Source organism: Haliotis rubra, unplaced genomic scaffold (genome assembly GCF_003918875.1).
Source record: "Haliotis rubra isolate DU_JTF1 unplaced genomic scaffold, ASM391887v1 Scf1188, whole genome shotgun sequence".
Lineage (NCBI taxonomy): Eukaryota > Metazoa > Mollusca > Gastropoda > Lepetellida > Haliotidae > Haliotis > Haliotis rubra.
In genome coordinates this window covers 91,158-144,931 of record NW_025765101.1, presented here as the reverse complement: position 1 = coordinate 144,931, position 53,774 = coordinate 91,158, and the positions used below count along the sequence as shown (strand labels likewise).

The 53,774-nt window shown below is 41.1% G+C and overlaps 1 protein-coding gene across 1 annotated transcript; it reads right to left on the bottom strand.

The window, feature by feature from the left end:
* Positions 1–27,629: 27,629 nt before the first annotated feature.
* On the bottom strand, positions 27,630–53,362 carry LOC124260376 (mucin-2-like). Its single transcript, XM_046694681.1, has 6 exons — positions 53,308–53,362; positions 34,955–35,087; positions 33,568–34,653; positions 29,353–33,519; positions 28,893–29,267; positions 27,630–28,801 (listed from the first exon to the last, which is right to left on the bottom strand). The coding sequence occupies exons 3-6, from the start codon at positions 34,418–34,420 to the stop codon at positions 27,630–27,632; spliced, it is 6,567 nt and encodes a 2,188-aa protein (XP_046550637.1). The 5' UTR covers positions 34,421–34,653; positions 34,955–35,087; positions 53,308–53,362.
* Positions 53,363–53,774: the final 412 nt, after the last annotated feature.

Below are 53,774 nucleotides of genomic sequence, written 5' to 3'. Positions count from 1 at the left end.
CATGCTTCCACAAAACAAGGTCATTTCCGATTTCCGTAATTCTGCAACAAACATAACTCTCTGAGATTGGAATGTGTATTGAATTTCAACTGAGTATTTCTCTACTCCAGCAGGTAAAGGGTAAACAGAATGTATGAAATACAGCTCACCTTTTCTAGCTCATTGTACATGTCTGCATATGAATATAATTCTGCAGTATACAAGCAGGTCAAAATTAAGACTATTCTCTGCAAGAAATGAAATATCAAATGCTCAATGGATGAGAAATATTACTTATAAGTCAATCAATTCTAACAATTTGTACAAAGTTTCAATTACATACCTTCAACTGAACAACATAGGGTTTGCAGAAACACTGTTCCTGGTCTTGAATTGATAACACTAAATTTTTCACTTTGCTTTTAAGGATAGGTATAGTTTCACACAACTGCTGAATCACACGCCAGGAAGAGACGTGTGCGTTCACCTGTACCTGTGATGTTTTATATCAACTTAATAATAATAAATAATAAATATACACTTGTATAGCGCTTGTTTCCAGTATAATCAACTGCTCAAAAGCGCTTGTGAGCAATGAACTGTCCTGGGAATACACAGTCTAACAGTAGCAGACTTTAAACAAATGTGTTTTCAGTAGTGATTTGAATGATTCATACTCAGGGGCACTTCTTATTTCAACCTAAAATTAAATCACGTATGTCTTCAATGTTTTACCACTTTATTTTGAATGTTTAGTGGTCGACGCTATTTAGAAAATGTCACGATTTATATCACACTATATCATGACTTACAATTCCTTTGAATTTTCAGTACACATATTCTATTAAAAATGTCACGATCAAGATTTGCAAACCTTTTTGTTTGCAGACAAATAAGAAAGTATACCATATGACCTCTTTACACTATTATCTGATTATTGCATTGTATTCCAATAGTTGTGCCACAAAATATTTTTTTGATACTTCATCAACTACAACCTTTATATTAAACTGAGGTCAAATTTAGTTTCATGTGTTTTCTGTGGGAGGTTATTTAGTATGTATGTAACTCATTAATAGCTAAAGACATGCATGACGTAACAAGTCAGCCAAGTCATGGTTGGGTGTATTGTTCTCATGCACTGATACATTCAGTCATCTCAGCCTTCATTAAAGCAAAACAATGGATAGTATAAAAACGTAGTAGCAATTTCCAAATAGGGAAGTGCTGACACAGAAAGGGAATGTGTATTCACGTGACAAGCTCACTGTGTGGTCATTGTTGAGATGTTATTATAGATCATGAGCCACAACTGACTAGTGTTGGGGCTGCGACTTGGTGAGGTGAGGTGAAATTGTGTTTTACGTCGTGCTTGAGAATATTTCGCTCATATGACGACGTGCATGCACGTGTATGTGTATGTGCGGCTGCTTGTACTAGCCCAGACTTAAGCTGGTTTTATAGTGCTAGCCCACTGAGATACCATGCCGCAGTGAAGCATGAATACCCCACTCAAACACATTATACTGACTCTGAGCCGACCAGTCATTGTTGTACCCAGTAATGCCGAGCGCCAGGCAGGGACCAACAAGTAAAATATTTTAACGTCTTTTTGGTATGACGCGGTCTGGGATCGAACCCGCGACCTTCCGCTCTCTGGGCGGACGCTCTAACCACCACACCACGGAGGTGGTCGGCTACGACTTGACACTATTGAAAAGAGAGATGCCGTGTGTCAACAACCTGTGTGTGAGCTTTTTAGGTAGATAGCAGAATTCGAAGAACAGCATTTTGCAAAAATATGAAATTATCTAAGCTGTAATCGTTTTGTGTTTTCTTCACACGAAACATTCGAGTTCAACAACACCATCTGGATGTATTGTAGGAATAGTTTCATTGGTAAATACTTTAGGTTTTTCTGCTTATTTGGTCAAAGCTTCTTTAACTTGCTTTGTTGTTACCTCTCGGTAGTTATGTAAAGTGCACGAACATTCATAAACACGCAATGTATGCATGACATCAAGGTTAGACGTGATGACAGATGCTAATACACTAATGCTATATTAACCTAGACTCTTCATTCAGCCAAAACATGGCGTAGCAGACCTTTCCATATAAGGTTATGCTACTACTTGATCACCCAATCCAGAGCGGGGGCGGTCTTGTGAAAAGACAATTACACTGGTGTCAGCAATATATATATATCTATATATATATCTATCTATCTATCTATTCGGGGTTCGCGGGCGGTCGGGTAGCCTAGTGGTTAAAGCGTTGGCTTGTCACGCCGAAGACCCGGGTTCGAATCCCCACATGGGTACAATGTATGAAGCCCATTTCTGGTTTTCCCCCGCCGTGATGTTGCTGGAATATTGCTAAAAGCGGCGTAAAACCAAACTCAGTCAGTCAGTAACAGCCTGTTCAAGATCATATTGTTTTGAACAATAGGTAATTTTGAAACATATTTACAATGTGTATGGCACCATAGAAACATGAATTAAAAACAACGAAACAAAAATTGCAACAGATCTTTTATTAACAACATAAGGTGTCAGTCTTCACAGGTGTAGGGTTCAAGGGATTTTTCACAAGAAAAAAAAGCAATCGTGATGGTTCAATGATTTTAAAGCTTGTATTGTGTTTTAGTCTTAACATGAAACATGAAACAACTCAGATACAGCAGGTATAAAACAGAGAAGACTATCGTTTAGCGACATTTATGCCACAGAAAGATGTTTGTGTCCTGGGGGTCACAACTTGGCTGCTCTCCTGATGTATAGGACCAAGTGTTTCTTTGATAGGGAGCTGTTGGTGTCATTTCGAGAAAACTGTTTTGTCTTCTTGGCAGGTTGTGTTTTTAATATGTGGATAAGTCCACATCTATGTCGGCTTGGTGACTGATTCTTCTGTGTCATTATTATGGGATGATAAAATCTCGACTGAAGGGTTGTAAGGCAAGACAAGGATTTTATTCTTCCTGACCCTCATCATCATCATCATTATCGTCATCGACAGCCATGACAGATTCACTGTCACTTTCTACTTCGGGCATATCTATACGAGTCAGAATGTCTTTCATGACAGTTTTCATGAAACGGGTTATCTTGTTTTTGATGATAGATTGATCAGTGCCAGGGTCCATATCACTCAGGCTGTCTAGGTTGGGTTGAAATAGAGGTGCCTGTTTAAAGTATTGAGTGAACTCTATGACATTGTTAAGGCTATTGGCCAATTCATTTCCCCATATCTGTTTCATTTTTCTGTCAATCCAATCTTCTGTTCGACCCTGTTGTCTGTACTTTTTCCTCTTGAGTTTCATCACGTCATGGTTGATGTTGTACACACGATTCCCGATGCGTTGTAAACCCACATTTTGCCACTCCTCCATGTCAGTGCTTGAAGGCTTCCCATGACATTGGTTTCCAGCAGAACCTCCTCCTTTCTGTACAGGAAGTTGTTCCTCGCCTTCACTGTTGTCGTCACTATCATATCTGAGACGTTTCCTCTTGGATTTCAAACTGGTGTTTGCTGGACACCATGTTTTGATATGTCGCTGTAGATCATGCATATTGTCTATCAATACGCCGCAGTCGGTACACACAGTGGCCATGGTGAAAGGTCCTGTGTCGTCACTCGAGATGGATGCTGTTTCAGCGTCGTTGTCAAAGCTAAGAGATCTTTTTTTGGATGTGTGATCAGCACAAATGTCGGAAGCTGTCTGAACGTCTAATACTGGAGAGACCTCTTTTACCTGTTCTTGTTGCAACCACTCTGTTGATCAGATGTATTGAGGTTGGTTTTCAAGAGATTGACATGGAGTCTATTCTTGTCACTTGTACTAGGTTTGAGATCCACTGTGAGGTGTCCATAAGGTGTTTCAACAGCCTTTTCATAAAGAGTCATAAATCTACTAATGTCGTCAGGAAATATCCTCTGGCAAATAACTTCACCTGCTGTCTGTCCACTGGTGAATTGAAAAGTGTTACATAATGTGAATTTAGAGCAATGTCACGAGATTCCTAACCTCATGGGAAGAGGTTTTGCAATAGCAAAAAGATAATAACATTTTTGTGGTGGGAAGTTTGAGTAAACAGACGGGAAATCCGCTTATCGTTCTTTGCTTCAGACAGAAAATCATCCAACACCATCATGTTCTGGTTGTGGGATCCAAAGTAGTTTTCATCTTCGATATTGTAAGGTATTCTTTTCACAAAACGTACTTGAGATAAAGTTTGAAGAATGCTATCATAAAGAGGTTGCCAAACGGTATAACACCAGACTATACAGTCAGGTAGAGGTTGAATGAATCCATGTCTTAATAGGTTGAAGACAAACACCAACTTTCCACATCCACTGGGTCCGACGATGATGCCATTGGAGGGAATCAGAAATTTGAATCATTCGTGCTACTTGTGCTCCTCCTGAGGAGGAGGAGGAGGAAGTTGTTTATCCTGAGGCGGAGAAAGATGTTTATCCTGAGGCGGAGAAAGATGTTTATCCAGAGGAGGAGGAGAAGGAAGTAGTTTATCCTGAGGAAGAGGAGGATGTAACTCTTGGATTGATCCATGCATAAGCATGCTTCTGATGTCTTTGTAAATTATCTTTTCGTGTAAATCTCTTGTCACAGTCTGGACAGGTGGTAGTAAGTTCCATAGTGATGTAACACAAGTGTGTGATTAGAGGGTCTGAAGCATTCTTTTATACCTTTGAGCCATGTTACGTTTCAAGGCAGCTTTAGTCCGTTTCATAATGATATTGGACACATGTTGTATTTTCAGTGCAGTCTTCTTTTTGCCCTTCACAGTTGCCCCTCTTTTTTTCTTGTTAGATGTAACCTGTCTATTCAGCGATCCCATTGTTTTTCTCTGAAGTGTTTTTGTTGATTTGCTCTTGCCAAACTTTGTGAACATGGGTGTAGGGCCAAATATATCCCCAGAAGCTCTCCTCATGTTGAAAAAGGACGTCTTATCCGTCAGCAGGCAAGAGTGAAATGCCAGTCATTAGATACTTCAGTTTAGTATTATTCTACTTTCTTACTATGCAGGACATTTTTGCAAATGATATACTCCTCACAAAAAATTAAGCAACAAGTGTATTTTTGGTCAGTACATATGCCTTTACTCATGATCATTACAACTGAATCAAACATAACAAAGATAAAGCATATCCACACACTTTTCCAACAAAGAAATCAAAATTCATTGAACAATAACTGACTTGCAAATCATCAAAAAACAGTGTCACTGAAAAAGCCGTGCAAAATGTGTTGCATCAGGGTATGAAAATGTCTGAAAACACTTTTACTGTCAGTTTTGAGCACTGATCCAAAGTTTAATAACGTGTATGGCCACCATTGACCTGAATACACGCTTCAAGACGTCTAGGCATTGACCAGATGAGTCTGTCTAGAGTCTGTTGTGGAATGTTCTGCCATTCTCTCTGCAATGCCTGTTCAAGCTGATCCAGAGTCTGAGGACGAACGTGGAGGCCGTACACACGCCTTCCGAGGATGTCCCAAGCATGTTCAATAGGATTCAGGTCAGGAGACCTTGCAGGCCAGTCCATATGGGTGATGTTGTTGGTCTGAAGAACATCAGTGACAACTCTTGCTCGATGTGGACGGGCATTGTCATCCATGAAGATGAAGTTAGGACCTGCTTGCTGAGCCCACGGAATGATCACAGGTGTGACAATTTCGTCTCGGTACCTCACACCTGTCATGGTACCTCGTCTGATGACCACAAGATCAGTTAGTCGTCCAACTTGGATTCCTGCCCAGATCATCAAACTCCCACCTCGATACTGATCATGTTCAGCAATCGTTACAGTTGGCGTATCGTTAGATTCACGGTTTCTCCACACACGAGCCCTACCATCATTGAAGTCCAGACAGAATCTTGACTCATCTGTGAAGAGAACATTACGCCAGCGATTGACTCTCCAGTTACGTCGTTGGTTAGCCCAATTCAGTCTCTGTTGACGATGGTGTGCAGGCAGTGGGATACGTTGCACTGGTCTTCGGGACCTGAGACCTTCAGCATGGAGTCTGTTCCTCACTGTCTGTGTGGAGATTCTGTTCCCAGCAACTCTCTGGAGGTCATTCTGGAGAGATCTGGCTGTGGTGAACCTGTTCCGCCGGGCTAGGGTGGCCAAGTATCGGTCCTCTCTGGGAGTTGTCACCCTTGGACGACCTGGCGTGGTCTCTCAGTCATCAATCCGGTCTGTTGGTGACGAGTGATCGCTCTGGAGATGACGCCGATGAACATTGAAATGGTTGGCAACAGCACTCTGGGTCTGACCCCCCTGCACCATTCCAACAATTTGAGCAACTTCAATTGGTGTCAAGTGACGCCTAGCCATTTCTCAAATGTTACTGTCAACAATTTGTCGTTGCTGGCAGTTTTAACGCAATCAGAACGCATGTGCGACGTGTATAGCACATGTTTTCCATGCATTTTGCATGTGAGTTTTGAGGGTGGTTGCGTTCAGGCGGTGCTAACAATGTTATCAGAAAAACAATATGGGAAATGCTTTAAGTTCATCAATCGTAAAGGGTTCTCCTGCATGGCTTATATGCCAAGTAATAACTTCATATACCCATGAAGAAAATATGTGGAAAAAAATACTTGTTGCTTAACTTTTTTGTGAGGAGTATATTTGCATTTGTATATTTTTCTTATACCCAACAAAACATCATTTGATCTAAACTACTTTTTATTTTTTATTTTTTTTCTCTCACATACATCAATAGCATCATTGACAACTGAAACAAGAAGGTGTACAGTATTTGAAGTAGTGACAAATATATTGAGATACAAAACTGTCATTTCATATAAAGTTCCTTACATCAAATTGATGAAGAAAGTGATGAAAACTCCAGTTGGTTTTACATTTACATAAGAGATAATACAAACATTAGAAGCCACATACATTTGAATCTACAGATTGTAACCGTTCACCATTGTGCAAGTAAGATTTAACATAAGACTTTAGATAACTATCAAATACAGCATCAACTGGTTCTGCTAAACTATCAAACAGTTCTGCTCTATTTCCTTTGAAATACATAGCCACCCAGTGGCGACCACTCTTTTGTCTGCTGTCTGTATTCACAATGACACCCACTCCTTTCTTCAACAGTGAAGGTGGGAGTGTGGGTAAAGTATCTTTAGCATACACTCCCAAGACATGTCTCTGTAAGACTGAATCACACTGTATGGCACATTGCAATTCTGAGGCTTTCATGTTGATGATTACTTGATATACACATTCCCTGCCTTATCAATTTCTATGATAGAGTTTCTTTCACTCATGATGACACAACTCAAAGTTTTGGTGAGAGCAGATTTGAATTCAATTTCAAGTCTCACATTTCCCGATTTCACCAGATTGAGATATTCAGTTCCTACTTCATCCTTTAAATCTATGTTTGACTGGTTTGTGTAAACTATAAGCATCTTGGTTGTTCACAAATCGTTTCATCTTCCTCAGCTTGATACTATGGTGACTCTTTTTCTTCAATTCATCACGCAGTTTGGAGGGTCCATAATAAGCGCCCGGATTGTGAGGGCCATAATAATACTTTTTTAATGCTTTTTGCTGTTTCAACTCACTGCTTTTCTTTTGGGAACTCATGTTGTACTGAGGAGAATGTGACTTACTAAACAATATATATAACATAAAACACATTTGGTTTGATTATTTATTCATTCCACCACTATCCCCTATTACAATTCACAAAAGTGTGTTACAGTACATAATGACCATCACCATGTTACAGAGCATGATTAAAACACCTCTGAATTTACACTCATAGGATATGTCCTTCCAAATCTTGAGATAACATGTCTTCCATCATCCCCTCTGGATCACAGTAACACAAACAGTCAATAAGTTCATTACAACACACGTGACACTGGACTTGTCCACTATTGCAACTCACGTGACGCAGCATATTATTGTGACGACAAATGCTACAATTTCGTTGAAGAGGAGTAAGTTTCTCTCCTTCATATGGATCTTCCGCTGTTAAATCACCTGCGACATTCATCTCCATGTGTTGTTTCTCTTGCTGTCCAATGTCTTCCATGAGTTGAGTGTAATCCAACCACAAGTCATTTAAGGTGGACTCTGTTGGAAGCCAGTCATTGAAGTTAGGTTCTGTAGGAGGTGTTATAGGTTCTATCAGGAGTGATGGAGATGGCTGCGGTGCAGTAGGTGAAATAGCGCTGACATCGCTCCTATCAATAAAGAAGACGAATATAAGATATAAATTGAGAAACAAAATTATTTCATTGTAAACAATTAGGTAGAACAAATATAATTAATTATCGTAATGATTACACTTACCTTGGTTTGATTGCTGGACTGGCTACCTTTTGGTCTTCTGCTTTTGTGTTCTTTTGCTCTTCTTTGCAACTGGTTGTCTCTCGTTTTCCTTCACTTTTCTAGTTTTCTTAGCCTTAGGAAGAGATGCGATGGGAGATTTTTGCTTTCTGTTCTCTGAATTCTCGTTGGCAGATGCGGCAGCAATTTTCATGTAATCCAACAGCAAACTCAAGAGAGCGGGCGATACTGATGGCAGTTTCTCTTCTAAGGTCTTCATTCACTCTGCCATCTCGGTGTATGTGGCCTGGTTTTGTATAACTCACTTGTTCGCATCATAGTTTCATGCAAATGTACCTGAGTATTCGCAATATCCTTCACTTCTTGATACACACTAGTAAGTAACTGGTTTGTTGAGAAGCCTATACGTCTCATGTTCTACATCTTCTGCGCCATATTGATTGCGAGCAGAAATGCTTTTCCAAAACTCTTCTGGTCTATGATAGCAATGATAAATGATTTGAAATGTCTTATAGTGGAAGGTGCAACATGGGATTGTGTAGTGCTTGTGCTGTCTGATTGGATGTAGAGTAGTACACATGCTGTCTGATTGGTTGGTTAACAAGACAAGATAAATGGAATGCCAAACAACACAAATATTTAAAAGATGTAGGTGGCCAACATTCCACCCATTTCAAATTTAATAGCAATGATTTCAATATATCAAATTTGCTTGGTTCCTATTCATAACATTTCAAAACACATTCCCATATCCGTGAGTCATGATGTTAAATAAAGACGTCACTGGTATAGAACCATAGTGTAGGCTATAATTGTATACAATAGGGTTAAGGGTTCAAAGGACAGCTCCTGGAATTAATGGAATGTGCTCCTGAAAACTCCTTAGGTATGTAGGAGCAATCCTTGAAAAATGCTATTGATCCCCTGGAATGTTATTGTTCTCCTTAGGAATGCTATTGTTCTCCTTAGGAATGCTATTGTCTGTCTGGAACCGATTACTTATATGCTACTTATCGCTTCAGAACGTGGTACAGCATAGTAGAGTGTGGGCATCGGAACAAAAGGAACAGGTCAAAATGGCCACACTGAACCTAGTCAAAATGGCCATACCAAATAGTCAAAATGGCCATAGAAAAAGTCAAAATGGCCATACATTATGTTTTGTTTCATATTAATGAGTATTGTTCTTGAAATGCTTTCTTAATCGATACTTTGAGATTGTTACTTATTCCATATTTGGAGATGTTTTTTGCCCAGTACTTTGAGATGTTTTAAAACCCTATGATCATTAGGTAGTGTTTTGAAACTCGTGAGATAAACCGTTCTGAGAGTCAGTTGTATAGGAATCTCTATTCATGCAATATCTATCACAAAGAAATCTTATAAAATAAATTTCCATAAGAAAACTAAAGACGATAGCAAGAAACCTAGGCGGTGGTAAAGTTTTCTCTGTTCATCATTGACGTCATCATTGCTTGAAAAAAGCTATGGAACTCCAGCGAGTTCTGGTGCCCTGTGATCAGTATCTGGTTACAACATGTAGCGGCCGATGGCAGCCGCCAGGTGGCGCTGTAGTTAAACGCAATGCTGGGTTTGGGCACAAACCCGCCAGCTGGTTTCCTACTACATCCGGCAACAAACGCTAGCTGTCTTCCTGGAGTTATTCCCCCTGCAAACTCGGTCTGACTTTGGGTCAAACACTGGTTCTCCCTGAGCACGTCACACAAGCTGCCATCTGGAAGATGAACACAATATGTACATTTCGTCAGTTAATTAGGGAACACCTGCATTTCGTAATGGACAGAATCACACTAAAAGTTATATCTGCAAATTCAAGTATAATTCTGCATAACTACCGCGATTTTTTTGCTGAACTGTACCGCAATAAAGAGATGCAGCACTGTACCTTGAACTTCTCAAACCCTGGAACTCTCGATAACAGTTTTCGTATTTCTTCGTTGTTATTTAAATGATTCGCCTTTCTGAGAAGCTGACGACATTATGTTTGCATTGTCTCATAGTTTTCGTTTTCAGTATGAAATAATCGTTCGGAATTAGCCTTTGGTAAGATAAATACAAACGATGTGACACATATCATAGTATCCAAATTGCAAAGATTTGCTCGTGGTGTTGATCACTGGATTGTCGGGTCCAGACTTGATTATTTGCAGACCGCCATCATATAGGTGGTATATTGCTGAGTGAGGTGTTAAACAACAAATAAATGCTGTGAGTTGGGTTAATATTTCCCGTAAAGCAAACAGTAGCTGTGAAATGTATGAACTCACGAAATTGTCCAAATTTATCAGCTTGGTCATTAATCCTACTGAGAGTTGATGTTATCATGTATTTTGTTAACAATTTAAGTAGAAGCCACTTTGAATGCTGATTTCATTAATGTTCGTCATGATGGTTACATTTATACATCAAGAGATAAACTTTGTGTATTTTCAGACGTGCTGGAGTGTCTCAGAATTTGCATTCACAAAACTCAAAGGGGAGGAGTGAGGACAATTATTATATACATAATATATATCAGAAGTTCGTGAATACATATTCGTACAAATGACATATGGTTTACTTGCTTATATATTTTGGGCCAAATAACATTGCTAATCTAAAGCAAGTAGGCACCTAGCCAGTGAGTGAGTATTCCAGCAATGGGTTTCACACATTTTACCCATATGGGGAATTGGACCAAGGCCTTCAGCGTGACAAGCAGATGCTTTACCATCAGGCTACCCCACCGCCCCGCACATAACCATGAACGAGTTAGTGAATTACCACCATTTCATTTGCCATAATAGTATAGGATTCACCAGTTTGTGCCAAGAGGTAAACCAAGCATTAGTTCTCTCTCACCCTATCTATGACTTCTTTAATCTTACCTTCAGCTACCTGCAGGAATCTGCTTAGGTTGTCGAGGATCTATTGTTCATCGCTATGGCAACGTTCATCTGGTCTCAAAAGACCCATAACCCTTTCGGTCATGACGTCAACGTCCCATTTGTCCTCAAGTAAATGTCGTAGCATGCGTTCTCTGATGAGTTCCAGAATCTGACAAAATTAGAAACAGAAAATAATCGGATTTTCAATGATTGTTTGCTACATATGCTGGATGGCCTTAAAAATGGGCGGTTAAGAACATGTGAGCTTCTACTATTCAGGTCTTAAAGCAGCGACTGAAAAATATATTTCTTCTGTCACAAAATATGTCTGCTCCCCTACCGAAACCCAACTCCATCCAAACACAACTCCACTTGTTCTATGTCAGTGTTGATCTGTTCTACGTCAATGTTGACCCGTTCCATGTTAGTTTTGACCTGTTCTATGTCAGTGTTGACCAGTTCCATGTTAGTGTTGACCTGTTCTATGTTAGTGTTAACTTCTTCTATGTCAGTATTGTTCTGTTCTCTGTGTCAGTGTTGACCTGTTCTATGTCAGTGTTGACATGTTCTATGTTAATGTTGACTTGTTCTATGTTAGTGTTGACCTGTTCTATGTCAGTGTTGACCCGTTCCATGACAGTGTTTGCCTGTTCTATGTTAGAGTTGACCTGTCCTATGTTAGTGTTGACTTGTTCTATGCTAGTGTTGACTTGTCCTATGTTAGTGTTGACTTGTTCTATGTCTGTGTTGACTTGTTCTATGTTAGTGTTGACCTGTTCTATGTTAGCGTTGACCTTTCCTATGTTAGTGTTGACCTGCTCTATGTCAGTGTTGACCTGTTCTATGTCAGTGTTGACCTATTCTATGTTAATGTTGACCTATTCTATGTTAGTGTTTGCCTGTTCTATGTTAGTGTTGACCTGTTCTATGTTAGAGTTGACCTGTCCTATGCTAGTGTTGACCTGTTCTATGTTAGTGTTGACATGTTCCATGTTAATGTTGACCTTGTTTTTGGATATGAGAACACTAACAAATGGTGAATCTAAGCTAATTGATCAGAACAAACACGTCATAAAAAGTTCCAAGTTTTGCCACAGCTGGATTTCTCATTTGAAGAAAGAAATCGATCTTTTAGACTTTGTTTTGCCGTACAAAAGATTTATGTATTTCATCAAATCAGTAAGATGTAAAAAAGAAAAATAGCTGGTTGACAGACATTTGAACATGTCTAGAGGCCATAAGTCCCTCGATTCTCTGTCTTGCAATACTATAACTCATGCACCAAGTTTCTAAGGCGTATTGTAACTGAACACTTTAACCCAAACCCATGACCTATATTGACAGTATACGTCAATGGACAATATAAGTTTCCTGACCACGTATAAGTGAATGAGTTACGCTGACCACACCTGTTCTTTTTAAACGTTCTTTTGTGTTTGCAGAGTGGAACTGATTTGGCCTTGACATTAAACCTTCAGAAACTCTTTAAGGCCCCTTTGAAAGCATATCTTTTACCGGTAACTTCGCTCTGTTGTATTTGTATCTGTCACACATCACGTGCACTGACTGCATAGGCCACAGGGCGAAATTAAGAGAGGCATCCAGTCATATCTATCATCATGTGGCGCCGTTCTGGCAGGCACCCTTTGAACAATTTGTGAACAATGCATGAACAAAGTGTGTATATGGTTGTAATCCACGCATACCTACCTACCTACCTACCCACCCACCCACCCAACTCCTGCCTACCTGGCTACCTACCTTCTGAGTGGTTAGTTGTACTGTATTCGGACTCTAAGTACAGTTTTAGATAAACCCCTATACGATGACGTCACATGATGTAACGTCGGCGCGCTTTGTATCAGCCATGCTGTCTGTTGGAAGTAAGACTGAGTTGATGTTCCTGAGCTTTGCTTGTATTAAATCAGCTACGACGACGAAACATAACAGTGGCGACGAGGACATGGATACGGTCACGAATACAAATAGTTATTGCTGAATGCAAGCAACACGACGACGAGGTTCAAGGAACTTCTCAACGACGATTCAAACGACTGTTCACGGAACATTTTCAACAACGGCTCAGGACGATTGTTCACGGAACAGATTAACGACGATTGTTCAATAAACATTTCAACGACGATTCAAGGAACATTTCACAGGATCATTCACAAATTATTTTTGTGGTTTCACGGATTCTAAAACGGAAAAACTGTAAGTACGTTCAAAATAGCTGCTTTCGGTGATGTACGTGTAAACAATGTTACACACAGACGGAAGACTAATCAAAAGCGTTCCTTTCAATGTCAAAGTTCACGACCCCATGGTCACAGCAGTGCGGTCGGGTCCACTGTAAAACATTGTAAGACATGTTTCTGTTGTGGTATGAATAACCATACGCCTGATCCGGCAAGTATAAAACTTATAAATTCCTGTGGGAGGAAAAGACATTTAATGTCTGAATGCAGCTCTAAACAGAGTACCTCAACGAAGTATGTGTACGACGACGATGTTTCTAACGACGATGCTGCTGCTTACCACGACGAAGATGTTGTTACCGTTGGACTATTTCATAACAGTTCACCCGGTAACTCTGACTCAGTCATGGTTAATGTTAACGTCAACGAGACTCCTATTTGTATGGAAGTCGACACGGGATCAGCTGCTACGATTATTCTAAAGCATGTCTGCAAGGATAAACTTCCTGACTTGGAATTAGCTGACACACGAACACTTTTGAAAACGTATTCTGGTGAGAAAATTCCATTACTTGGAATGTGTCAAGTAAAGGTGGAATACAACGACACGGTGATGAACTTACCTGTTATTGTGGCTGACGTTAAAGGCACACCACCAATACTTGGCAGAAGTTGGATTGCTCATCTCAACTTAGATATGCAAGCCTTATTTGGTAGTCATGTGAACACAACGGGAAGTGTCAACGATGACTTGACCCTTGACGACGTTCTGAACAAACATTCAAGTTTGTTTGAAGATAAACTGGGAACCATTAAAGGTGTTACGGCCAAGATAAATCTGAAATCCGGAGTAACTTCAGAGTTCGTTAAGGATAGACCTGTACCCTACTCTTTGAAAACCAAAGTCGAGAAAGAACTTGACAAGTTGGAAACGGATGGAGTTATTTCAAAAGTGAACTTCAGTGAGTGGGCAACGCCCATTGTAATTGTTTCTAAACAGAACGGAGACATACTTATTTGTGGTGACTACAAGGTGACTCTAAACCAGTGTATAGAGGCAGACAAATATCCTCTACCAAAACCAGCAGATTTGTTTGCTGCGTTTGCTGGGATTGAACTCTTTTCTAAACTTGATCTTTCGAAAGCATTTCACCAGTTGGAAGTTTCTGAAGGAATCAAGAAGCTACTTGTGATAAACACTCACAAAGGACTTTATTGTGACAACAGACTACCCTTTGGCATTGTCAGTTGTCCTGCTATCTTTCAATCTGTTATGGAACAGATACTTCAGGGAATTCCAAAGACGACATTGAACTTGGTGGGAAAACGACGCAAGAACACATCATGATTCTGGACAACGTTCTTACGAAACTTGAAGAGTCTGGTGTGAAGATCAAACGTGAAAAGTGTGAGTTCATGCAACCACGTGTACGCTATTTGGGACACATCATTGACAAGGATGGTTTTCATCCCATACCAGACAACGTTCAGGCTATTATTACCCATACGGGCTAGGGTACACATGTGATTATTTTTGTGATAATTGCACATGTGCTTTTCAGTGATTCTCAACGTTGATTGGTCAGCTAAACAGAGAAGAAATATGATTGGTTGACGGAACTACTTTTCATGATCCACGTTCATTGACAACTTTTACCGTTTCATTGATAATTAGAACGTGCTGTAATAAAACATTCCGAGATTTAAAAATAGAAAACATAAAGGTTAAAGAATATGCCTAATCTTTTTATTAGACGTTATTATTTTGACATAAAATTGCGTTATAAATAGTTTTATAATCTTAAAAAACCCCACCGAAACAACCGTTTGCATTGTTTGTAAACAAACATGGCCGCCGTTAGGCTAACCCCGATCAAGGTCACTTACCTAGTTAAAGTTGACGGTGACCAAATAGGAAGAGTGATAAGAATTTTACAGCCCTTGAATTTCTAAAAAACTGTTTGTTGTTAAAACTGAATTCGGGGAAATAGAAACAGCAAGATACCGACTAAAGATGTTATCTGAAAGTGTAACAAGTGAGTCAGACACGGCGTCCATGCCATCGAACAAGAAAACAGCTCCTTTCTTACCGGAATCAGTGCTGAATGTTCTTCTTCAAGATGACTTTTTATATCCATGCATTCCTAATCATGTACTATTTCCAAAGCGTAGTTATGTTATTACCGCTGGAGAAGTTAGGTTTAATACGCGCATGAATACGAATCAGCTGTTTGAGGTCACAAGTCCGGACTCCGGGTGGTTTTTATTTCGTAGTTCTTCTTTTTAAATTACATTATGGGTAATAAATAGAATAACCAACTCGGTACGAGTGATTACGGGAAATATGCCATCGTTAAAATAATGTTCAGTGCCTCACCAAGGCTCGGCACTGAGAACATTATTTCAACTAGGGGCATATTTCCCGTAATCACTCGTACCTCGTTGGTTATTCTCTAATTATTGACGCTCCAGAACCTGTTAACGTCAATCAGCTGAGATCTTTCCAAGGTATGTTACAATACTACGCACGTTTCATACCAAACCTATCGACTCTCATTCACCCATTGAATGAACTGTTGAAGCATTCCAAGGCACTGGTCAACCAAGTGCAAACACTAATTACGGCCTTGGCGCAGTTATCTCTCATGTTATGCCAGATGGTTCGGAAAGACCAATTGCCTATGCGTCAAGAACTTTAAACCGTAGTGAGAAAAAGTACGCACTTGTGGAAAAAGAAGCTTTAGCCCTGATATTTGGTGTGAAAAAAGTTTCATGAATATCTCTACGGACTTCACTTCACGTTTGTCACTGACCACAAACCCTTATTCTTGTACCTACGTTAGGTGCTGCTAGAATGCAACGGTGGGCTATTATCTTAGCTATGTACGACTACGACAATGAGTTTAGGAAGACGGAGGAGCATGCTAATGCTGATCTACTCTCACGACTACCTCTGTTACAAACTCAAGGACCTGATGTAGAGAGCTCTGTGTTTCATTTCTCCCACATCAACGACTTTCCTGTTACGAGCAAGGACATCGCAGATGCTACGAAGAAAGACAGGACACTATCACGTGTACTTCACTTTACGTTGAACGGATGGCCAAATTCTGTTTCAACCCCGGAACTGAAGCCCTATTTTGTTCGAAGAAACGAATTATCAGTGGAACAAGGAGTTTACTATGGGGTTTACGTGTAATAATACCGCCTACGGATCGTGAAGGTATTTTACGAGAGCTTCATTCAGATCATCTCGGAATAGTGCGCCTGAAAGGACTCGCCAGAAGTTATCTGTGGTTTCCATCACTTGATACTGAAATAGATGATCTTGTGAAATCATGTTCCCAATGTGCCTCAGTGAGGAACACCCCTGCTCCTGCTCCATTACACGAATGGACATTTCCTTCTGAACCATGGGATCGTGTTCATATTGACTTTGCAGAGTCAAAGGACACAATTACTTTGTGCTAGTAGATGCATACTAGCCCAGCGGATAAATGATCAAATTGTGCACTTTGTGTTACAAGCATGAAATGTGGCATGGTTGTAGCTTATACAATTCTTATTGAATAAAGATCGAGAGTCCTCGCAGATTTTATATATTTTCCATAATTTAGGGGGGAAAAGTGAAAAAAAATCATTTTTTATACTATTTTCGTCATAATTAAAAAAAATATTTAACGGTTAGGTCTACGGAAGTCAATTAAGAGATAAACCTACTGTGTGGGAAAATCAGAGGTATATAACGAAATTATAATAGCTCTAAATTTCATTTAAAACCGAACGCGTAGCGTTAGGTTCTAAATGAACAATTTCATTTCAATTTCATTTAAAACCGAACGCGTAGCGTTAGGTTCTAAATGAACAATTTAGAGCTATTATAATTTCGTTATATACCTCTGATTTTCCAACACAGTAGGTTTATCTCCATTCTACCATGACAATTTTATGAACAATTTCAGGTGGAGCTCTTTTCTTTGGTTACGAGTCAATACGTGAAGCGGCCTCGCATTCCAATCTCAAGCGGCATCGCCCGAAACGGGGTGATTGGTGGCAAACCGTCAATGACTAACAAACTCCAGATTCAGTAATAACAAATCACGTTTTGTTTTTTCAATGCATCAATCACCAATCATTAACTGATAAGTTGGAAAACATATATCAAATAAGTTTAAAAAGCTTGGTTCACATTTGAAAATTCCACCGTAGACCCTTTCCCCACCAGAATAATGGCAGCAACCTCATGGCCTTGACCTTTTCTCTGAAGTCATTGTTTACATTTACGTGCAAATTTGGAAAGATGCGACAGGAGAGCGTCTGACAGTTTGCGCAAGGTTAACCTGATTGTACGACTGAGATAGTCTTTGATATTTAATTACTGGTACTGGTACAAAATTTAAGAGTAGAGGCGCTTTTGCTGTAAAGACAAGTCCGTGTTGTACCGAATTTAGATACTGTTGAATTAAAGCGCCCTGTCAACTTGACGATTTACACACCTCTACGTCTGCGTGCAACAGCTGTGGTGACTCTTACACACTCATGTGTGTACTTTGTGCTCAAATTCGATTCTACGGATATTATTTTCTACATTTTGGAAAGTGTTTTGTGACCTAGTGGCTTCAAAGTGTAGTGAATTCAAATTGAATCGAATTCGCTGGCATGTTAGCGAGTCTGTTGACAAAGAGCCAGATTTGAGGTGATATTTCAGAAAGCATCGATCAGGACATGAGGGTGTACCTCTGGCATAAACACGGTAAGTTAATTAATTATATTTTAATAGACTACTTTAGATCAAGCAGTGTAATGGATAAGAGGGATCATTACTAAGCTAAATAACTTCTTCAACGATATTATACTTTTAGAAAAAAAATATGTTGGGCTAAACAGAACGGTTTGCAGATTCTGTAATTGTGTTTTACTACCGCTAAATTTGAAACAGTACAAATTTCAAAATATCATTTTATTTGAATTGATAACCCAACTGTTTATTTATGTAGACGGAAGGCATTAAAATTTCTTCGGCGTTCGATGTTATGCATCCTACCTTACCGGATCAAGATCAGTGGCGATATCGTTGACGAAAGCTGATAATAAATTTAACACGGAAATTATGTACCAGTCTATTGCTGGATCTATTCTGACATAACATAGAATCAACGTAAACATATTTGTTTTGCTGAATTTTTATTCGGAAAGCAGACGATGTTTTGATCTTGTTCGACTGAATATTTGTTTCCATGCTTTCGAACATAGGCGCTTGACTCTGACATGTTTATAGTATGACCTACATATATAAGATATAAGAAAGGTGTGTCAGTAAATCGAAACAAAATGGCGGCCCGGCTCGGCTCGGACTGGTTTCGGTCTGACAAACGCTTCCATCGCTTTGACCGTTGAATAAACTGCACAATTTATGCTCAGTTGACCTCTGTAAAGTACCTTACGTATCACAAACCTGGTGATTTTATTCTCATTTAAAGCTTTCAATAATTTTGCCGTCCATTCTCGCACGAAGTCAGGACATATGCCCGGAAGTAAACAAATCTCAGGCTACAGATATGCACCGAATAGCAGAGCGAGTCTCTGATTGGATAGCGTCTTCTATTATTCCCACCTCTTTTAACCACACTCCGGTAGGAGAGTGTCTTTTAACGTGCAACTGTATTCTCCAATCAGAGACTCGCTCTACTATTCGGTGCGGGTCTGTAGCCTAAGATTTGTTTTGTTGAAAAATGGCCACAATCTGTGAGGCTTCTCGTATCGAATTTGCAAAGAAGTGATAAAAATATTTTAGATCATGGGATGATCTCATACTTAAATTGCACTTATCTGCTGAGCTATACTGTAAATGGCCTGAAGTGTATCTAATAAACTCTACGACGACTACGAAGACAATTGAAGTGTTACGACACATCTTTGCCACGCGAGACGTACCTACGGAGTTGGTGTCAGACAACGGACGTCAGTTCATATCAGAAGAGTTTGCAGTCTTTATGAAAATGAACGGAATTCTGCATAAACGTAGTGCACCCTATCACCCTGCAACAAACGGATTAGCTGAGCGTTTCGTTCAAATCATAAAGAACTCTTTGAAATCATCAGGAGATCGTGATGTTCAGAAACAATTGCGTCAGCTGTTCATTTCACACAGAACAACGCCACATAGTCACGGGTCGATCTCCTTCTGAGTTGTTAATGAAGCGACAAATCAGAACACGACTGGATTTGTTGAAACTAAATCTTGGAGATCGAGTCTCCAAAAGACAGTTCAAGAGTAAGTTGTCGCACTATGGAATGAAACCACTACGAAGTTTCATGCCAGGTCAAAATGTGATTGTAAGACGCTTCAGAGGACCAAACAAGTGGGTTCATGGAACCATTGTTGAAATCTTGGACCAGTGAGTTACATTGTTGACATTAATGGATATACAACGTTCATATTGATCATATTGCTGACGGCATCAGTAATACAGAGGCTGAGAATGATCTTGGTACTAAGAGATCATTACCGCTAGCAGAAATGGTATTGCCGAATGTGTTACTACCTGATGTTGCGAAACCAGAGGTTCTACCTACAACGATGTTTCCTACGCAGTCAGAGACTACGATGACTACAACTATGCCTACATCCGAGACAAGTGAAAGACGTTATCCTCAGTGTGAAAGACGACCTCCACAGAGATTGGATCTATGAACTTTAATGTTGTTCTGGCCTTCTAATTCACATTCTTCTCATTTTCGGTTATTGCGAGTTAACGAGTTACGTTTCTTTTAAGGGGTTTTAACCCCTATACGATGACGTCACATGATGTCATTTGGCGCGCTTTGTATCTGCCATGCTGTCTGTTGGAAGTAAGACTGAGTTGATATTCCTGAGCTTTTCTTGTACTAAATCGGCAACGACGACGAAACATAACAGTAGTGATGTTGCCTGCCTTACTAGACTGCTCGAGAACTGTGTAAGAGCTATATAAAGGCTGGTTGTTGCCTTGTGTGGCGGGGAATCACATGACTGGAGTTGTGTACATCTGTAGGCCATCGTCAGGGTGTCAACATTCAAGACTGACCGTGCTCGTCTATATTTAACATGTGTCATTGTAAACAACCTTCAATCAGTATATCTGCTCACACTGTAAAGACTGTGGTGAGTTAATATTTTGTATTTGTGACCAAATATTTTAGATTTGTGACTCAATTGCCTTGTATTAGATATCTGTATTGTCATTCATTGTAGTTTGCTCATTGTTTCCTCATAATATTATTGAACATTTCAGACTCATGCACACACACACACACACACACACACACACACACACACACACACACACACACACACACACACACACACACACACACACACACACACACACACACACACACACACACACACACACACACACACATACATACATACATACATACCCCGAGAATAATATGAAAGCGATACCTATTTAAACATAAAACTTAGTGTTGCCCTTCAAATCTATCAATCAATCTATATTTCTTGTAGTGGAGTCCACAGGCTCATTCTGCATTTACAATTGTTTATAAATAATATAAAGAATATGCAAAAGAAACAATAACCTACGGTTCGGTTATGGTACAATATCTATACGTGACTGTCTACGTTACATAGCATTATATACATTATATGCTAAATTTTTTAAAGTTTCTTGATTTACCTCTGACATTATCACGTTAAATTTGTGTACGTTAGGATTGAAACAGTTTTTCTTTGACAAAGGAAGATACCTTAGATGGTGGTATACATAACATACTAATAAAAATGGTAGTCATCTTCAATATATCGTTCTTTGCATACAATACATTATCTATCAACTTTAATTTCTTGGACATATCTGCCAGTTTCAATTCGAAGTTGGTGTGAAAAAATCTAAATTGAGCAAACGCGGCCCTGAATTTTGATATAGTTAGTTCTTTGATATAAAAGTCTCTAAGCCAAATGATGATTTAAAAAAAATATAGGCTGATTATTTAGAGCTGAGATCGGGGCTGCATGCCAATCGTGCTAATGACATACTTGAAGTCTGTATACAAACACCGACATAAAACTTCTAACACTAACTATACATTGTTCCTCCCAAACATAGACAAATCCATACATGTAGAGAATGTTTGATTTTTTGGCGGCCCAGTAAGTTTTCTCCTTGGAACAATCTAGAACTAATAGTTTATAAAAAAATTCACAAATCTCGTATCAAGCATATGTAAAATTTCAACTTCTTTATAATTATCAAACCTCCATATAACCCCCTAATCCTCGTAGAACAGGATTAATTTTAGAGTAAAACATCTTTAAAAATAGATCATATGACAATGGATTAAGTACATTATACAAATTTCTGTTCGCTTGCAAAGCTGCACTATTTACATGAGAAGTCCATGACAGGTATATAATCTTGAAAAAATAACACCTGAATATTTACAAGACAATATAATTTCTAGTCTTACAAAAACCTTCTCATGTTTCGATATGTTGCCGCCATTTCGAAAAGCAACAACTTCAGTTTACAGATAACTGATGACTTCACAAAAGCCTTCTTAAACATTAACACGTTTTTTGTAGACCATATATAGTGTCAGCAAAAAAAACTATGTCATCAGCAAATAACAAAAGGAATAATCGTACATCAGGCTGTAATTGTATTCCAGGGAAACAGCTTGACTCAACCTCTGAAGCTAATTCACATTGCTAAAGAAGAAAAAGAGCAACGGGCTTAAAACGCCCCCTTGACGCAAGCCATGTGAGCAATGAAATAGTTGAGATAAAGATAAAGAGCTATTACGAACCCGTCCCTTGATACAATTATATATAGAAGTTAATGCGTTTAACATTTTGGGAGAAAGGCCTCTGTGTCTAAGAACATACCATAATTTGGAACTATTTACAAGATCAAAAGCTTTTCTAACATCAACACAAAGTGCCTAGATATTTTTCTTTTTCTAGATATTGTCCTTTTTCAATTCAATATAAGGTAATATCATATCCACTGAGTGTTTAAAAAACTCAGGAATTATGTTATCCTCACCAGGGGATTTAGAACATTTTAATTTATTGATAGTTTCAGAGATTTCCTCTTTAGTGATTACAAGTCATTTCATCAATAACAAACTCGAAATCATCGCCAGACAGATCATCAGAAAGATCATGAGTAGCATCACAATTTTGGAACAAATTGTTAAAATGGGAAAACCTCTAAGGGTAAATGTTTTCCATTTCTTTTTACGATTGTATACTTCTTAAACGTATTCCAGAAATGTTTCGCATTACTAATATTCTTCACTGATTCGCTATTGATGAATATGTTATAAAGTCTTTTCATTTCGCGTAACAGGCTATTGTACTTTTTTCTACAATCAACATATATATTAAGTGAACCACTGTCCTTCCTTTTTCTAAATATTTTTAACAATCGCTGGGTCTCTAGCTTGAGATATCTACATTCATCGTTAAACCAAGGCTGATTAGTTTAAGCGCTCAAATATGTAATAGGCGCCTCCATTGAGGTAGGTGCCACTGACAGTAAGGTTTATGTGACTAGGTTCAGTGTTCTAAAACAGTCTCTGTTATAGACTTTGCGTTGTGTAATTTGTATGGATCTTAACTGAATATTCAGAGACCGGAACCTTTCATAAACCTTATTTAATGGTTCTTTGGAGGTTGGTGGCACTGCTAACGGTTCATCCGGAATGACAACACAATTCAAATCTACCAAATAAATACAATTTATTTATCAAAACAAATAAATTAAACCAAACTAACAAAATAAAGCCGTACCTTTCCCGCACACACTCAGATCTTAAAATCTGTATAAGGCAAAAGAAAGTCTTAGCAAATAAACTCCTACAAAAAATAACCCCTACTGCATGTCTACATTTACCCCCAACCCACTCATTACTCTCTTAACCTTCATTCTACTTAAAAATAAATGTTAACTAAGGAAAGGAGGAAGACCTCCCGGTAGCGACTTACTGACGGGTCAGGGTATCCTGAAGCAAGGGATTTCTGATAGTGTTACAGGCCCTTATATACCCCGTAAGTTACCTTTAACCCTGGCCGAATAGCTAGCTCGCTGCCCATTTGAGTCAGCCAACCAATCACGACAGCTGTACCATACCGCACTCGGGACTCGTAGCAAAAAAGTATGAATGGCTACCGCAAACCGAGTATGGCACGGCACAGCGTGTCGTGCCGGGAAAGGATAATTCCAACGGAATTGTTACTGCCAAAACGAAGGTAACAAGAGGTATTTTATGAACTACAAGTAACCTCTGTCTGAAATCAACTATTTCCGAAAATACACAAGCTAAACTTCCCACTAAGTTTAAATTACGATTTTAACTTCCCACTGCATGAAAAATAATGCTTATAAAAACATTTTCCTACACATAAATCTACTGCTTGATACAAGGCATTGCTCAATAGCTTTGTTTACATCAGTCAAAGCTTGAGTTACACAATCATCAAGACTACTTGTTACATCAGAGGAGAGAAGATTACATCGAAATTAACACACGCCAGAAGAGTGTGCCGGGGTCAAATTGGCAAATGCATAGCTAATCCATACATCATTATTTCCCGTCTTTATTATTATTTCTTTAATACACGATGGCTATTTGTTATTAGAAGTATTATTTGAAGTTTGCCAGCTTTGAATATTTTCCTGTGATTAATCTTGCTCAGTAGCATATCATTTTAGTATAAAAAACAGTAGAGAGTTGGTCCTGTCTCTGCATAATTCATATATAATGGTGTACTTTTCTTTACCCTAAGTAATGTCCTTAAAAATCTTCAGGAATACTTAAGTTTTCAAATCCATAAGTCAAAACTGGAACGACAAGTACATCAAAGAGTTTTAACTGGCAAGTAATGGATAGATTAAAATGTCTGGCTTTGGATAAAACGTAGTTCATGGCTTTTACACTCTTGTCATAAAGTGTTTTCTTAGCGGACGAAAAAGTACATTTTCGCTAAAAATTATAACCAGATATTTGTATTCATCAACATTTTGTATTTGATATTGCAAATCTATAAGAACATTCTCTCTTTGTGCCATAATATTAAATGTCAAAACATTGCATTTGTCTATATTAATCTTTAACTTCCATGTTTCACAATACTTGCTGAATATATCAAGTTGTTTCTGTAGGTCACATTTAGATGTTGCTAAGACAACAGTATAGAAGAGATGTTTATTGTACAAAAGGCCTCCGGCCCATATACATTGAAGTTATACATATACATTATATATATGGTGCAATAAGTAGTAATTAGTGATCCAAACAGCAAATCATGATACAGGCAGTAAATTATGTACAAGTAGTAAAATACGATGGGTCTACAAAACTTTTTATCAGATTGCTACGTTTAAAAAGAACATAATTAATATAGTACGACAGCTTTATTATTACATGCTGGTCAGTTGATGACAGAAGTAGTTTACATGCTAATGTAGGTGGCTTACATAGATAATATTCAGCAATATATTTCGTACGCAAATCTTTATACAAAGTACATACAAGTAAAACATGGATTTCATTTTCCACATCTATATTACACAGTGAGCACATTCTCTTGCATCGTTCAATATAAAAACGTCTTCCTTCGTTTACCATTATGTTGATCAAACCTAACCTAAAACGTATAAATGGATATCTTAATTTCTTTGATGTTAAAAACGACAGATATTTCTCCAGCTGGTGTAGTGATTTGTATTTTCTATAAGAGTCGTACCGTGAACTATTATCTATTACTGAATGCCATTCTTGATTAAACATATTAAAACTTCTTTCTCGAAACTGAGTTAAAAACAAACTTGCATCACCAAATGACTGACTTAACCATACAAAACCATAACCATGTGCAAACAGAAGATTTCTTATATAAAAAGCCCACGTCAATGTTTACCAATGTTGTCCAAATGAACAAGCATGTTATAAGCCTTTTTGGGTAATCTATGGTCTTGCATACACAATATCTTAAACCAGAATTTTATACATCGAATATGAGCATTTATACACAGGGGATACCTCCCACATTCACCGTACACCATGCAAGAGGGTCCTAACTTTAAAACTTTCTTACAGGCCATCAGATGTTTTTTTTCTATGCATTCATGTCTCTGGAATCCCAAGATCTCGGATCCATACAAAAGAATAGGTTGAATATTTGACAATCAAATAGTTTAAAGTAAATACTGGGCGTCAACACACCAATTTTACACAAGGCAGATAAAAGACTTATCAATGCTTTCTTAGCTTTCAATGATAACTCATCACAGATGTTTTCCAATTCATAGTGGACGTAAACTTAATACCAAGATAAGTGTAATGATCAGAGACAATTACAGGTTGGTCATTAAAGGATCATCTTTCTTTATCATCACCACAACGTGTACAAGCTTTCACATTAGTATACATTGCTTTTAAAATTGAATACATTCTGCCTTTCAGGCCAGCATTACTTAAAGAATACCACAATTTAGAACGATTGACAGAATCAAATGCTTTACGGAAATCAACAAAAGCTACATATAGTTTACGCTTACGACGGGATAGACATTTCTGGGCTAGTGCAAATAGTGTAAAGATATGATCAGAAGTTGAATATTTCTTTCTAAAGCCTGCTTGTGATTCGGGAATTTTATCTGTCATACTTGCCCATTTAGTGAGTCTGTTACTTAGAACAGATGTAAAGACTTTACCTAAAATACTCATAAGGCAAATTCCTCTATAATTATCTGGATTGGTGACATCACCTTTCTTATGTAAAGGAACATAATTCCCAAACATCGGGGGAAAATACCATTTTCAAACAATTTATTAAAAGACTTATTAAAAAAGGGCATGGTAACAAACTCTGAATTTTTATGCATTTCCACCACGATGAGGTATATAGCATATAGCAGTGCAAATAATTTTAAATATATACATTACACATCGTCGTTCAAAACAACACATTTACATGAGAAACGGTCGCCTTTGTTTTTATAAATTGGTCTTATATTTGCTCTGAGCAAACTTTCCGGACATCCTGAGTCCAAAATGACATTGAACAGTTTTGCATATAAATGGATCATTTTGCCAGCTGTGTATTTAATATACTCGTTTATGACATTATCGACATCACTGGCTTTATCATATTTAAGGTGTTTTATAGCATTCGTGACTTCTTCACTGCTAATAGGCAGATCGAAAACAGCATTCTTGTCATTGATATGTTTGGAGATATTTTCATTCATGGTCGACGTGCACCTGTCAGGGCTGTCACTCGCATGGCGGGAGCGAGGCTTGGAACGATGTTGAAAACATCAAATTCGAAGCCTCCATTGGTCGATCGACATATCCATTTCTGTTGGAGCGTTGGTAATCTAGTTGCGATGTTATGTCTCACACAATTATAGGTTTTAAGGCTTTGTAGATGACAAAATCACATAGAAATAGAGAGCACGATCATCCCGATGTCAACCACAACCTCTCTCAAGGGAGATAACTCGTCCTTCAAACAAGCCTAAGAAACGACCATGCAGGCGTGGTCGATAGTCGGCATGGTCAAGTTGCTGATGTTCCCATTGTCTGAAAAGGGTATGGGGTTGCTGATTTGGCTGACTGCGTTGCTGATGCTACCTTTGTCTCCTGGACTGCTGCGGTTCTTGAGGATGCGAACCATCTTGATCACGTCTTCCAGCCTGTGACTGAGTGAGGCGTGATTGGTGAAAATTATTCTCGTTGTGATGGGGGAATGTTGTGTAAAGGTGGGGGAGTAGGAGGTGGTGTTTGTCTCTCTGTATGGGAGAGAGTGACGTCGAGGGGTTGCGTTGATGCCTCTCTGTTTGGAGGTGGTGTTTGTTTCTCTGTATGGGAGAGAGTGACGTCGAGGGGTTGCGATGATGCCTCTCTGTGTGGAGGTGGTGTTTGTCTCTCTGTATGGTAGAGAGTGACGTCGAGGGGTTGCGTTGATGCCTCTCTGTGTGGAGGTGGTGTTTGTCTCTCTGTATGGGAGAGAGTGACGTCGAGGGGTTGCGTTGATGCCTCTCTGTGTGGAGGTGGTGTTTGTCTCTTTGTATGGGAGAGGACGTCGAGGGTTTGCGTTGATGCCTCTCTGTGTGGAGGTGGTGTTTGTCTCTGTCTATGGGAGAGAGTGACGTCGAGGGGTTGCGTTGATGCCTCTCTGTGTGGAGGTGGTGTTTGTCTCTCTCTATGGGAGAGAGTGACGTCGAGGGGTTGCGTTGATGCCTCTCTGTGTAGAAGGGGTGTTTGTCTCTCTGTATGGGAGAGAGTGACGTCGAGGGGTTGCGTTGATGCCTCTCTGTGTGAAGGTGATAGTCATGCTGACAGGATAGTGATCCGATACAGGCATGTCCCCCACAGTGACGTTGTTAACAAAGGGGTTGGATCTATGGGTTACAACCCAGTCTAGGATATTACCATGTTCGTGGGTTTTCCTGTTCACGAGCTGAGTCAGACCACTGGTTGCTAGAAGGTTTGTGATCTCCCTGGCTTCTCTATTACTAGCAACACCGTACCACACATTAAAGTCTCCAAGATAGATAATGTCAGAAGTAGTATATTGTGTAAACAGATTGGATAAATCCGTTTGAAAATCAGTTCGCGGGGGTCGATACAGACATATTATCTTGACTGAACTTGAATGAACTTGACATCGCAGAGAGATGGCCATGGATTCAAAAGAGTTATAAGCCTGTTCTGTTCTGACTATTTCTACATTAAGAGAAGTGTGGTACACCACTCCCACGCCTCCGCCTTGTCTACCAGCAGGCCTAGGAACATGGTGAAAGCGGTATCCGTCTGGGGTGAGTTCAGTTACTCTTGCTTCATCACCACTACTTTTCAGCCAAGTCTCAGTAATGAAGAGTATTTTCCAAGCTTTTTCAAGTATTAGATTACGAATTTTCCATGTTTTATTGCGCACAGACCGTGCATTCAACAGACCCACTTTTATTTCATGATAAGTGGTATGGTTTATAGGGGCAGGTGTGTGTGTCTCACTGTTGGAGGAAGAGGACGTAGAGGGTGGTGTCTCTCTCTCACTGTTGGAAGGTAGGGTAGTAGGGGCAGGTGTGTGTGTCACTTTTGGAGGAAGAGGGCATAGAGGGTGGTTTCTGTCTCTCACTCTGAAAAGGTGAGGTAGTAGGGGCAGGTGTCTGTCTCTCACTGCTGGAGGAGGAGGGTGGTGTTTCTCTCTCACTTTGGGAAGGTGTGGCATTAGGGGCAGGTGTGTGTCTCTCACTGCTTGAGGGACGTTGCGCAGAGGGTGATGTCTGTCTCTCACTGTGGGAAGATTGGGTATTAGGGGCAGGTGCCTGTTTCTCACTGTTGGAGAAAGAGGGAGTAGAATATGGTGTCTGCCTCACAATGATGGAAGGTGAGGATGTAGGGGCAGGTGTCTGTCTCTCACTGTTGGAGACAGAGGGCGTAGAGGGTGGTTTCTGTCTCTCACTGTGGGCAGGTGGGGTAGTAGGGGCAAGTGTCTGTGTCTGTTTATTGGAGGAGGAGGGCGTAGAGGGTGGTTTCTGTCTCTCACTGTGGGAAGATGGGGTAGTAGGTTCAGGTGTCTGTCTCTTTCTATTGGAGGAGGAGGGCGTAGTGGGTCGTGTCTGTCTCTCACTGTTGGAAGGTGGGGTAGTAGGGGCAGGTGTGTGTGTCTCACTGTTGGAGGAAGAGGACGTAGATGGTGGTTTCTCTCTCTCACTGTTGGCGGAGGAGGCCGTAGAGGGTGGTGTCTCTCTCTCACTGTTGGAAGGTGGGGTAGTAGGGGCAAGTGTGTGTGTCTCACTGTTGGAGGAGGGGCGTAGAGGGTGGTTTCTGTCTCTCACTGTTGGAGGAGGAGGCCGTAGAGGGGCGTGTCTCTCTCTCACTGTGGGAAGGTGGGGTAGTAGGGGCAAGTGTGTGTGTCTCACTGTTGGAGGAGGAGGTCGTAGAGGGTGGTGTCTCTCTCTCACTGTTGGAGGAGGAGGGCGTAGAGGGTGGTTTCTGTCTCTCACTGTTGGAAGATGGGGTAGTAGGTTCAGGTGTCTGTCTCTTTCTCTTTGAGGACGAGGCCGTAGAGGGTGGTTTCTCTCTCTCACTGTTGGAAGGTGGGGTAGTAGGGGCAAGTGTGTGTGTCTCACTGTTGGAGGAGGGCGTAGAGGGTGGTTTCTGTCTCTCACTGTTGGAAGGTGGGGTAGTAGGGGCAAGTGTGTGTGTCTCACTGTTGGCGGAGGAGGTCGTAGAGGGTGGTGTCTCTCTCTCACTGTTTGAGGAGGAGGGCGTAGAGGGTGTTTTCTGTCTCTCACTGTGGGAAGATGGGGTAGTAGGTTCAGGTGTCTGTCTCTTTCTCTTGGAGGAGGAGGCCGTAGAGGGTCGTGTCTGTCTCTCACTGTTGGAAGGTGGGGTAGTAGGGGCAGGTGTCTGTGTCTGTCTATTTGAGGAGGAGGGCGTAGAGGGTGGTTTCTGTCTCTCACTGTGGGCAGGTGGGGTAGTAGGGGCAAGTGTCTGTGTCTGTCTATTGGAGGAGGAGGGCGTAGAGGGTGGTTTCTGTCTCTCACTGTGGGAAGATGGGGTAGTAGGTTCAGGTGTCTGTCTCTTTCTCTTGGAGGAGGAGGGCGTAGTGGGTCGTGTCTGTCTCTCACTGTTGGAAGGTGGGGTAGTAGGGGCAGGTGTGTGTGTCTCACTGTTGGAGGAAGAGGACGTAGAGGGTGGTGTCTCTCTCTCACTGTTGGAGGAGGAGGCCGTAGAGGGTGGTGTCTCTCTCTCACTGTTGGAAGGTGGGGTAGTAGGGGCAAGTGTGTTTGTCTCACTGTTGGAGGAGGGCGTAGAGGGTGGTTTCTGTCTCTCACTGTTGGAGGAGGAGGGCGTAGAGGGGCGTGTCTCTCTCTCACTGTTGGAAGGTGGGGTAGTAGGGGCAAGTGTGTGTGTCTCACTGTTGGCGGAGGAGGTCGTAGAGGGTGGTGTCCCTCTCTCACTGTTGGAGGAGGAGGGCGTAGAGGGTGGTTTCCGTCTCTCATTGTGGGAAGATGGGGTAGTAGGTTCAGGTGTCTGTCTCTTTCTCTTGGAGGAGGAGGGCGTAGTGGGTCGTGTCTGTCTCTCACTGTTGGAAGGTGGGGCAGTAGGGGCAGGTGTCTCCCTCTCACTGCTTGAGGGACGTTGCGCAGAGGGTGATGTCTGTCTCTCACTGTGGGAAGATTGGGTATTAGGGGCAGGTGCCTGTCTCTGACTGTTGGAGAAAGAGGGAGTAGAATATGGTGTCTGCCTCACAATGCTGGAAGGTGAGGATGTAGGGGCAGGTGTCTGTCTCTCACTGTTGGAGAAAGAGGGCGTAGAGGGTGGTTTGTGTCTCTCACTGTGGGCAGGTGGGGTAGTAGGGGCAAGTGTCTGTGTCTGTCTATTGGAGGAGGAGGGCGTAGAGGGTGGTTTCTGTCTCTCACTGTGGGAAGATGGGGTAGTAGGTTCAGGTGTCTGTCTCTTTCTCTTGGAGGAGGAGGGCGTAGTGGGTCGTGTCTGTCTCTCACTGTTGGAAGGTGGGGTAGTAGGGGCAGGTGTGTGTGTCTCACTGTTGGAGGAAGAGGACGTAGAGGGTGGTGTCTCTCTCTCACTGTTGGAGGAGGAGGCCGTAGAGGGTGGTGTCTCTCTCTCACTGTTGGAAGGTGGGGTAGTAGGGGCAAGTGTGTGTGTCTCACTGCTGGAGGAGGGCGTAGAGGGTGGTTTCTGTCTCTCACTGTTGGAAGGTGGGGTAGTAGGGGCAAGTGTGTGTGTCTCACTGTTGGCGGAGGAGGTCGTAGAGGGTGGTGTCTCCCTCTCACTGTTGGAGGAGGAGGGCGTAGAGGGTGTTTTCTGTCTCTCACTGTGGGAAGATGGGGTAGTAGGTTCAGGTGTCTGTCTCTTTCTCTTTGAGGAGGAGGCCGTAGAGGGTTGTGTCTCTCTCTCACTGTTGGAAGGTGGGGTAGTAGGGGCAGGTGTCTGTGTCTGTCTATTGGAGGAGGAGGGCGTAGAGGGTGGTTTCTGTCTCTCCCTGTGGGAAGATGGGGTAGTAGGTTCAGGTGTCTGTCTCTTTCTCTTGGAGGAGGAGGGCGTAGTGGGTCGTGTCTGTCTCTCACTGTTGGAAGGTGGGGTAGTAGGGGCAGGTGTGTGTGTCTCACTGTTGGAGGAAGAGGACGTAGAGGGTGGTGTCTCTCTCTCACTGTTGGAAGGTGGGGTAGTAGGGGCAAGTGTGTGTGTCTCACTGTTGGCGGAGGAGGTCGTAGAGGGTGGTTTCTCTCTCTCACTGTTGGAGGAAGAGGGCGTAGAGGGTGGTGTCTCTCTCTCACTGTTGGAAGGTGGGGTAGTAGGGGCAAGTGTGTGTGGCTCACTGTTGGCGGAGGAGGACGTAGAGGGTGGTGTCTGTCTCTCACTGTGGGCAGGTGGGGTAGTAGGGGCAAGTGTCTGTGTCTGTCTATTGGAGGAGGAGGGCGTAGAGGGTGGTTTCTGTCTCTCACTGTGGGAAGATGGGGTAGTAGGTTCAGGTGTCTGTCTCTTTCTCTTGGAGGAGGAGGGCGTAGTGGGTCGTGTCTGTCTCTCACTGTTGGAAGGTGGGGTAGTAGGGGCAGGTGTGTGTGTCTCACTGTTGGAGGAAGAGGACGTAGAGGGTGGTGTCTCTCTCTCACTGTTGGAGGAGGAGGCCGTAGAGGGTGGTGTCTCTCTCTCACTGTTGGAAGGTGGGGTAGTAGGGGCAAGTGTGTGTGTCTCACTGCTGGAGGAGGGCGTAGAGGGTGGTTTCTGTCTCTCACTGTTGGAAGGTGGGGTAGTAGGGGCAAGTGTGTGTGTCTCACTGTTGGCGGAGGAGGTCGTAGAGGGTGGTGTCTCCCTCTCACTGTTGGAGGAGGAGGGCGTAGAGGGTGTTTTCTGTCTCTCACTGTGGGAAGATGGGGTAGTAGGTTCAGGTGTCTGTCTCTTTCTCTTTGAGGAGGAGGCCGTAGAGGGTTGTGTCTCTCTCTCACTGTTGGAAGGTGGGGTAGTAGGGGCAGGTGTCTGTGTCTGTCTATTGGAGGAGGAGGGCGTAGAGGGTGGTTTCTGTCTCTCCCTGTGGGAAGATGGGGTAGTAGGTTCAGGTGTCTGTCTCTTTCTCTTGGAGGAGGAGGGCGTAGTGGGTCGTGTCTGTCTCTCACTGTTGGAAGGTGGGGTAGTAGGGGCAGGTGTGTGTGTCTCACTGTTGGAGGAAGAGGACGTAGAGGGTGGTGTCTCTCTCTCACTGTTGGAAGGTGGGGTAGTAGGGGCAAGTGTGTGTGTCTCACTGTTGGCGGAGGAGGTCGTAGAGGGTGGTTTCTCTCTCTCACTGTTGGAGGAAGAGGGCGTAGAGGGTGGTGTCTCTCTCTCACTGTTGGAAGGTGGGGTAGTAGGGGCAAGTGTGTGTGGATCACTGTTGGCGGAGGAGGACGTAGAGGGTGGTGTCTCTCTCTCACTGTTGGAGGAGGAGGTCGTAGAGGGTAGTGTCTCTCTCTCACTGTTGGAAGGTGGGGTAGTAGGGGCAAATGTGTGTGTCTCACTGTTGGAGGAGGAGGGCGTAGAGGGTGGTGTCTCTCTCTCACTGTTGGAGGAGGAGGCCGTAGAGGGGCGTGTCTCTCTCTCACTGTTGGAAGGTGGGGTAGTAGGGGCAAGTGTGTGTGTCTCACTGTTGGCGGAGGAGGTCGTAGAGGGTGGTGTCTCCCTCTCACTGTTGGAGGAGGAGGGCGTAGAGGGTGATGTCTGTCTCTCACTGTGGGAAGACTGGGTATTAGGGGCAGGTGCCTGTCTCTCACTGTTGGAGAAAGAGGGCGTACAATATGGTGTCTGCCTCACAATGATGGAAGGTGAGGATGTAGGGGCAGGTGTCTGTCTCTCACTGTTGGAGAAAGAGGGCGTAGAGGGTGGTTTCTGTCTCTCACTGTGGGCAGGTGGGGTAGTAGGGGCAGGTGTCTGTGTCTGTCTATTGGAGGAGGAGGGCGTAGAGGGTGGTTTCTGTCTCTCACTGTGGGAAGATGGGGTAGTAGGTTCAGGTGTCTGTCTCTTTCTCTTGGAGGAGGAGGGCGTAGTGGGTCGTGTCTCTCTCTCACTGTTGGAAGGTGGGGTAGTAGGGGCAAGTGTGTGTGTGTCACTGTTGGCGGAGGAGGTCGTAGAGGGTGGTTTCTGTCTCTCACTGTTGGAGGAGGAGGCCGTAGAGGGTGGTTTCTGTCTCTCACTGTTGGAAGGTGGGGTAGTAGGGGCAAGTGTGTGTGTCTCACTGTTGGAGGAGGAGGTCGTAGAGGTTGGTGTCTCTCTCTCACTGTTGGAAGGTGGGGTAGTAGGGGCAAGTGTGTGTGTCTCACTGTTGGAGGAGGAGGTCGTAGAGGGTGGTGTCTCTCTCTCACTGTTGGAAGGTGGTGTAGTAGGGGCAAATGTGTGTGTCTCACTGTTGGAGGAGGAGGGCGTAGAAGGTGGTGTCTCTCTCTCACTGTTGGAGGAGGAGGTCGTAGAGGGTGGTTTCTGTCTCTCACTGTTGGAGGAGGAGGACGTAGAGGGTGGTGTCTCTCTCTCACTGTTGGAAGGTGGGGTAGTAGGGGCAAATGTGTGTGTCTCACTGTTGGAGGAGGAGGGCGTAGAGGGTGGTTTCTGTCTCTCACTGTTGGAAGGTGGGGTAGTAGGGGCAAGTGTGTGTGTCTCACTGTTGGAGGAGGAGGGCGTAGAGGGTGGTTTCTGTCTCTCACTGTTGGAAGATGGGGTAGTAGGTTCAGGTGTCTGTTTCTTTCTCTTGGAGGAGGAGGGCGTAGTGGGTCGTGTCTGTCTCTCACTGTTGGCGGAGGAGGCCGTAGAGGGTGATTTCTCTCTCTCACTGTTGGCGGAGGAGGTCGTAGAGGGTGGTGTCTCTCTCTCACTGTTGGAGGAGGAGGCCGTAGAGGGTGGTGTCTCTCTCTCACTGTTGGAAGGTGGGGTAGTAGGGGCAAATGTGTGTGTCTCACTGTTGGAGGAGGAGGGCGTAGAGGGTGGTTTCTGTCTCATCCTGTTGGAAGGTGAGGTAGTAGAGTCAGGTGTCTGTCTCTCACCGTTGGAGGAAGAGTGCGTAGGGGTGTGTGGGGGTGGAGGTGTCTGTGTCTCTGTACGAGAGTGACGGGCCAGGGTATGAAAGTAGCGTTTCCCTGATCACGGTCAATGTCGGTCGGTGTCGGCTCACAAAACGAAGGAACTGCTTCCAGTGGAAAAGATGTCCGCGTTACTCTTGGTTACACTGACCACTGTAAAAAAACAATAATTTTTATGCTCACTGTGTTCTCATTAACAGATCAAATCACTGAGTAAGATTAAGTACAGTAAATAAACGTTCTCAAAGTCTAGCGAAGTACATATAATTATATATATTACCCACACGTGGGTAAGATGTTTACTGGAAATGTCGTTCTTTTATAAATCTACGTTTCAGTTTTTTTCCCACTGAGAGAAGTAGCTTTAGAAAACACGTATGCCTACACATATTTAACAGTCCAACTTGTAACACAGCACATATTTACAGGCGTCAGTTGTAGGAATTAGTACTACCTCGCACATATCCCTGAGTTGTATTACGAGGGGTGCTCTGGACCACTTCCGTTCATGGCGTTATTTCTGGCTAATTAAGCTGCCAGGAGTCCCCTAGAAATGGCGGTGGATGTGCCGGAACATCCAACGATGTCTTTGCATGAAAGAGAAAAAAAAATTAATTACGAATACGCATTGACATCGAGGAAACAATTCAGCGTTATTCTCTTATGATTTCTTTGGTTTTGGTAAGGAAAATCGTCAATGCAGAAGTTTCTGCTTATGGCCCGTCTTTCAAGTAATACTAAAAAAGGAGGCAAGTATATTTGCGATATTGCCTATTTCTTTAACCAATCCTTAGCAACATCTTTGGATACCTTAGCCATAGTTTTTGGATTAGTCCTCTTCCTTTCCAATATCCCCGTGGTCTGTAGTAATTTTTATCCATTGTTTATCTTATTAGATTTCCTATAATATGCTGTATCCGTAGGCATAAGTCATTACACCATCGTCAGCAATCCATCTTTTTGTATTCATTGGTGACAACGACGTTTTGTTCAACCTTAAGCCATATATCCTATGCTTGTCAGTTCTCAGAGTATTCATTTCGTGTTTGAACGTTCGTCTATCAAATAGGGCCTCTTTGAAATGTTCAGGTTATATTTCTTTTTTCACAACATCTTTCTCAACACCCTTAGCCTTTTTTATCTCTCTGTAGTTAGTTTTTTTAATCGACTACATTTTAGGTCTTAATCATACATACTCAGCAATTTGGTCCCCAGTACATTCGTCTTTCATTTTCCCGACTACCTTTTTATTCGCCAAGCTGTGGAGGGCGTGGTATTTTGGGTTGTCACTCGTATCGTAATGTCTATTTTTCCCACCATGTGCTCGAACACGCCCTCAGTTTGAATTTCCATCAACAACAAATTGGTGTTGGTATACAACACCTCGCATCTATCACCGTATTACTTCTTGAGTTCGTTGTAGTAGAGATATTCGAAGAGATCAAGATCAAGAATACTCATACCAACGTACACTGGTCTGTTGAATTTGAGGTGACTCTTGCCCATGTGCAACGCCACTAAGTCATCGTTGAATATTTTACTTTTGTTGAAGGCCGGGCTCGCTTATCAGTTTCCTAAGTTTTTCTTCCTCATGAGATCTAGCTAACTTCACATTCACGCACTTCCTCAAATTCTCCATTGTTGTACCAAATGGAGAGTTGTTCATGAGCTTAAATAGATTCTCTTCAAAATCAGTGGTGGCCCGTTTTCTTAAATCCATGTTCAATCTGATGTTCCATCGAAGGTGAGGTGAGGTGAAATTGGGTTTTACGTCGTGCTTGAGAATATTTCGCTCATATGACGACGTGCATGCGTGTGTATGTGTATGTGCGTCTGCTTGTACTAGCCCAGACTTAAGCTGGTTTTAGTGCTAGCCCACTGAGATACCATTCCACAGTGAAGCATGAATACCCCACTCAGACACATTATACTGACTCCGAGCCGACCAGTCCTTGTTGTACCCATTAATGCTGAGCGCCAGGCAGGGACCAACAATACCATATTTTAGCGTCTTTTGGAATGACGCGGTCGGGTATCGAAACACGTTTTTCTTCTGAATATCGGCGAGCAGCAGTTTTCAAGATCCTAGTAGTTACCTAAATTCTTACAGCTTACTTTGTCGCAGGTCAGTTACCTGCTAGTAATCGTCATTGGTTATTTCTGATTCGGTTAAGTTACTACAAAATGATTTGATGGGACGCAATTTCGTTTCCTCGAATCTAGACCAATCGTCAATGTATTCGTCCTCAGCAACAAAGGTCCAGTTGACATGTTGGTGTATTGATTTGTTATGATGAAGGCATCCGGTTTGTTCACGTTCGCTAAACTGTCGAGCGACGATAGCAGAAAATGAACGCTATCTATGAATTTCAAACCATCTAATGAGAACTAGATATATTTTTCCATGTTATTGGGGATGCAGTTACCGTTGATTTTCGAGATAACCTGCATGATTAAGTGAGAATCATAACCACGAAGATTATGGAACACCACGGTACTGTTTACACATGAACTAGTGTGTTGTAAAATAAATTTGTAACTTGAAAAGATTATCATGAGTTCAATAAATGATAAAACGAATGGCGATATCTTAACAGAGCTTTACACCAAAACACACCTGTTCACATGCATGATATTTGGACACGCTTTTCAGCAATTTGATGCATGAACCTCGTGCAATTCATCTGCATAAGGTTTGCAGTTGGTTCTCCCAAGTTAGTGGTGAACTCAATCTTCGACGTATGTATATATACATATGTGTGTGTGTGTGTGTGTGTGTGTGTGTGTGTGTGTGTGTGTGTGTGTGTGTGTGTGTGTGTGTGCGTGCCAGACATGGGGTAATTGTAATTTGTAATTGTAATTGAATGTAATTAATTACCAAAATCTATGTAATTGCATGTAATTTGTAATTGAATGTTTAAAATGTAATTTGTAATTTAATTAATTAAAATCTCAATGTAATTGAATTTTTCAATTACTTTTTCAATTACATCAAATTACATCTCACTTTTTTATTTTGGTGGTCATCAGGCAACCCTTGCAATTATATTCTGTACAATAATGAGGACAAAGCAGTGTTTTTCAATAAGATGCTTGTTGTCGGTATATACTCTAGCAGGTGTTAAGTTTTGAAAGAGATTTGAATGTCTAAGCCTTTGTAACTATCACCATCTGCACATTTGTGAAACAAAGGGAATCAGTAACGCATGACTGAATGTAGGTTGGTATTTGAGGAAATGGGGGATTAACAGTACTATTAGTCAAGTTCCTATAAAAATGGCCTCTTTGTTTATTTCTCATAGGATAGGATATTCAAAATCTTACTGAACTGTAGTCCTATTTTTATAATCATGAAAGGTAATAAGCCATAAATCCAAGTTGACAAATCCTTTAGTATGTTAATGTGGATTATGTCAGATAGAGAGACCGGCTGATTATATATTGTAATGTAGGCCTGTAATGATGTCATGATACAGTATACCTAAGGTAACAGTGATGGACAAAGTGTTTTTTGCAACAAGAGATGATAGAGGTGTGTATTTGATAATAAGCCCAAAGAAATATGCAAAATACAAATTTGATCAAATAGTGTACATTGTAGATATAATCTAATTTTGCATTTCACTTTTTGATGACAAAAATATAAATTGGATTTAGTGACCAATGAATTGGATTTAGTGATTAAAGGAATACAAAAATATATTTGTTTTGTTTTTTTAACAAAGTAATTTGTAATTGTAATTAATTACATTGGTAATTAATTGTAATGTAATTAATTACATTTTAATTTAAGGTGTAATTGTATTTGTAATTGTAATTGAGGAAAATCAAAGTAATTGTAATTTAATTAATTACATTTCAAAGTAATTGAACCCATGTCTGGTGCGTGCATATAGTGGGTGTGTTCAGTGAGTCTAAACTTTTGATGGGAAGTATATATTGAGCCTTCGCACATCTTTTTCTGTAACAGGGCTTAGTCTATGCATGATACTTTTATTCCCCCTCGTGCTCGAACACAGTAATTGCAAAATGTTTGCTTTTTCTACCTTAGCCATTTGGGAGATGGGGTGGGTTTGACTAGTTTAGCCCATCGTCCGTTGGATAGCTCGAAGTCTGTCCGAATGAACGTTTACTGGAAATCGTTGATCGTTGACCTTGCTAGCTATGATGGGTTTAATGCTATCAAGGTCGATATTAGAATTCACTACCATCCACCAGCCACTCAGATACTTCTCAATGGTGAGTTCTGTGGGCACAAATCTCAGCTCTACCAGTTTGGTGTCTATGAGCAATGTCAACTATTCTGTTTTGCTCATGCGAGAATAGCCTCTCAGCGCGAGTTCCCGAGCTTGAACTTAGAGTTCTTTTACGATGGGAGGTTTGACATATTTCCATCAATGTCATCAATTCGGCCTTTCTCATGCGTGAATAACCAGTCAGACACGACTTTTTGCCAGAGCCTTGAGTTTTGGTACAGTAGACATGGGTATCATCTAGAGTGAACAGATGTCTAATTGGTTGTTTTTAACTTTGATTGACCAGTTGACGAGCTAGCATTACAGTGGTGTGCTGATCAAGTCCCTCGTTTAAATTTTTATTTTGCGATGTCGTCGATACTCGTGAACGTAATTTTTCTTCTTTTCCCACATAAACTGAAACCTGAGGGCATCACCTTTGGGCTTTACTCAGACGATAATTATATTTCACTCCAACACCGCAAACGTCGCACATGCAGTTCAAGTGACCTTTCCTTATTGTCATCACGTGAATTCTGCAATACTCTGTAGTGAATTTCTGACCGCAAGTCTCAACTTTTTGAGGTGTACGATTTGCAATGATACGGAGCATGTTTCATCTTATACACACATAGATACACATTAGTTCAATTGCTTAGCAATCATCACCACCGCCGCGGCTAGGCCTAACACCACGAAGGTCAACTCGCAGTCTTTCTGACCTGGGGAAGGTGTTTAGTACTGCGAGAGTGTTGCCATATCGCTGAGTGACTCAAGCTGTTTTCCCGTGACAAAATAGTATTCGTGCATGGCCTTGTCTATGTCCTTAAACGTTCTTAACCGGTGTGACCTTCTCGTTTCAGTTGTTCATTAATAACATCGATTCATCGCATCCTTCTTCTCGCGTATTCAGCTTGCGTGGTCTGTAAATGTTCGATGTCGAGGTCGTGTCATTTACGTTCGGCTGCAATGGATATATTTGTAATTTAGAAAAAGACAATTGCTTCCCGAAAATGCAAGAGAGTTTACTACAGCCACACAAACCAAATCTGTCGTGAAACGCTTGTAATCAGTCATGTAAGCGGATCACTGGGTCGATTTTATGCACCTCTGTGTCATTCATCCCCACGTACATGCCTACATGTACGTTCGAATCCAATTGTTCAGTCTGACGGCACTTTAGAAAACCCTTTCAATTTTTTCCAATCGTCTATGGGTCCCTACTGAATCCTCCAAATGCGGTAATAAGATTCTTACAGATTGTTTGTTGATCTCATGCTTTATCCTGTGGAACAGGGCGCTGAAACGTGAAAAGTTGAATTGAATTTGCCAGAGTGTACCGTTTTTTACATTTGTTACCAAAAACCTATAATTTTTAAACTGACCTCGAAAATGGGAACCATCGACCGTGTGTCTCGGTTGCATGAGATCAGTAGCGCTTACATTATTGCTTTTAGGATAAAACACTCCCAGCATGTACACATTGAAAGTATAATGTAGTACCTTTGTACATTTAACATTTTGTCACGCTCTCCGGAATCACGATTGGTAAGCCCATTCAACTCCTTTACACTATCGATAACATGTCATTGCATGTCATGGACTAATATAAATAACAAGAGAAACAACAACAAGCTATTTATAAATAGAGAAGGCCACATTTTGTCCGACAACTATTATAGCATTCGTTCGCTGAGTGACGGAATTGTTTAACCTCAAGGAGCCAGCCTCACGCTGACTGAGTAGGAAGGAAGGCTTACATTAACCAGTGGGAAACATCCCTCGCCAGGTCCTCCTCAGCGAAAACACTCGGTTTAACATCGAATGAATTATTACCCAAAACCACCATGGCGGGCTCAAAATTACCGGATATTGTTCCCTGTCAAGAGCTGTGCATTCATCTCGATAAGATTAGCACAATGGATAATATTCAACGTCCTTCGACTCTGTTGAGGACCGTTGTGGTGAAAGATGAAACGTACAACAGTGGTATAACGTACAACCGAATTTTTCCCCTTATTGCAGTACTAAAAGTTAATGCAGGGTCCCGGAACCCAAAGTGTTCGTTTTAGACATAAAACACCGACCAATACATATAGGGTATCTACGCGTGACGCTGCATATTAAGAACAATAAACGCTAAAGAACCTGGAACGCATTGTGTTAAAAAATGCGCTACCATAGCGCGCTCCGATCTCTGGGACATGCGAGGATTCGCTGAACCTGGTGTTGATGGCAAGTTATATGCCTTACAGTTAAAAAACAACATTTACAAGCAAAAGTAATTGACAACTTCCGGTGGTGGTGGTAACCTAGGAGATTTAAATGATGTCGAAACTTGGAGACATGTAAACAACACTGATACAATCTTGTCCGTAACAACAATGATGAAAGGGTGTTGGTCGCAGCATTGATAGTGGTCAAGGTGATTTAAACAATGTCTCTCAAAAAACACCTTGTACCATCTAATCCTTACCGATGATAACCGATAGATGATGATATCACCCCAAATCGACTGGCTACTGAACATCACTCTCGTTTCTCCCTATGTGCTTACAGAGAATAAGGATCATTATTTAATGAAAGTCATCAGTAATAGGATTTTACTCGCGGCTTACGTCCCATTGCAAAGAAAGAGTGTAGTCATGAGTACAATACCGGATAAAGCAGGCCATATGCTGGCAAGTCAACCGAATACCTCAAATTCTAGTTAACAGTTGGTTGTTGAATTCAGCAAAGTGTCAACTATCTTAGAAACGATATTGTCGGATTCAATGCTTTTATATCAAAGTCAATTCTCTTCCCACAGAGGTTACTTGTCATATCTTCCTACGAACCTCTGTTCTAATACGACCCTTTCATGGTGCGAGTGTTAAGGATTCGTGATTGGTTGCAATCAGATTTAGTTGTGCAATCAGCAACGTTGTTTTAAAAGAGATCATTCGAAAGGCCCCGGTAATTTCCGTATGCTTCGGGAACACTAGAACATCTTCCCTGCACGATGCGCAAAAGTTTTTTGTAGACAGAACTCAGTCATATAATGGCGGATCAATGGCGACTCCATCGCCCTCGTTGACAACGGAGAGCTAGCCAGTAAATGTCTTCCGTGTCACATCAACACAAGTCCCAGCAGAGGAGAGATATTTGTGGTCCCACGTTTGCTTGTATTTGTTAAGTTGGATCTAAGTCGATGTTACACGTGTTCTGATTGGATAGAAAGAAGGGAGATAATTCATGTTGCACTTTTTTGCCGCTAGGGGATTTTGCGAGAACCGGGAAATATGGCCGTATTAGAACAGAGGTTAGTAGGAAGATATGACAAGTAACCTCTGTGGGAAGAGAATGATTGAGGTCTTGCTCAGCGAGTCTCGAGGGGGTCACAGTTACCTTGGATAAATATGTTTTCACTCACATAATTTTTTTTACCTTATGATATCCATCTAAAATCCACACTACTTGAGTGTGCTAATGCGACGGGATGGCCTGATAATTGACGAATAAACAGCAAGTCGTTTAAGCTGCATTGGGACAATGCCATGCCCATGTATGCTTAGCTGACGGAGCAAAATATCCGAGACCAATTCCGGCGTCTTAAAAATCTCATGCACCGTGAGCCAGTTCAACCCAAAACTGGTGCCTGTCAGGAACCATTGCATGAGAAGAATGCTTAAGTGGCAGCAGACTCAAAACTTCTAATGCATGTCCGCGTCAACCTCTTTCCTCTTCCTGATGGAAACTCTTCTGGTATAGAGCCAGTTGTCCCCGAAATTTCAGACCCTCACTCTTCCTCTTCCTCTTCCTCAGTTGCAGATCTTTCCGAAAATCCCATGTTTACTTTGTTTCATTCTATTTATGATGAAATATCTGATATACCTTTAGTAAAACGGAGGCCAATCAAACAAACAAGTGAATCTTTTCCCAAAAATGAAATTAATTTATGAAATGACATTCTTTCTATGAAACTTTCTGCGGACTGTTCATTACCTGAAGTTAATTGTTGTGTCTATGCTGCCGCTCGAAACCTTGGAGGAACTTCACACTTTTTTCTACAGAAAAATCATCTAATACTAAGAACAATACACCAAAGAAAAACAGGTTTCAAGTAAAACTGACTGAAACTAGAAAATACATTTCCTGGATAGAGCTGTGCCTAAAGTTAAGATCACCAGGGAATCCTGTCTAAACGACAAAAGTCAATTTGGAGATAATTAAAATTACAGTATAACCAAAGAAAACATACTTCTCCAAATTGTCGATCCTCTAAAGGCAAAAATAAAGTTTGGACTGAAAGAAAGCAAAAATGGGGGAAAAAAGAATTCATCAAACAAAATAAAGTGTAAAAAACAATTCTACAGGCAACTTAAAACAAACGGTGATGGTGAGCATGATAAACGTCCTCCCATGGATGCCAATGACAGGTTCTGGAAACAGTTGTAGTCTGTACCCGGTGACTGTAAACTTGAGGCACCGTGGGTCCGTGATTATGACCATGCAATGCACGAGAAACTAACTAGGTCGTTTGTCTGTTACATCTCACCAGATTGCCTGAAAAGTGTTATAAAAAAGTGTAAATCTTATACAGCTCCAGGGTCTGATGGCATTCGAAACCGGTAATGGAAACTATTCCCCTGTGTCCAAACACTATTACTTCACTGCTTCAATTCTCTCGTGGACACAGGTGGTGTTCCTCCATGGTTCTGCAAAGGTCGCACAATACTCCTTCCCAAAAAAGGAGACTTGACTGATCCCAAAAACTTCCGCCCCATCACATGTTTGAATACACAATATAAAATCTTCACAGGGTGTTTGACAACCTTGTGTCATCTTACTGCTCTTCTAATGACATAATTTATAGAGAGCAAAAGGGAGCGAGAAAGGGATGTTGGGGATGCAAGGATCAACTTCTTCTACAAAAAATGATTTTGGAAGAGGCTAAAGCATATCACCGCAACCTCTCCATGTGCTGGATTGACTACAAAAATGCATGTCCCTGACGAATGGATTCTGAAGTCTCTTCAGTGTATTGACCTCCCTGAGCGACTAGTTGATTTACTCAAGTCTTTAATGAGTTGCTGGTCAACTTGAGATGTACTCGCAAGGGCAGGTGCAGACTTCGGAATCTATTCGAATCAGAAGGGGAATTTTCCAGGGGGACTCCTACAGTCCTTCGCTTTTTTGTTTGTCTTTAAATCCTTTGAGCTTTCTGCTCAATAGACAGGAGGGTTACCAACCCGGACATCCTCAGCACAGATCCCCAACATCGCTAATTCATCTCCTTTAAATGGATGATATCGAGCTCCTTGCCAAATGAGATACCAATTTGAAAGAACAGGTTCTCATTGTCAAGTCCTTTTCTAATGATATTGGTATGGCATTTGGACTCGACAAATGTAATACTCTTCATTTGAAACGTAGCAATGATGGATCGGTCAGGTTACAAGGGGGGTGGGGGGTGGGAGTTATTGAGCATCTTGTGGAAGATCAGGCCTACACCTATCTTGGAATGCAAGTTTGAGACAAACTCAAGAATGCCCAGATTCAAGACAAACTTCGGGTTGAGTATAAATCTCGCTTAAAGAAAATCGGGAGCTCAGAGCTGAATGCTCGAAACAAGGTCAAATCCACCAATACTTTTGCTGAGCCAGTCCTTTCCTATTCCTTTGGAGTAGTTGACTGGACAAAACAAGACATCCAGAATCTTGACCGTCTGACCAGAAGGATCATGTCTGATAACAGAGCCCACCACCCTCGTTCCTTTCTCAATCGTTTATACATGCCAATCAATTCTGGAGGTCGGGGTTTGATTAATGTGGAGGCCCTTCATGACATCCATGGTACGACCCTGAACATGTCCAGGGCTTTCAACCTTCCATGGAACACGCCTATATCACACCCTGTAATACGCGCCGTTGATGACGTGCTTGTTACTGAAATTCCGTGTTGTGTACGTATTTATTTTAGCTTAGGAAAAGTTTATATCACTTGTTTTAGTTGTGAAAATGCACTTTGGTGTCAACTTGATGATACATCCTTAGGGAATCGTCGTTTTTGCTGGCAAATTATGGCAATTGAATGTTTTAGGCAAAATCGTTGCTGATTTGTTTACGCTCAATGTCTTTCAATGAAAAGAAAACTTAAAATATCATAATGTGGACAAAATAATCCATTTAATCTTTAATCAATATTCTGTAACAATTTCACATCAGACTAACACTTATGATTGTTTTTTGTTGTTGATAATTGATGTTGATTAGGGGAGGGTGTAATTGTTTAGCAACGGATTGTTACAAAGTTAAGTTTAACTGAGAATGTGCATGTTACGGGTTGTTGTCGTGGCAAGTAATGTTAAATCATCAAAAATAAAAAAAACTGTCTTTAGCACAAAAACATTTAACGTTGTTTTGACAACAAACAGTTACAGATTCGTCGATATGTCCGAGACAGCGCTCGAAACCATTGACACTGTGAAGCTATCGGGATTGGAGGAGTCAGGGGGTGTTTAGATCCATGTTGCATCAAATAGCTTTATCATTGAAATAGTATCGCTACATTGGCGGCAAAACAATTTGATTGGTTGAGCCATAGGTCCAAGCACACATCTATTGGGAGGGTTGTAACGCAGGGTTAGAAAGTGGAGCGGAAGCGTATACATTTACCCAACACAGGATGTTACGTTGTGAAATATCACCTATTAGGATTAAAGGGCAAGTTTACACGAAAATAAACCTTTTTGTTTTGCACTTTTTCTGCATAAAACGTGTTTGTCAAGCAGTCTCACAGCCAAAACAGTACAGATATCATAAGTAACTAATTTCCTTTTTGCATTATATTAATTCATATTTTGCACATTAAGCGAAAGTTCTGTGTCCACAATAAACGCACCATGGCTTATGTCCCTTGCAAATGACGCCATTGGTGCCCAACTTATAAACAAATGACGTCATTATACTCTATTTGACCCATTTCACGTGGTGCAGGTACAGGTGTGGTTCTTGTGTCTCGATGCGCTGGCTACCGTTTTAACCGTTTTGTTGCCTGGCCGTCAGCTGGCTCTTGTTCCAGTCAGTTCCACACTGCAATGACATTGCGCTTTGGAACAAAGGTATACATTGTGTACGAAAAGTGTTACCATGTAACCAAAGTGTATAACATTTAACCTGAGTCGGTCGCCTTCCAACAGTATCTTCTTACAGCAATTAAAGAAGTTGCTACTTAATTTCTTCATAAATCGTACAATTTATGTCCCTCTTCAACCCTCACTTGTCGAAACCATATCCAAATACATCACGAAGATTAATGTACTTCGCTGTTTTGAATTCTGTTTGAAATATTCGCTTTTCTATGAAATCATCCGCTCATTGAAGGGAGGGCAAATTTATTGAAAAATACATACATATTACTAAATCATCATTCATTGCGTTTTGCGTATTACCGAACAAGCGTCTATTACCGAACAAAATTCTATTTCCGTATGTTTTTTTCAACTTGCTGGTCGTGACAGCTTTTTCTGAGTGTGTAGCTTCAGAGCTTCTTGAGTACCTTCCAGCAGACTGTCGTTTAACATACAAAATATAAATCGAAACAAGTAAAAAAGAAATAAAATTAAATCAATTACTTAATTTCAGTTACGTAAGTCAATGTTAGCAGATACGAAAAGTGCCAGGAAAGGCCAAATGTTTATATTGGTCTTAGATAATCGTGTTTGCTTGGTCCTATAAGACCGTTGATATGATATTTTGAAACAACAACAGTAGTTTTCATGAGAAATTACCCCTTCAGCCTAAAAAAGAACATATACTGAGTCAAAAAAGAAACTTCACATTCTTTCTTCAGGGCACTATAAAAGAACAAAAGATGGTAAGATGGTTAAATTGTTATTATTTCATTGCTGAGATGTGTGTGATGTACTCGATACACTGACAGTGCCATAATCAGTTCCATTAGGCTACACCGCCGTTCCAAAACATTGGTATACAGAATGTCAAGTCACAAGAATAAAAATGCGAAATTTCTCAGTTCAATATCGTGTATGGCCGCCCCGCGCATTCACCACTGCCAAACACCGTCTCCTCATCGACTGCCTGATGCTTGTGAACACGTGGTTGGGGATTCTGCGCCATTGCTCTTGCAAGGCAGCGCCAAGTTCCTGCAAATTCTGAGGTTGGTTCCTAAGACCACGAAGCCTTCTCCCAAGTGCATCCCAAACGTGCTCTATTGGATTAAGGTCAGGGGACCTCGATGGCCAGTCCATGAGGTTGATTCCAGCGTTTTGAAGGAAATTTCGTGTCAACATCGCGGTATGCGACCGAGCATTATCATGCTGGAACTGTAGACCTGGGCCATGAGCCGCCATGAAAGGAACGAGTTCAGGGGTGAGCACCTGGTCGCGGTAAGCAGCAGCTATGAGGTTTCCACGGAGGACCAGAAGTCGGGAACGGTTGTTCCCACAGAAAGCACCCCACACCATGCAACTTCCGCCCCCGAATCTGTCGACTTCCTGTACACAACATTTGGCATACCGTTCACGACGTCGTCTCCAGACCCGATCTTGGGCGATCAGAAGTGGTGCCAGTTTGTTGTAGACGACATCGCAAGTCATATACAGTACGACGGCTGTATCCCATTGCTCTTGCGACGTCAATAACTTGATCTTCCCGCTTGCAACATGCCAACGGCACATTCACGTTGCACATTTGACAATCGTGGCATTTCAAGTACCGTTAGAACTGTGGTTTAAACGTGTTTTTTCAATTCTTGAGGCCAATGCAAACACGTGCATATGAAGAAAACTTCGATGCGAAGATCATGTGATCGACTGCACGTGCAAAACCTGATTTGGCACTAACGTCATTTGCACGACGAATGGATGGGTTTGAGTGGGTTTTGCTAACGTTTTTCTAGAGTCGAAAGATAGGGATCCCATTTCGGATACATAGATGTATCATCAGTGAAGAAGAATTCATTATTTTTCAAATTACATTTTGTGAAGTTTCTTTTTTGACTCAGTATACATACAAGTCAGTTGATACGATCGATCAAGTAATAAGTCCTGCAGATCTGCAATTTGTGCAGAACGATATGAGGAAATTGTCGAATTTAGTTATTTTTAAACCCAAATAAACGAATCGCAAAAACACTTGCGATCAATGGATAAATGTTAAAATATTTACACTAATGTAAGTGTTTCTTTTTTTAAAAGTTGACAAATTTTGTCTTCAGCCAAATGACGAGCAGTCGATAGAATTATCGCCTGTAATGTAATAGTAAATCATGAAATATATTTATCATATATTTATATGCAAGAAACGTATCTTTTTTTTCAATGCAATTGTTTGTTTGTTTTTCACAAGATACTGAGGAAGTACAAGTCATGCTTTTTATACAGGAATAGTACTCGATTATCAGGGTTATCCTGAACAGACTGTAAGTGACCAGTCAAATAACATTTGTGACTAATGTTACCAAGGCTTATTTTGAATTTGGGGACGTATTTTGTGTCAGTTACATCCTTGTTAGAATTTCAATTTGACGTCAATTCGTTCTTTACAAATACTATCGATCAAGGGACTCTTTCCTCGTTCCTCGTTCCTGTTACTGAACTTTTCATACTTTGCAAATTTCAGTACCAGGAACGAGGAAAGTGTTTATCAACCTTCTGAACACGATTGATAACAAACGATAATGCGTCAAAGCAATGACATTTCGATCTCAGCTACATTTTTATAACACACCGTTTGTTCGGAATAGCCCGACATGGCTGTTTGGAATAGCCTGACAAGGGTGTTCAGACGAGTCGACAAGAGTTAAAACCAATTGTGAAAATTTAATGATGTGAAGTATCTATTGCTGTTTAATCGAACCACCAATTCTGAAACATCGTCGATGAACCGAGAATCGCTGAGAATGTTTTGGAAAACAAGAACTTTCAGCCATATTGCAGAGTGTTTATAAAAACACGTCAGACCTATGTCGGTTATGTTTCGCCCATTACATCCCAACTACAATTCAATATCAACTTCTTTATACGAATCCCTGAATTCTTCACACAGTTCACAATTGAATGACAAGTGGTCTTTGCCACCAATACCAAGTGTCTCAGTGAAATCTAGCGAAATATACCAGAGGTAAAAACGAATGCCGAGCCGGGAAAGGTCCACATGTTTGAAATGTAAACAAAGCCAAGCTCAGATTTTACACTGTGTATCATTTTCTCATACTGTGAGCGATCTGTTCGTCTACTTGCATGCACTTGCTCATAAGTTGTAGAACATGCATGGAACGAAAGAACGAAAGTTTTCTTCCAAATATCCGGTGTACTCGTGTCGGTGAATACGCTTTTAGTGAAAGTCGCTTCCCGATAGTGATGTCATGTGTATGAATGAAAATACACATGATCAATCGGCCTGCTGCTTATGTTTTCAGTTCTAGTGCTTCTTTCATACTTGTACACACTTTTTTCACGTTATTATTTTCAGTATTAATATCTTTTGCTTTGGGACTAGACAAGAAACCAGTCTAAATCAATTGGCACCAATTACGTCATAATCAAAGGGGAGTAACTCTGACTTGTTTAGCGCGGCAAACAAAGGCCTCATATTGGCATAACATTTCAGCACTTATATTGAGGGTTATACCTTCATTGTAAGAACAATGAGTGTATATTTTCAAGTATTGATATTAACTTATTCAAAATTCCATTTTGTTTCACAGAACGGAAAATTGTGATGTTTTCAGGTACACTTCCCCTTTTTAAGTTGCTCAGCTGCTGTGGCAATGACTCTGGGAATAGCTTCTTTGGATGCAACACCACCACCTCTTGGATCAACATCATGGAACCATCCAAAGAATTGCTCTGCTCTCTCACATGGACATAGAGTTGTGTTTTTCTCTCAATAGATGTCAATAGATCTTCGTAAGTAACACCTGGAATGCCTTTGACGTAGGACAATAGCGGAGGGAATGATGTCAAATCAGCATCTTTTAGAAGCCAGTTTCTAAATGCAAAACGCTTTTCAAATCGCTCAGAAGCTGAGATTCCTGCATCATCTTCTGCACTGTACCACTGCCTAACTACCTTGCAAAAGTTGGCTTCCCGTAAATCACCATTTTTGATCATCTCTGATTCCACCTCTCTACTGAAGGTTCTCTTTGCAAAAGCATTACTTTATTTAACAATGATATCTTCAACCATTGATAAGTTCAAACCAGTGTCATTACTTTTACTGTCTTCTGCAACCTTTAACCAAGCATTCCTTGATATTCCGGCAGCATCTATTCCTGGCCTCACACCTTGGTATGCAGATTATTTAACATGTGATGACAGTCAAGTTTGCAAAATTGGGGATCTTCAGAGTTTCGGCAAATTTCAGCTTTTGAGTAACAGAATTCTGGTATTTGTGTCTCTTCAAGTGGTTTCTAAACAATGAGGATAGCTCCCAATTCTAATATCTTTGTGGGTATATGTCATAGGCAAAGATGATGTTTAAAGTCTGTTTTCTATATTTGTTGACTACCATCTTACATAATGTTTTCAGTTTTGGTGGTGATTTTCTCTTTGCACGTTTACAAGGTTGTCTAGACGTCTTGCCGTGAATGACATCAAACAGTTTTTGACTCATAACAGTTTTGGAGGCAAAGTTATCCTCCTTTTTTTCACATCTATGACATCGATATCGCATTTTGCTGTTAAAGAACATGATCTGATGATGATAAACAGTTGAATTTAACCTCATCAGTTTACTTAAATCAATCAAATATCTCATAACCATCCGTATCCAAAAATATGCTCGCTCAGTAACAACCCGGAAAATGTCACGTAACAATCCGTTGTATCTAAAATGCACCCCTCTCTCAGAAATCATGTAATTACGCATTAACCAATGACAGTATTTCATTTATCTTTGATTTATCATTTGATAGAATGATTTTTGCAAATCAAAGTGTGTACAACTTTAATTAAGATTATTTGAATAGAACATAATTGTCGCTTAACTAAGTCAAGAAAAGATTTAAGAGGTAACATTTTGAAAGTTTACAGTGTTTTTTTGCTCCATTACAATTTCATTTCCTAGAAAATGCATATTTTCATGTAATGATTATCAGTGAATCTAAACACATCACTTGTAAAGGTGAAAATGTCAATACTTACCGCTAAAAGGAGACAAAATTGAAACACGCATACTCATTAAATTACCATAACAATCCGTTGTATTCCCCATAATACTCCGGAATTTCAGTAACAATCACCAACGGCGCGTATTACAGGGTGTGTATATACAGCCTCAGAAGAATCCCAGCCAACAAACCTGATCTTGTCCTTTTTGATAAAGCAAATGAATTGTTTTATATCATTGAATTTTCTGTCCCTTTTGACAGCAATGTCAAGCATAGTCGCCTTTTATGGCAAGCACATGGGTTGCTGAAGACCTATTCTACCCCGGATCTTCACGGGGCGAATGTTTTGAAGTGGTACACTCTCAAATCACTCTTCCCCTTAGTTTGGTCAGAAAAGTGTGGTTCAAGGTAACCCTTCATTTTGACCATCGTGGTGCTTGAGGTCTTCGGGATCTGCGCCATGATTCCTTTGTTTTGTCCCCTGATGATGCTGGGGCTGAAAGGTTTCGCATGACATACAACGAGCCCGACAAAGTACCACGTCATGAGGTAGAAAGTCGAGGAAAGTCTAATTATCCACGGACGTAAAAGAAGACGGGCGATGCAAACTGTCCCGTAAAAAGTGAATTTGTACCTTGAAGCATATCAGTTAAATACGTCTTTCCTTCATTGTCCTTTATAAAACCCTATACCAGATCGTTGCTATTCACAGCAACACATGGGAGAAATTACTCTTAAAAAATTATGTCAATCTCCACAGCAGCGGAGACACAAACGTACACAAACCACTATGTCTGTGTTACATCTACTCCAATGTTGTCCGAAGTCGGTGTTGTTGCTCTCGGAATCATGTCAGATACTGGTCACAGGAACGATCAGTCATTAAAAAGTTATATAAAAACATAGTCAGTTGCAATCGTCCACGTGTTGTACATATGTGAGTTATTGACAAAACTGTACTTTATTACACTTTCTATAGGGACAGGGCCCCCACACCCACATACTCCCGCACACCCACATACCAACATACCCACACACACATACACACATACACACAACACGACTTGTGTTTAACCAGTTCTTCTTGGTGGAAAATTGACATCCTGCGAACGTATAGACAAAGTAAAACCTGACCTTAGCCTTTGTAAGTTCCAAGACACTGCACGTCCCTTCCTCCGCCTCAGTAGAAAGCCCAGAAGACCTTGTGGTGGGGTAATGTATTGATATGCATTCCGTCAGTATGTCAGTAGCATATGCTATTAGTATTGTTGACGGAGCAGATCATGCTCGGCGAGCAACATGATAGAATAAAATACGCCCCAACAATTCGGTGTCATGTGATATACACTAAATGTATGAAATATAGAGGAGTAACTTGCGTGACAGTGTTGAACCATATATCACTGTAGATACAACACATACCTGTAGGAAGGGTACTGATGGTATGCTGTTGGCATATACCACTGTAGGTACAACACATACCTGTAGGAAGGGTACTTATAGTACATTGTAGTCATATACCACTGTAGACACAACACACACCTGTAGGAAGGGTACTGATGGTACACTGTAGGTATATGTAACTGTAGATACAACACACACATGTATGAAGGGTACTGATGGTACACTGTAGGAACATATAACTGTAGATACAACACACACCTGTATAAACGGTACTGACGGTACATTGAAGTAACATATCCCTGTAGATAGAACGTACCTAAAGGAAGGGTACTGATGGTACACTGTAGGTATATATCACTGTAGGTACAACACATACCTGTAGGAAGGGTACTGTGGTACACTGTAGGCATATATCACTGTGGATACAACACATACCAAAAGGAAGGGTACTGATGGTACACTGTAGGCTTACTGATGGTACACTGTAGGCATATTCCACTGTAGGTTCAACACATACCAGTAGGAAGGGTACTGATGACACACTGAAGGCATATATCACAGTAGACAGAACACATACCTGTTGGAAGGGTACTGATTACACACTGTGGGCATATATTACTGTAGACAGAACACATACCTGTAGGAAGGGTACTGATGACACACTGAAGGCATATATCACTGTAGACAGAACACATACCTGTAGGAAGGGTACTGATGGCACACTGTAGGCATATATTACTGTAAGTACAACACAAACAAAGAGGAAGAGTACTGATGGGACACTGTAGGCATATATCACTGGAGACACAACAGATACCTGAAGGAAGGGTACTAATGGTAAACTGTAGGCATATATCACTGTAGATACAAGAAATACCTGAATGGAGAATACTGTGGTTCACTGTAGGCATATATCACTGTAGGCACAACACATACCTGTAGCAAGGGTACTGATGGTACACTGTAGGCATATATCACTGTAGACACAACACATACCTGTAGGAAGGGTACTGATGGTACACTGTAGGCATTTGTAACTGTAGATACAACACACATGTATGAAGGGTACTAATGGTACACTGTAGGCACATATAACTGTAGATACAACACTCACCTGTATAAAGGGAACTGATGGTACATTGTAGTGATATTTCCACGTAGATAGAACTTACCTAAAGGAAAGGTACTGATGGTACACTGTAGGCATATATCACTGTTGACACAACACATACCTGCAGGGTGCCATTTCACAAGGAGATTAAGGAATGTTTTGAGTGAGGGAGTAAGTTTAGTTTTACGCCGCACTCAGCAATATTCCAGCTATATGGCGGCGGTCTGTAAATAATCGAGTCTGGACTAGACAATCCAGTGGTCAACAGCATGAGCATCGAGCATGCGAAATTGGGAACCGATGACATGTGTCAACCAAGTCAGCGAAACTGACCACCCGATCCCGTTAGTCGCCTCTTACGACAAGCATAGTCGCCTTTTATGGCAAGCACATGGTTTGCTGAAGACCTA

Bases quoted from the DNA above. Each gene is read 5' to 3' on its own strand.
- LOC124260376 (XM_046694681.1), bottom strand. From the start codon at position 34,420: ATGAGACAGAAACCACCCTCTACGCCCTCCTCCTCCAACAGTGAGACA. The intron at 29,268-29,352 runs GTGAGACACACA...CTCCTCCAACAG, and splicing joins TACGACCTCCTCCTCCAACA to TGAGAGACAGAAACCACCCT. The intron at 28,802-28,892 runs GTGAGAGACAGA...CATCATTGTGAG, and splicing joins TACTACCCCACCTGCCCACA to GCAGACACCATATTCTACTC.